This window comes from Benincasa hispida, chromosome 6 (assembly GCF_027475165.1).
Source record: "Benincasa hispida cultivar pf3 chromosome 6, pf3_genome.v1.1, whole genome shotgun sequence".
NCBI classification, from domain to species: domain Eukaryota; kingdom Viridiplantae; phylum Streptophyta; class Magnoliopsida; order Cucurbitales; family Cucurbitaceae; genus Benincasa; species Benincasa hispida.
In genome coordinates, this window is record NC_143483.1 from 47092436 (window position 1) to 47164524 (window position 72089).

General features: G+C 36.2%; 5 protein-coding genes across 8 annotated transcripts; 1 reads left to right on the plus strand and 4 right to left on the minus strand.

The window, feature by feature from the left end:
* Positions 1-1272: 1272 nt before the first annotated feature.
* LOC120079565 (pyrophosphate-energized vacuolar membrane proton pump 1-like) lies at positions 1273-9145 on the minus strand. Its single transcript, XM_039033792.2, has 8 exons — positions 8570-9145; positions 7290-7864; positions 6747-7126; positions 6577-6663; positions 5457-5787; positions 4704-5114; positions 3378-3437; positions 1273-1685 (listed from the first exon to the last, which is right to left on the minus strand). Exons 1-8 carry the CDS (start codon positions 8796-8798, stop codon positions 1479-1481), a joined length of 2280 nt encoding a protein of 759 aa, XP_038889720.2. The 5' UTR covers positions 8799-9145; the 3' UTR covers positions 1273-1478.
* Positions 9146-10205: 1060 nt separating this feature from the next.
* On the minus strand, positions 10206-13147 carry LOC120079377 (Pseudouridine synthase family protein). Its single transcript, XM_039033540.2, has 2 exons — positions 12738-13147; positions 10206-11492 (listed from the first exon to the last, which is right to left on the minus strand). The coding sequence occupies exons 1-2, from the start codon at positions 13117-13119 to the stop codon at positions 10804-10806; spliced, it is 1071 nt and encodes a 356-aa protein (XP_038889468.2). The 5' UTR covers positions 13120-13147; the 3' UTR covers positions 10206-10803.
* Positions 13148-18616: 5469 nt separating this feature from the next.
* Positions 18617-21452, plus strand: LOC120080024 (antigenic heat-stable protein). 4 transcript variants are annotated; one of them, XM_039034553.2, is made up of 4 exons: positions 18617-18723; positions 19060-19198; positions 19739-19854; positions 20719-21452. In XM_039034553.2, exons 2-4 carry the CDS (start codon positions 19091-19093, stop codon positions 21059-21061), a joined length of 567 nt encoding a protein of 188 aa, XP_038890481.1. In that variant the 5' UTR covers positions 18617-18723; positions 19060-19090; the 3' UTR covers positions 21062-21452. The 4 variants fall into 4 exon arrangements, with proteins under 4 accessions (XP_038890481.1, XP_038890483.1, XP_038890484.1 ...); XM_039034555.2 differs by having other exon boundaries at positions 18637-18795; XM_039034556.2 differs by having other exon boundaries at positions 18686-18925.
* A 470-nt stretch (positions 21453-21922) lies between these two features.
* UREF (urease accessory protein F) lies at positions 21923-24272 on the minus strand. Its single transcript, XM_039034552.2, has 2 exons — positions 24018-24272; positions 21923-22869 (listed from the first exon to the last, which is right to left on the minus strand). The coding sequence occupies exon 2, from the start codon at positions 22841-22843 to the stop codon at positions 22154-22156; it is 690 nt and encodes a 229-aa protein (XP_038890480.1). The 5' UTR covers positions 22844-22869; positions 24018-24272; the 3' UTR covers positions 21923-22153.
* An 11193-nt stretch (positions 24273-35465) lies between these two features.
* On the minus strand, positions 35466-48932 carry LOC120080427 (lon protease homolog 1, mitochondrial-like). Its single transcript, XM_039035082.2, has 20 exons — positions 48393-48932; positions 47864-47929; positions 47460-47651; positions 47296-47361; positions 47090-47131; positions 46867-46989; positions 46591-46689; positions 46303-46368; positions 45879-45965; positions 45707-45746; positions 45040-45211; positions 44817-44941; positions 38300-38430; positions 38115-38219; positions 37786-37899; positions 37476-37643; positions 37304-37405; positions 36848-37102; positions 36187-36681; positions 35466-35915 (listed from the first exon to the last, which is right to left on the minus strand). The coding sequence occupies exons 1-20, from the start codon at positions 48690-48692 to the stop codon at positions 35730-35732; spliced, it is 2934 nt and encodes a 977-aa protein (XP_038891010.2). The 5' UTR covers positions 48693-48932; the 3' UTR covers positions 35466-35729.
* Between the last annotated feature and the right edge of the window lie 23157 nt (positions 48933-72089).

Below are 72089 nucleotides of genomic sequence, written 5' to 3' on the forward strand. Positions count from 1 at the left end.
CATAGTTTATTATCAACTAAATATTAGTGGTTAACTACAACTAGTTTTATGATTTATAAATATATAATATCAAACACATTTTATTTTTGAAAGTTAAGTCTATAGATACTATTTCCATCTTCAAATTTCTTATTTGTTATCTACTTTTTAGCAATGATTGAAAAAACCAAGCCAAAAATTGAAACAAAAAAATAGCTTTTAAAAACTTGTATTTATTTTTAGAGTTTGACTAAGAATTGAACCATTGTACTTAGTTATTGCAGGTTTGACAAAATAAGTTTAAAAAATTAGGTCAATTGTGCATACTTATTACTTTTGCAAAAATAGCAAAAAGCAAGCTCAACCCACGTGATACACTTTTGATATACACTTGATACACTACTAGTATACGCTTGATATACTTGATACATTGCTAATACACACTTGAACTATTGATAGACAATTGATTCACTTGATATAGTATTGATACACGGTTGAAAATGACTAGTTAATTAAATGTTTAAAAAAATTCACAAAAATGATTTTTTTAAAAACATTTTCTCTAGTTATTCCAAACATGTCCAAGTTGTCAAAATGAGTATATTAAATTGAGTGTTAGTGAGCTCTAAGTTGAATCTTCTCAACCTATTGTGCATTTATACTTAAAAATGAAATAAACAATATTATTTAAAAAGGAAAAAACTACAAAACGGATAAAAGGGATAAAAAATGTAGTAAATATAAAAATTAAAGTGAGTAATAATTTATATTGCTGCAAACAAAAAATTCAAAAAGTATACAAATCAATAGAAAAAATACAAAACTGCTATACTTCAAATGTGATATATTAGTTGATTATTATACCAAAAAAGTGGATTTGTTAAAAGAACAAAATTGAAATATGAAATTAACAAAAAATTAAATTTAAGAATATTTCTATATCTACAATTTTTCATATGTTAAAAGCACACCTCTAAATATATATTTTGGATTTACCACAATAGTAAATTCGCAAGTTTAAACTTATTCTCTCCAAAATTTGGGAAATAGACATTTTCTTTTTGTTGAAAGGAAAAGTATCTTAAAATCAATCATTATTTCCATTACAAGAATCCATTTTTCAATTTTTTATATTTGAAAATGTAAACAATTTGGTTGAGAGATTCTTTGTTATCCATGTGAAAAAGAAAATGATCAAATTCATATGTAAAGTTTTGTTAGACACCAAACTAAACATAAAAACTTGTAAGTTGTAAACTTAAATAGGTAAGAAGCAACTTGCAACACAACACATAATCGAATAAATATACTTTTGATTTCCTCTTCCATCTTACCTCAAGAAGGGCAAAGAAAAAAAAAACGTATCGATCAATACTATAACCACACTCGATTTTCTAAACGTCATCTCAAACAAAACCATTAAAAAAATACCAATTTATATAGAAATTTACACTATAATTAAGCTATCAATGCAACAACTTTGGCAATTATTGTTGTTGTTATATATGCTTGAAGATGAGGCCACCATGAGCAGCAAAAAAAGGGGCAAAAACCAAAGACTCAACAGCCATAAGTTTGATGAGAATATTGAGTGATGGACCAGAAGTGTCTTTGAGAGGATCCCCAACTGTGTCACCTATCACAGCTGCCTTGTGAGCATCTGACCCTTTAGGACCAAGTGCTTTAGCATGTTCACTTCCTCCAGCCTGCATTTTTATTCATCGAAAACGTTATCGTCGTATTAAATTAATCTTAAAAAAGGTGAATTTGAAAGTGATTTTAAATAAAACGCATAGTGATAAAGTAGTATAACTGATTACCGCTAGATTTTTTAGATTAAAGTTGGTTCAATTTTAATCTATGCTCTTTCGATAAATAAAAGACTTAGAAAAAGTTGTTGTTGATTAGTATTTTTAAATTTTTCTATATATTTAAAAAATATATTCACATATCGTATTTTCTTTGGTGGATTAAATTTATGACTTATTGAAGTTACACTATCTAAAATTAGACAATCGAAAGTATATGAAATAAAATTGACAAATATCAAAGTATAAGGATCAAAATGATATTTTAACTGATTTTTTGTTTTGTTATGGAAAGTTTGTAACGTAGTCTAAATGAATGGAAGAGTTTGATATTTAAATTCTAAAAACTTCTCTATGGTTGTTTAGCTGCATATTCATCACATTTATTTATCTCTTTTTCCTTTTTTTTTTTTAATTTATTAACTCCAAAATTCCTCAATTTAATATTTTTTTAGTTTTTGTTAAAAAGAATAAGTCAAACAAATCTCGTGTGGATTATTATATTTGACTATGACCGTGATTAGATGCACCTATCTCTATGCTACTCCATTTATTACAAAAAAAAAAAAAAAAAAAAACTTAACAATCCAATTTTTAAAAGAAAATACAAAATTACTTTTTACGTGATAAATTTTAATTGAAAACTTGTTGCCACACAAAAATAGGTGCATCCTAACCAATACCAAAATATTGCTCTATATTTGATCCTATTCGCTACTAGCCTACTAGAATAATGTAAAATTGTTTTTGAGTAGTATATTGTTATTTGTTGGATTCTACGCCCGTCAACCGCTGTTCTAAAAAAATAGTATTTTGAACAAAAAGAAAGAAAAAAAAAAAGACAAAATTGTATCAAAATATATTCTCGAAAACATGTGATAACTATTTTGTTTTTTGTTTCTAGTTTTTGAAAATTATTTAAGATTATAAACATCACTTCCCTCTTTTGTTTTTTCCCTTAATCTAGGTCAAACTTTGAAAACTAAAGAAAGTAATATTTTTTTTTCTTTTCTTTTTTATAGGAAACAATTTCATTCTTTGAATAAAATATTCAAAGATATCTAAAGGTACAACAAGGGCAGGATTTTCCAATAAAAAAAAAGGAAAGGAAAAAAGATACAACAAGGGCCTTTTTACTAAAGAAACTAGTTTTCATTTTTAGAATTTGGCTAAAAATTCAAATGTTTACCTATGAAATATGAAAATCATGATTAAGATCTTATGAGACAACAAACACAACTTTCAAAAACCAAAAACCAATGTTCAAAACTCAACCTAAATATTTCCTTAAAAAAAGTGAAGAAATTCGGAAAAAAAACTTTTATTGAATTTGAAAACTTTCAAAAACATTTCTAGATACATAGTTAATAACCACAAATATTTTGGAACATGAATTGAAATTAGTTTTTGGAATAACTCTCCAAGCGCATAAAATCTCTTTTGTAATATTAAAAAAAAACTCTTTTCAAGCATTTGAAAAGTCATTCAAAACCTTGAAAAAAAAAAAAAACGCTCCCAAACACATTAAAAATAATCACATTGACAAAAGATTTAGAAAAATAATGTTAAAAGGGGTGAAAGGAATCTAACCTCTATGTACTTTTTTGCATTATCCCAAGCCCCTCCAGTGTTTGAAGCAGAGATAGCAACCTAAGAAGAAAAGAGAACTTGAGCCATTCAACAATGGTATTAAAGCTGATTACTAACAAAGGTTGTTTTTCAAGCAAGGTTAAAGCATGCCAAAAAAAAAAAAAAAAAAAAAAAAAACAAGGAATATCAAAATGTTACTACTATAATCATATATGGAACTAACTTTCTATAATTCAAGGTCGTGTATGTCGATCTTATTTAAAGTTTAGGGTCGGGAAATGAAGCACAATATAAACGATAGATACGTCTACTTTATCGTATAAAAATGTTCAAAGTGAAGTCGAAGAATCTAAACTCTGTAAATCAAATGGAAGATAAAAAAGGAAATGGAGAGTTGAGGGGAAGATTTGAGAATTGAGGACACAACAAAGTATATCAATGATGGATGTTTTCACTTCCTATTGCTTCTTTTCTATTTTAAGTAGAAACATGATTGATAATTAATTCTTGTCAATGTGCTGTCTATTTTTTCTTTTTTGGTAATAGAAAATAAGATTGAATTACAAAATTAATGTTTAATTTTTTAGAGTTTTGTCTAGCAGAACTCTAAATTTTTGAAAATATCTAAAAAGTCTCTAAAATGTCAATTTTGTATTTTTTTTTTAGTTCAAAGACCTATAAGATAACTTTGAAAATTCAAGGGCTACAGTTGTAAATTTTGTAGGTAACAATTATTTCTTGTTTATTGATCTCTAAAAAGCCAAATATTTAAAGAAAAAAAGAGTAAATAAATAAAGAAGAGAAATTTACTTTAAAACATACTTTTTGAAATAGGTTGCCCTCATGTTCATGTATCCTATTTAATCACATAGTAAAAAAAATAATTTTTGAAAGAAAAAAGTTTGTCATGTGGTAAATATTGATTGGATAACTAGGTGGGTTGCACCAAAATATTTTTCTTTTTGAAAAAATAAAACCTAAGAATTATTACATCATCTTGAGTCTATCAGCCTACATCATGCAATTTTATAAATATATAAACTATAAAGAAAACGCTTCTAGTAATTTTTTTAAGAAATAGAAACAGCAATAAAGAAACAGAAACAGGATTCAAAATGAAAAAAAAAAAAAATTGTTTCCATGAAATATATAAAAAATAATTCCTAGTTCTCTAAATAGAAAAGCATCATCAGTACACTATATATATGCCTATTCAGTAACAATAATAACTTGTAAAAAGGCTACACAAAAACATTATGAAATTTCTCAAAAAAGTTTTTCTTAACTGAATAATTTGTTATGAATGCAAGGAAAATGATAATATACCTGCACTCCAGAAACAAGGGAACCAGCCAGAAGGCCTGCAAGAGTTTCAACTCCAAAGAATGTTCCAGCAATGAGTGGTGTTACCAAAACAAGAGCACCAGGTGGGATCATCTCTTTAAGCGAAGCATCCGTCGATATCTTCACACAATTTGCATAGTCCGGCTTCGTCCTGCCTTCCATCAGCCCCGGGATAGAGTTGAATTGTCGCCGAACTTCCTCGACCATCTTCAGTGCTGCACTGCCAACACTCTTCATTGTCATGGCTGAAAACCAGTATGGAAGCATTGCACCTACTATCAATCCAATGAAAACTTTCGGGTTCATAACGTTGACTGTTTCGATGCCTGCTCGGCTCACAAAGGCGCCAAACAAGGCGAGGGAAACAAGAGCAGCTGATCCAATGGCAAAGCCCTGCCCCATTATAAGAAACAGTAAGAAGTGTTGAAGCAACATGATGTTATGAAACCGACAAATAAGGATAAGTAGAAAACATAAATAGTAGAGAATCGATACAGAGGTTTACGTGGCTCACTAACAGTGCGTTAGTTACGTCCACGAGTAGAGGGAGAGAGCAGTTTATTATTAGAGAGAATAATACAGATTACAGATCAAGATGCGCTTCTAGGGTTAGAGAGTTTATATAGCACCCTACTCTAAACTCTAGGAAAGGCATTCCAATATATGATGTAGCCCAACTCTTAGAATGTCAAGAGAATAGGAAACATGATTGATTGATTGTAGAAGAATTGGCACCTTTCCTATGGCTGCGGTCGTGTTTCCTGCAGCATCTAAAGCGTCGGTTCTTTCGCGTATCTCGTGGCTCATTCCAGCCATTTCAGCTATTCCACCTGCATTGTCACTTATTGGACCATAAGCATCAATGGCTAGACCAGTGGCAATGGTGCTAAGCATTCCCAAAGCAGCCATTGCAATACCATACATGGCTCCCAAGCGGAAGCTCACGTAAATGGATAAAGCAATCGAAAATATCGGAATGATGACTGATTTGTATCCAAGAGCTAATCCAAATATTACATTTGTTGCGGCACCGGTTCTGCAAGAATCAGCCACATCCTGCACTGGACTGGAAAAATGATCTCATCCTAAGTATCAAATTTCTCAGGCAATAGGCACACTCATATCAGATTTCATATCAGTGCCTCTTTATAAGCTTGCAAAACTTCCAGCTTAAAGAATATATTGCTAATCTACTACCGTGGCTAAAAGTTTACACAGTCAGGTAGAAAGTATTCAATCTTTTAAATATATTTTTAACAGTACTCTCTCCTACTTGTTAGCTCGAAAATTATTCTGAGATTTAACAAATGACAATTAATATTAACAAGAGAGAAAATGACCAATGGAAGTGATGTTTAGTGGAAGATATTGATAAACTACCACTATACCTACAAGTTTATGTTGTTAGGTAAGATAGTATTTGTTTTTTAAAATATATTTAAACACTCCCTCTTACTTGTTAGCTCGAAAATTACACTGAGATTCAACAAATGATAATCAATGTGGACTAGAGAAGAAATGACATTACGGGGGTGTTTAGCCCACCGACTTCAAAAGTCGAATGTTAAGTAACTCAACTTCACCAACTTCAATAGTGTTGCACATTTTTCGATGAACTCTATCATCCACTCTTTCTCTCTTTTGCACATTTATCGAGGAACTCCATCTTCACAACTTTACGCCCTAAACACTGACTTTCGAACTTCAACATATTAATTCTAGACTTCATAATTCAACTCAACGTCCTAAACATGAAGTTTTAATACCATGTTAGACTATTAATAAATCCAAAGGCATGAGTTGACAGGTAAGAGTATGTTTGATTTTTTATATGAATCAAGAACTGATATTTCACCTGTAAGCATTGCTAGTGTAATACTCAGTTGTATATCCAATAACAAGTCCTGCCCACAATCCTGTCACAACACAGAAGAAAATGTGCCTGCATTTGGATGTAATTTTAGTCAGCATAAAAACTGATGTTTATGGAGGGAAGAAAGATTCTTGTAATTGACAAAGTCATACCAGTTCTTCACGACCTTGTCGATGCCGAAATCGTAAAGAGTGAATTTTGATGGCAAAGCAACGAAGCTGACTAAAGCTAGCCCTACTGTCATCAGCACGGTGGAGATAAGAAGTTGTCGCTTTAACGACGGTTCGATTTCGCTCACTTTCTTAATCTCAATGAGATCAGTTGCAAAAAGTGTAGTTATTAAGCAAATCACAATTCCCATTGAGCTTACAAGTAGAGGGTAGGACATGGCTGCATAGTTATGTGTAGAGCCGAAGGACGATATCGATGCCACGAAAAGTGCAGCACAGGTTGATTCTGCATAAGATCCAAATAAATCAGATCCCATTCCCGCAATATCTCCTACATTGTCACCCACATTGTCAGCTATGACCTGAAAAATAAACAATACATCATCAGTCCGAATGGCTTAAGATTCCCACACAGAAAACCATTCGAAAACACTTGAATAATCACAAAAGGCTCAGTGGTTCTTGAACTCTCTATAGTTTCTTAAGAAGTAGAGTTCTATAACAGGAAGAATATATAGAAATTACAGCAGGATTTCGTGGATCGTCTTCAGGGATATTCTTTTCAATTTTCCCTACAAGATCAGCTCCAACATCAGCTGCTTTCGTATATATGCCGCCTCCAACTCTTCCAAATAATGCCATTGAAGAACCTCCAAGTCCGTAACCCGTGATAGATTCGTACAGTCCTTCCCAGTCGTCTCCATAATACAGCTTAAACAAATTGATGGAGGCATATAATACAAGAAGGCCATTGGCAGCTAGAAGGAATCCCATCACAGCACCGGAGCGGAAAGCAATAACGAATGCTCTTCCAATGCCTTTCCGTGCTTCTAGACTCGTTCGTGCATTCGCATAAGTTGCAATCTTCATTCCAAGGAAACCAGATAGAACTGAAGTGAGAGCACCTAGCAAGAAGGCAATTGTGCTAAAAATGGCATTGGCTAGAGCTGGTTTACACATTTGTCCCTTGTTGTAAGTGCAAGGTTCACTTTTGGTGCTGAATCTCTTAACAGAACCAAGGAACAGGAAAATGATGGCTCCAAATGCTCCCATGAAGACAACTAGGTATTTATACTGGGTGAATAAAAATGAGGTTGCTCCTGAAAGCAGAAGGAAAACAATTCAATTCAATATACTACTATACACTACAACAATCTTCTATCCAATCTTTTTGGAGCATACCATACATTGCATCGAATAAAAAATCCTATTTTTGAAAATAAGCTCAAAAACATATTATGACATAGGATTCAAATCCAAGAGGACTTTACAATGTCATGTTAGGAGTGCAAACAAAGTCCTATACTAGCTAAGAAGGCAGAGATCTTAAAGAGCGCAAAGAAAATTCCACACTGGTTAAGAAGGGAAAAGATCGGGAATATAAATGAAACAATTGTCTTCATTGGTATGAGACCTTTTAGGTGAAAGTAAAGGCAAAGCAGAAAATATCATATTAGTCTAGAGATATTGGGAGGGTCCGTTGTCCTTATCAACGTAAGAAAAAAGTATGTCGTTTCTACCTTGATTGTCATTTGATAAATCTACACTTTTTCTGTGGGGTAGTTTTGCATTCATTCAAATCCTCTGTTTTGTGTTCTTGCATCTTGAAATGTTTGTTTGGAAGACAAAGGATATCCTATCATAGGACAACTTTTATGATTTCATGACAGTTAATATCCAAACAAAGTATGACTTTCTCAAAATGAGATATGCATACAGCTTTTAAAAAGTTGAGAGAATAGATCCTAATCAAGTGATTGTCATAATCTATTTTGGAAGAAAAGAAAGAAATTTTCAAGACTCACCAACAGAAATTGCCTTCTGGATTTCGGCACACTTTGCAACGACCTCGACATCATTAATACCTTCCTCTTGTCCTCCTTCAATCAAGTTGTTTTCTTGGCTTTCATCATCAGGGTAGCTAGAAACCTTAACTCTTGAAACCAAAAGCCATTGAAGAAGGGCAAATCCAATACCAAGCAAGGCAGCTGCAGGTATCAGCAACTGTGTTAGACCCTCACTCAAACCTCCCATTTTCAAAGATCAAAATGGTTTCTGAGGTTGGTTTCTTGGCCTATAAATCAAGAGCCAATCCAGGCTTTGATGTGCAGCACCAAAAAGTAGAATTTTCAAAATAGGAAAGCCCAAGTAATATAAGCTAAATTAGCTGGTTTGACCAGAATACTGTGGTTGACCTTTTGAGATTCATCAAAATGTTTTGTGTAAATAACTAGATGAAGAAATGGGAATTTCTGGTTGAACAAATCTCAATGAAACAGTAGAAGTACAGAAAGTGACAATTCAATTCTCTATTTACCATTGATCAAAATAGAAAGAGGTTAAAGATATCTTTTTATTGGCTTTTATGGAAAAGCCACCATTCTATAATTCTAAGAAATATTAAATAAAAATCTTTATTTTACATGGAAAGGCTTATGGTTTGACTAAATTTATATCATGGAAAAAGCAAGTTGCCTAAGTTACTTGTTGCACTAACCTTATTCTATTGACTCACAACACAAAGTTAGAATTTTTCAAGTTTGAGAAGCAAAAACTGAGGTTTGTTGGTTCCTTCATTGCAAAGTTCTCTCTTTGGTGGGTTTATTAGATTTGGATCTAAATCTTGAAAATATGGAGTTAGAAATTGGAAGAAATCTGAATGAAAATAAAGAATTATGGTTTCACAAGCTTCTGTTTTGCTTAATTCAGAATAGATAACAATGAAAAAGATATCAGATGACAGAAAAAGGAAAATAAAAATAAATAAAAAGTCAAACTTTGGTAACTTTCAAAACCAAATCATGTTGAATTTAAGAAATATTATTTAAGGACAAAAAGAACGAAAAATAAATAAATAAATAAGCTGAAGGTTCAATTACTTCCTTCATCAACTTCCTTTCCTTAACATATAAGGTTTACCCAACTTATAATATATTGAATAATTATGACTCTCTTAACCTAATTAAATCTTAGGATATCAAAGTGAACATAGCTCAACTATAATTGTCATGTACTTCTTCTTTTGTGGTAGGAGACTCGGATGTTCAAATATCCATACCTACTTGTATTTAAAATTTAATAAATTTAAAGTTAAAAAATGTTTTTGGTCACTATGTTAATACTAAAGTAACAATCTAGTTCCTAAACTTTTATATCTACAATTTGATTTTTATACTTCTAAAATTTGTAGATATATAAATTTAAGAAGGATATATATATATATATATATATATATTTATATTTATATTTGAGTTCAACAAGTAAAAAGGTGTAAATTGATCTATCAACCTTTGAGATGGTAATTGATGTCTTCCCACTAAGATATACTCCAATTGACGATAATAAATTTTATTGTTGATTGATCTCTCTAAGTCCTTGTGGTAGAGACTAAATCATGAGGATGACCCTGTATTTTCCTTTAAAAAATAATAAGAAAAGACAAAAACTCAACATGTTTTCTCATTCTTCTATTTATATTTTATAGACGCGTAAGCATCATAACAAAATTGTTCGTCATATTTTTAACACAAAGTTGCACAAATGGAGGGAAGGGGAGTCAAATAACAATTGAGCCTCAACAGAAATCAACATGTTTAACCATATAATTTGGCTGCTTCGACTCTGTACATTAATTTTATCGATAAAACTGCGGCAGAAGATCCATTTCCAAAGGGCTTTGCACAAATTTATCAGCCTTAGACACGCATGATTCTTCTGTCATTTCCAGAATCCATTGCGAGCATCCCGTCCTCTCAAATTTTCAGAAAAAACCCAGATGGTTTGATCGGTTTACGACTCTGCTGATATTTTCGTAGACACTGTTGTGCTAACAAGAGCTCGTTCAATAGATGAGAAATTGCAGACAGGAAGCTGATGGTGTGAAAACTGCCTGCAGTCACACTTTACGAATTTGATTGAAGATTTGCTCCATTTTGCTTCAACGCCATTCTTCGATACCGAAGCTCTTTGTATGGTAAGAGATATGTTTGGTTCTCACTTAATTGTGCCAATGATTTTCTTAAGGCATAGCTTTGAAGGACTATGGAGAATTCACTTCTTGTTGTTGGGGCTGCCATGCTTGGCTGGCCCATGATGGTAGAGGAGCTTGTAACTTGAGAGGAATACCTGTAATAGGGTGCACAAAATACAAGCTTTCGGCATGAAGCTCATGGCAATCATAAATTTTTCCGTTCCACTCTGTAACACCCTCATATTTCACATCCCCTCTTATAGGAATTCCAAGATATTGGCAGTGCAGACGGATTTGATGAGTTCTTCCACTGCGAGGTCGTGCTCTTATCAATATCTCGTCCTTTTGACCATCAATGTCCACTAGAGATTTTGTTTGGACAACGACAGTTTCTTCATCTTTTCCAAATTTTTGAAATTCCTCCATGGCGTTTTGTCCATTTATAGATAGTATTTCAAAATATGTTTCCATGTCTCTGACTACAGAACCGCCAGGTAAGGAACGACCCACATCAGCTGCAGCATAGACACGCCATACCCCAAATTTTGACCTACCATGACCAGATTTGATGTTGATTTTTTTCCACTTTGGAGCAGAGCCAACGCAGAAGGCGATATATGACTTTGAAACTGTGTGGTCAGTAAATGCCTTCACTAATTTAGAAGCAACTTTATGCGACTTAGTTATAACCATAACCCCACTTGTGTCACGATCAAGGCGGTTAGCAAGATGAAGCTCTGGCAGACTGGTTTTGATCCCTGCATATGAAGAATCTGATGAGAACACTCCCGAGAAATCAATAATGATAGAATAAGCAAAAGATGTGATCACATGGCATTGTTTTAGACAAACGTTAAAACACTCCAGACACATTTAAGCACCTCTCTCTTCAACAATCAGGATAAATCTAAACCATTTATATCAACTGTTTAACAATCAGCAACATTGCTAAAAATGTAGGGAAAGAATCAGAAATCAATTACTTGCTCTCGCCTCTTTAGTAAATGTATTCATATCAAACTACAAGAGCAGCCTCACCTATCATGATATCAATATCACAGAGCACCCCAGAAAACATCAATATCATATAATTTGATGAGATAACCTAGAGCCCTCTATGAAAACAATGCTCAAGTAATGGATTTTTGTCTCTCTTGAAGAACCATTAGACAATGAGTTTCAATAAAAAAAAAAAAAAAAAAAAAAGGAAAGGACAGAAATTTTTTCTTAATGAATAACCGAACGTTCATTTGAGAATATAAAAAGAGAAAGCCAACAAAAGTGAGGCAACCTAGAAAAAAAAGGCCTCAAGTCTAGCAAAAATTTAGTTACGGACGCTCGCAAAGACATGTTGAACCAAAATACAAGGCCAAACCTCACACCGGGGTCTCTAAAAAAAAAAAGAAGAAGAAGAAGAAGAACTTGAGAAATTGCATTTTTAAACAGCTTAAACCGATGAAAAATAAATTCCAGAAATCATTCCTTGTAAACAAATTTGATGAAAGATCAAATCCTACCCAGAACTTAGCAAGGTGAGTCAATTATTACTCCAAACTTCAACATTTCATCAAGATGGACATTACACGTAGATAAGCATTACAGTTCTAAACTTCTGTTGAACTTCCATCACATTTACCCACTAATTTCAGCTAATGTCAACAAAAACCAAGTTAAATATCTATGCATAAAAGTATGATATAGAAAACCAATGCACGCGATCTATATTGAACAAATCTTTCAAAACTCGTCAATTTTAACAAAAATTCAGCCCTAATATCTTCTTCCTTTGCAGCGTTGTCTACATTGTTGTAATCCATGGAAGCACATGATTGCACCTTTTCACAAATCTTCAAACTAGAGCAAGTTAAAAGTTGCAATTCCACCATTTCTATTCGAATAGAAAATTCAAAATGCAGGGTAAAATTGAATTCATCTTGCCAAGTTCATGTCAAAATTCGAATTCATCAGCTAAAAAAATGGTTTCACGGTAAAGATCCACAAACCAGCCATAGCAGAATCACTGAGAAGACGAGGAACAGCGGCCAAAACGCTTTCACAGTAGATTCCTTGAGGCTTATTGACGGCAATGAGCCACTCATCCTCGTATATAACATCGTTTGCCGATAAAGCAAAGAGGCTGGATTTAGAGGAGGCAGCCATGGCTCTAGCGAGCTCCAAGTTCTTGGATATGGCCGGGAGTGGAGGAGATAAGGGAACAGGGTAATTCTCTCCGGTTGATGGGCAGTTTCCGGTCACCGGTTCCGATGAGTCCGCCATGCTCTTGCTGATGGATTTGAATCTACCGGAACAGAAGGGTTTTGGGAATTCGGTGAAAGTTTTGTGCGGAGTTGAAAAGGTGGGCTGAAGGGAGATGAGGAGGGCCATTTATGTAAATTAGAAAAATTTTGGTCCTAAGGACTAAAACCGAGTAGACAGTTTTAAAAGGAAAATTTTTCTTTCCGTCCCTTAAGGTTTAAAATATTATACTTTTATCCATAAAGTTTGATTTAATTTATATTAAATGACACAATTTTATCGTTAAATTATGAATTTAATTTCTATATAATCCTTATATTTTCAATTGTTTAATTTATTTTTAATTTTTTAACCAGAATTATCCAATTTTATTCATTATATTTTCAATGAATCTTAAACATAATTATATACTTTCAATAAATTTTAAATATTACCATCAAAATTAAAATTTATCGAAATGGAGTAAAAATGACATTTCTCATGCCATAAAAAACACTATGTAAATAAAATGATATTTATAAAAAGAATGCAAATAAAGACTAAATTTTTGTTTGAAAAAACTCAAGAATAAACTAACTAAAGAGACCAATTTTAAGATTTATTAAGTACAAGGCCTAAAATTGGAAATTTGAAAATATAATAACTAAAATGGGAAAGAAACCCAAAGTACATCAACTAAAATAATATTGGGTCAATTTGAAACTTGTCCAATTTTAGCTTATATACTTTTAAAAAATCTTAAATTTTATCCATACTACTAATTTATTATTGATTTTTTAAACAACATTTTTATTATTTATTTGCATTTTTAATACTCTTTAGAAAGGAAAAATTAAAAGAATATTGTACTTTAGAAACTATTTAGGAAAATATTGTTGTTTTCAAACTATTTGTAAAAATATTGTTGTTTTAAATAAGTCGAAGGTTGAAAATTCGACCTATTTAGGAAAATATTGTTGTTTTCAAACTAGATAGGTCGAATTTTGAACCCTCGACCTTCTTTTTTTTAGGAAAATATTGTTGTTTTCAAACGGATTCTGTCATCTCAGCAAGTCTGACGAGCTAACGAGCTAATGAATCTCCTTCTTTTTGCTGCTAACGAGCTAACGAGCTAATCAAATTCGAGAGCGAGATTATGAGAGACAACGAGAGTTTGAGAGAGCGAGATTTTGATAGAGAGCGAGAATACTGTACAAATTTTTCTTTTTTTTTTTCTTTTTAATTATTATACATTCCACCTTCTTCTTTCTAATCCTTTCTTCTTCTTTTTTTTAATTTTCCATTTTATAAAAAAAAATCTAAAAATATTTATTATTTTATTTAAACTCTAAAAAGAATAAATTAAAAATAATAATAACTCATAAAAATAAAAAAAAATGTAAATTAAATATCTCATTTATATAAAGATAATTACAAAAATCAATGTGTCCCACAAGGCGGACGTTGTCGATTTCGAGCTGGTTGTCGTCGTCAACTTCGAACTTGAGGTTGCTCGGGTTCTTCTTGATGTTGCTCTGGTACCTCTGCAGGTCCTTCATAATATAAATATTCATGATGCTGTCCATGACCCTGACCATGTCCATGCACGTATGAAGACGAAGACCAGCCTTTGAGTCATAATGTCCTGAACCAAATGCTGGCGTCATCATCATCGGGCTAACATAATCAGTTTGACTCTGCATCTACGTCATAGGGGGCAACTCTTCCACATTATGTGCAACCTCATCAAACTCATCCTTTTTCCCGAACAGGTCCTCTACGTCTAGGAGCTGGTAGAGGAACAATAGGTATTTCGTACATATAATGAATTTCTTCTATATAGCTTTGGTTGTCACTACATATAGCAAGAACCTGGTTCGGATCATTCGCAACCTCACGGAGTCTACTGTTGTTCGATCTCTGTGAATTATAAAACAATTAGAAAATATTTAAAATAAATTTAAATTAAAAAAATTAGATAATATTCATTCATTTACTAGATGACCCACAGCTGCTCCGGACGAGTGACGTAGCGCCTTGTGATATTATTATACCAATGAATATACAACATCTATGTCAAACTGTTCAAGAGAAACCCCCACTGCAATAAACCTTGCACGATAGTGCCATCGCACTACCAAATGTGCAACTTTTTTGGACTAATCTCCAGTCCTTAGGTCAATATCATGCAGTACGGGTTCAGTATTACAAGGTGATGGGATATCCTGCTGAAAACCGAATTGTCTCATCACCATGTCAGGAAGATGTCACTCACCAATGTGAAAACATATGAGAGGACTCATTGTCCGCCATATGTTTTGACCATTTGTACAAAAATTAGGCAAAGTATGCACAATAATTTTGTACGGCTCTCAAATAACCTAAAACACAAAATATTATATTAGAGAATATTAAAGACAAATACAATAAAAATGTGAATAAAATAATCAATTAGGTTTAGTGTAATGTACCTGTTCAGGTTGAAGTAGATCAAACATGTATCTATACTGGTTGACTACATGTGTGGTTGTCCTAGTCACACAAATTTTGTCTCTCCACTTAAATTTTTAAATTGATAATTTAGAATTTAAATTAACTAGATCAGTGATATAAAAATTAAATTAAATTAAAACAATATACCGAGAACCGTAGGCTTGTCCAACTAACTGAGCGTCATTAACATGATGTAGCTGTAGAGCTATTTTTGGAAATCGTTCCCAAGCCCATAGTTGCAAAAGTATGAGAGGCCCAACTATCTCTCGAACCTCAGGTCTTGTTGCTTTGCATAGTTGTCTATACAACCATGCCAAGCATGCTCCACCTCACGAATACCGCCCCGCATCATAGAGGTTAGCTAACAGTGGCAAGAACACCAAGTGAACAAAATGACTTGATTTATCTGAAAACAGACTTTCACCCATCATTTGTAGTATATATGCTCGCGCATATCTTATGACGATTTTCTCGTCTACATCATCTGTGAGCTCACGAAATTGTGTTCCTAACCATATTAAACTTAACCTCGATCCTTTAATCTTGTCGGCAGATGGGGTCGCACCGAGGTACAGTTGACAAACTTCTAACTAGTCATCGTACATCACTCCGGTGACCGGCTCACCGTCAACAGGTAACCCCAACAACACTTCTATGTCTTGTAGAGTGATAGTACACTCTCCGACATATGGAATGTATGCGTCTCGGGCCTCCATCTCTCGACCAAGGTTGTGATCAGATGCCAGTCCAACTGAATAAATCCTGCCTCTCGACGAATGATCGATGAATGGACTAGTCGTACAAAACATCGGGATCAATAGGTCTTGGGTTTATCTTGATGCTCTAATGCATCCCTTATTTCTGCTTTTCTTTTCTCAAAATAGTTAACGCATTTGAAGAACGTTATCTGAGCAAGAGCATTTATAGGCAACATTCGAGCTCCTTTGAGGACTCCATTTATGCACTCTGATAGATTTGTCATCATCCACCCATATCTGAATCCTTCATCATGTGTGAGTCCATTGCTCTAAACTAATGTTGTCAAAAAAACTTTAGACAACTCTAATTTATTCATTTGATATCTTCAATTGTTTTGTTGAACTTTTGAATTTGAAACTGACACCCAACACGATAAACATAAACTGACACCCGAAAAGTTCACGTTATCACAACAAGATGGATTGGACAGAACCAGCTACTCGACAACGATGTGGATTTTGTAACCAGTTAGGACATAATCGAAGGAAGTGTCCTTCGTTACTAAGATGGGCTCCAGATAGTTAGGGATTGAATAATAAATAATTTTTTTTATTATATATTCATTTTATTGTATATTCAATTTTTTTTATTATAATTTATTGTATATTCAACTTTTTTTATAATAATCTACTGTATATTCAATTTTTTTTTGTAATAAATAAAGTTTTACATTATAATAATCTAATATATTCAATTTATAGTATAATAATCTAATATATTCAATTTATTCAATTTATTCAATTTATTGTCTAATGATTATTCAATTATAGTATAATAATCTAATATATTCAATTTGTTGTCTAATGATTATTCAATTATAGTATAATAATCTAATATATTCAATTTATTGTCTAATGATTATTCAATTATAGTATGATTATTAGCTTTTTTTTCCTCTTTTTATATATATATTTCTATGGAAAGTTCAAATAAAGTGAAGACTCCCGCTCTCTCCTAAGATCTCGCTCTCTCCTACGATCTTACTCTCTCACTCTCTCCTAAGATCTCGCTTTCTCACTCTCGCACTCTTTGTTATTGTTGTTATTTTTTCATTAATGATTACTAGCTTTCATTTCTTCTAGAACAATCACAAACACTTTTTTGATTATGGACCTACTTTTTTGTTCGTAGACAAAGCTAATTCGGAATTGTCTTTCATTCCAAGGCATAACTTGTATCCACGCGCTTCATATTCGCCTGGAGTTCGCTCCCAGAAATATAGCCATCCCCATCCCCTCATGTCAATCCCACAAGCCTCTGTCTAATTCGAAATGATAACAAAATGCATAGGTTGTTAGAAGCAGCTCGAGTACACAGATACATATAGTATACCATCTCATTACTTTATTTCCTCTATGAGGGAAAAAGAAAAGTAATAAACCTGCAATCTCGAGGGTGGATGTGTGTCGAAACTTCAACCTTCGATAACCTAAGCGAGATTCGCGAGATTTCCCTTGTCGAGGGTTGAAGTTTCGGCTTATGTATTGTTTCCAAGTTTTTCTTTGTTCGTCGAGTTCTCAACGTTCGACCTCCACATTAGTCGAGTTCTCAACGTTCAACCTCTAGCCTCGGATTCCCAAAACAACAATATTTCTCTAATAAGTTTCAAAACAACAATATTTCTCTAATAAGTTTTGAAAACAACAATATTAATATTAAAGGTCCCTTTAGAAATATATTCATATATTGTATTTTATTACATTATCATAATAATAATTATTTAATTGATTTCAATACAAATTAAGTTTGAGGGATTAAATTTAAGATTTTGGGGAAAAAATCTTTTTGTCCTTAGGTTTTGGGTATAGTTTCTATTTGGTCTTTAGGTTTTAAAGTGTTACACATTTAATCTTTAAGTTTTGAGTTTGATTTCAATTTAATCCCTATGTTTCAAAATATTATAATTTTACCCTTGGCATTTGAGTTTTATTTCAATTTGGTCCCTAAATTTCAAGATTTATACTTTTAACCTCGTTTTTCACTAAATGCTAATTTTCTGTTTTTAGTGTTAGTATATGTTAATAAATTTAAATTGATTAAAATAATTATAATTAATTAAGTTTCACTATTTTTCAACACTTTTAAAATTAAATTTAAAATTTCACTACATAATTATTTTAAGTTAGTTAAGAGATATTGACGTTAATAATCGAGAGTAAGTATGATGAAAAATTAAGGTTGAAAGTGTAAAATTTTAAAATCTAGAAATCCAAAACTCAAATATAAAAGGTAAAATTATAATATTTTATAAACTAAATTGAAATCAACTCAAAACTTAAACAACTCAATCTAAAATTTAGAAACGGATTAAAATCGTCCCTAAAATTTATGGAAAGAAGAGGGAATATAGGGATAAAATGGTAATTTAATCCTGTTGTTTTAACCAATAAATAATGAAAAGAATCCTCCACCCTTACTCCCGGAGGCATACGTACATACATATCTTTGAGAGCCCGAGTTGGAAGAAAGAAGAAGCTCTCGTCGGATTAAACCAACGAGCAGGTGCGAAAGATCTGTTCGATTCTGAAATCACATTTAAATAACCCATTTACTGCAATCTTTTACAACAGTTCTGTAAGATTTAATCTCTTCTATTCGCTTCCGTGTTTGTTTCAATCGAAAATTTTGTTTCCTTAGCGGAATTTTTGCTTTTCCGGAACATTTGAAATCGTGGGGTTTCGTGATCATGTCTGCTCTTTTCTGGGTAGGAAACATTTTAGCGAAAAACTTACAGTTCTGAAGAATTTGGGTTGTTTTTTTTTTGAACTTATTGTTCTGAATTTGTCTGTTCTATTTGTGGTTTTAAGACTGATAAACATCGCTGTTGTGATTTTGAAGTGAGGAGAAAAAAGTTTGAAGAGAAAGATTCATGGGTTCTTCTTCAGTAATAACTCCAGAAGACGTGCTGGAGTCGTTGATGAATGATGGTACTATCGATTCTCTCAGGTTGAAGATCATTAACCAGCTCAAAGCTAATGTCAGTTTCGCTGCTTCTACATAATCCTATCTCGTTTTCTTTGAGTTTTAAATTGGTACTATTGAATCCAACTATGTAGTGCCCTGTTTAGAATGACTTGCCAAGTGTTTATAAATAGTTGTTTAACATTTAAACCTGTTTTTAAGCCTTTAGGAAGTCATTCCAAACATGTCTATAATATCGATCGAATGAGAGAAAGACACACGAAGGATGTTTCACTCGTGGTTCTTTTCAATTCAACAAAAGGTTAGGGTAGGAATTCACTTCTTTCCTTGACAAATTGAGCTACATTGAAGTTGGCTGTTTGACTTATGGTTTTAACAAGTCTAAGTGTGCAAAGTTCGGTTGCAATAAGTTATAGATACAAGTTGGTTATGATGTAGAAGGCTAAGATAAATCTTATAACATGAGTTTATGTAGTTGGTTGGATTAACAAATTGGTATTTTAAGCAAAGTCACATGCCTAACATAGAATGGTCTTTGAGCCTTTCTTTTCTGGCGTGGCGTTTGAAGTCTCTATGTATATCTGTCTTGTTGCAGGAGGAGCTTAAGAATACGACCATTAAAATGGTAGAACAAAGCAAAGTCCTCAATACTCCTGGGGCAGAGAAACAGACCAAAAGGGAGTTATTCGATGCCCTTCGACAGGAACTCGAGTTAGTATTATTTTTACTTCACTGTTTAAATGTCTCTTACCTCCCCATTCTTCCCTCCTTTTTGTTCACTATTATTTGAACTGAACTCAACACGAGGAGACAATTTAAATTTCATTACATCGTGTCTTTTCAATTTGTTCTAAGGACTGCAAACTTGGACCCTGTTTGATGGTGATTTCGTCTTTTATTCTGTTTTGAAATTTTTGTTGGTTTTCTCTCAATTTCTTTACCATAGCTTTCACCTTGCTTAAAGAAACATTTCAATTCTTATCCAATTTTCAAAAACAAAATCACCCTTTTAAAAATTACTTTTTTTTAGTTCTTAAAACCTGACTTGGATTTTGAAAACATTTTTAAATGTATTTAACAAAACAGAGAACCTCATAAGTGAAATGTGCTATTTTTAAGCATTATTTTCAAAAACCAAATAGTTATCAAAACAGTGCCTTGACTTTTTGTTTTTCCATCTTGTGAGGTCTGTGGCTAACGCGTGCTCAAGTTAACTACAGATACATATAAATGAGCATGAGTTCTTTGTTTTCATTGGGAACAAAAACTTCATTAACAATAAATACTTACAAAATAATTGAAGAGAATACAGCATCCTGAATCTTAAAGAAAAGCAGATTATGTATCCTCTTACGTGTTGATAGTTTCATAATGTTGTACCACATCTGGAATGTTCATGATGATTGTCTGTTTAAGAGAATTCCCCCTCCTCCTCTCCCCCTCTTCTTTTTTCCCTTTTTCTTGTTCTACTAAATTGTGCATCTGTTTGAACGCTTTGCTGAAGATGTAAGTGAACAAATGACTTTATACATGTTTAAGTTCCTGACACTTAAATTACTCTTGGATGTCATGCAGAGCACCAGTGCTTGAGAAAGCCTCTAAATCTGTTTGGGAATTAATTTTGGACAACAATGGGTTGGGCAAAGAAATAAACGACACGGTTGAAAAAGTATTTTGTCGATTGAGCGGCAAGGAACCTCCATTGTTCCCTCCTCAAAATGGGGATATGCCATCAGTAAAAGAAACTGAGAATGAGAAAGGCAAGGGAAAAGAACCTGAAGATAATTATCACAAGGAGAAATCACACCCTATTAGGAAAAGGAGTTTCAATGACATGAATGGCAAAGAGGAAAACATTGTTGCTGATGGAGCTGGAGAAAGTCTAGCTGTACCTGAAGAACATAGTAGGTCACCTTAAATTGAGTTTGAAGACAAACATGTCATGAACCGTCCTCTATGATGATGGATCTCACAGGTGTAGAATGCGATGATCTCTTTCGACTTAATCTGATGCGCTCATGGCCTGTGTCGAACATTAACAAAATTTGACACTATGCACGCCACACACGAAATTGATTGGAGTTCAAAATTTTGTTTGTGTGGATGTAGATGAACACTTCTATGATCTTTAATGTTCCCATTAACTTAATGGTTGGGAAATAGGGTGGTTAGTCATCAAAGACTAGCTCTTGTAATTCTAATCTATCTACCTATGTCAATGCCGAGAAAAGCCATATGAATACTGATTGGCCTTCCTGTGCAGTACTTAGAAGACTATATACATGAAGTTCCAAGAATATTCTTTGTTCCTTTTTGGAATGTTGTGTGCTACCCTGATTTGTGTTGAACTACATTTGAATTCAAGTCAGGTACCTTATTTTAGATCCTTCAAATTTGGATACTTGGCAAATGCCGGAAAAAAGAATTTTGAATTTTGAATTTAGGTAAACAAGTGTACGAACGAAGTTCTTCGTTCTTTATGTTTATGTTGCATGTACTACTAAGAACTGTAAGTGGAGATTGTAGGTAGTTAAATTGAAAGGTTCAGAATATTCAATATTTCAAGTATGTACGAGTTCATTAAATCCACTTGACCAGCAAAGTCTTGGATGGTTAAGGGATTAATAAATCCAAACTCAATGGAATTAGTCAACAATACCAACCGCATAAGATCCTTAAAAACAAGAGACAATGGTATATACGAGCAAGAACAAATCATGGCATGCCATTCAGACATACATTGGATTTTCTTCTGGGTATGCCATGAAAGAAGAAGGAATGTTGAAATGCCAACAAATCTCCATTATTGAATTCACTCTGATAGTAACACATTTTTTGAACCTCTAGTGCCAAAGTCACTAATTGTGTAAGTTATTCAACTAATCTCTAAAATGAATGTACTGTACTTTAGTTACGGGTGAACATTTTACTAGTTTCAAGCACAGACCAAGAAAGAAGGGGACACCTATACCCAAAATCACAGGAAAACAGTTTAACACTTCAAAACTTTTCAAGAACAAAACAGTCTAGAATTCAGGTACATATGGCATCCTTGTACTGTCTCTAACAGAGGAACGGTTTGGCAAGCTTCTTCAACGGGACGGTTCATCCATTTTTTCAATATGTCTTCAGCAACAAGCGCAAGCTGATGTTGCAACACAGCTGCACCCAAGGGTCCTACTAAATTCAATCTTGTTGCAGCAGAAATAACATCTCTCATGGTAATAAACAGATATGCCCTCTGTGACATTGTGCTATCCCATCCAAGTAGACCGCAGATTAGCCCGAAGATGGGAGCATGGTGGAACGAAACAGCCCCAGTCCCAGACAAGGTTGTTTCCCGCATGGCTTTTAGAGATGATATTTCAGAAAATACTATTGCTGCAACTCTCATAAGCGCTGACCCTTGTGTAACAGATGCCTTTCGACTAACTTCATTAGTCAACATTGAATCCAATAATCTGTCATTTTTTTTCCAAGTTTCAAAATCAGGCGATAGTGTGGCTGAATGCACAAAGGGAAGAAGCAAACTTCCAGTGTTGTCTAACAAATGGATCACATAGTTTTTAAGATCTTCCTGATGTGAGACAATGCGAGCTTGTATTGCAGCCTCGAGACCAAACGAATGGGCAAAGCCTCCAGTAGGAAGGATAGAATCGAGCAGTTGCCACTGGCTCCAGTGAAAATGTTTGTCATCCATGTCAAGATTGGGCTATCGCATATATTCTGGGAAACATAAACATGAGAACTCAACTGCATTAAAGATAGCTATCTAGAAAATGGATAAAACGAGTTTGAGTTTTGAGTGGCTGGCTTCAAATTTAGTGCAAATTGCAAAAACCATCATGAAGTATGATGGGAGTTACAATTACGCCTTCAAACTTTCAATTGTAAAAATTGGACCCCCAAACTTCTACAAGAGTTAAAACTGGACCCTCAAACTTATCATAGTGGTAGAAATTGAGAAACTTATACAATCGATACAACTTTTATAATTATGTGAGTTTGATGGTCCAATTTTAGTATTTGTGTAAATTTGAGGGCTCAAGTTTTACGATTGAAAGTGCGAGGATATAATTGCAATTACCATCCTACTTTAGAGGTGGTTTTTGCAATTTGTCCTAAAATTTTTCTAACAAGTTATAACAACTAGCTATGTTTACACTGTCAACAAGAACTACCAGGGAATATTGTCCTCTGGATGGTATACATATACAAAGGGTTCACCAAGAAATGCAGAAGTCAATAAACTACACATTTCTACTCGAGGTCACAACAATCTGAATCCATAATAATTTATTTTTGATATGAGAAACTTGACTTTCATTCGGAAAAAAAAAAATGAAAGAATAACATATAAAGAAAGCAACTACAAGACGGCGGTCCAATCAAGTAAAATGAAACCTAACAAATAATTTCAAAAGGCTGAAAAATGAAGTTCAAATAGAATCAGAGAATCGAACAAGGTCTCAAGATTGAATTCCAGAGTAACCAAAACTATGTAACCAACCATGCATTTGTTTAATTCAAACCAATTGAAACCCTAATCAATTGAAGAGTTCAATGGTCAAGAATCATTGAATTGATTCATAAATCAAGATCAAGGCGATCAAAATTGTAATGGGCAACTACTAATGAATGATGCAAAACGTCCAACAATGCTCGTGTACATTGGGTGTTGAACTACGAATGAATGATGTAAGAATCGAAATGAAATAGGAAAAATATTACAACGAAAAAAGAAATGGTAAAAGTTTGCAGCCAAGAATCAAGAAAACCGTAGAAAGAAAGAACCCTAGAGCATAATAGCACAGCCTTGTTCCAGAAAGAAGAAGAAAAACGAAGAGAAATGCGAGGGATGGAAATGAATTCACCTTAATTGGAATGAAAATTGAAATCCACCATGGAATGTGATGTGAGGAAGTGATCAAATTTCGAAGGTCAAAACTAAGTCAACAGTCGGAAAGGAAGAAGCCGCTGAATTCTGCATTTTTCTTCTTTATACACCATGTAGAGTTTTTGCTTTCTTTCTTTCTTTTTTATCCTATTTATTTATTTATTTAGCACCTAAAATTTTGGATTTGTAAAGACGTTTGTCATAGATTTTGAAAAATGGTGATTTATGATACAGACTAATAGTATGTTAATTATTCATCTCCTCGTATACTATTAAATAGGATTTATGATGACGATCATACACTTTTGTTTAGGCTTTTTAGGCTTCATCTCCTCGTACACTATTAAATAGGATTCATCTCCTCGTACACTTTTGTTTAGGCTTTTTAGAAGTAAAAGTTGTTCCCACAAACCAACAAGGGTCCTTTCAGGATGCTGAAAATTCCCAGGAAATCACCCAACATAGGATTTCTCCAAGCTAAACACGCTTAACTTTTGAGTTTCTATGATTGAGCCACCGAAAAGAAAGGTGCACCTTATTGATATAAGTAGTAACTTTTAATTCTTTTAAGCCTTTCTTAATCATACTTTCATGTTCTTAGGATCTCTCTCATTTGGATGTGATACCAGTTCATTCATATACCCCTCCTGAACTCGGGTCGTTACACTTCTCTTGTAATTCATTGATGTAATTCTCATTTATAGATCAACTCAAGAATATGTCAACAATTTTTTTTTTAAAAAAAAAAAAGAAAGAAGGAAAGAAAATTCAACTAGAAGGAAAGAAAATTCAACTAGTAAGGAGAGCGAGTAACTTAAGTGAGAATTGAATATCGATACGCGTACATACAATAGGACAATTCCATAATTTCACTTCGAAAAAAGGTTATTGAACTTAAGGTTTAAAGAGGTATATCAACTTTCGTCTAGATCTTGTCAAATGGGTCATAAATATAAGTATATCCACAAAGAGAAAACTCCTTTCAATTTGTCTAGGTTACATCTCAATTAAGAGTTAGAGGTTCAAATTTTTACCTCACCCTATTCTCATTCTTACTAATTGTGAACTTAAATAAATAAAGTAAAAAATACATTTTCCCTTCAACTTTTATTTGTAATAATTCAGTCATTCGTTTGATAACTCTAAAAAGGAGCTATTATTCCTAACTTCATTCGGACTTATTATTGAATTTTATGTATTTATTTGTGTTATTTTGTAGGTATCGAACAATCAAGAGGTAGAATTGGCGATTTGAAGCTGAACGGGGTTGATTTGGAGCAAATTGAAGTTGATTTGAGCATCCGGGCTTCAAAAGAGTTAAAAAGACCAAAATGTCCCTGCCTCAGTGTTACATGATTTGCCTAGTCCCAACGCTTGCCTGACGCTTGAAGGTAGAATGCCAAGGTGTAGGGCAACGACAGTGTTGCAACGCTACGAATGTAGAGATGGAGATGCCCTAGCGCGTGTAAGCGAGTGTCAACCCAAGCGTTGTGCCTCTATGCCTAACGCTCGGAGCCAGCTGCGTTGCAGCATTGTAACGCTCTATCTAGCATTGCGACGCTACCATCTTTCTATAAATACCTTCCTTCGATTTTAGGTTAATTTCATGTTGAATTTCAATGGAGGCTGAGGAAAGGCCAAACTATCTTCTTTTCCTTTAATGTTTTCGGTATCATTAGATTAGATTTTAGTTTTATTTTGGATTGTAAACATGTATTGGCTTGAACTCTTGAATTTGTCTATGAATTTATGAATTGATTTTTATCTAGTTTCTTGTATCAAGAATTCAATATCAATTTCATGAGTTTTTTTTGTTTTCAATTGATGTTGTAATTCTTAATTATGTTTTTCTTTGAATCTGTTTTAATTCTCAAGCATGATTATTGAGGTTTACTGTCACGCTTTATCGTGCATGTGCATGCTAATAGGTAGCAATAGTAATGAGGAATTTGATGGCTATTCCCAGGATGGTGGTTGGGATACCGCTCTCTTCTTGTAATAAAATCTGCATGAAAGAACGTCAAGAAAGAATAATCATGATTTTTAGCCCAATTTTTTTTTTTAAAAAATCTTGTCTCTCATGCATCTTTAACTCATTGTTTTGTGAAATTAAAGTCTTGCATGCTTAGAATTGAGTTATCTGGTTTATATTCCTGTTGTCACCCAACCTTTGACTTAGGAGTAACCTTATTTGTTTTAGAGCAAAACTAGACAAAGTGGATAAAATAGGGCCTATTGTGTATAAAAAAAAAAGACAAAAAAAAAGAAAAAAAAAGAAAAGCAAATTAGTTGTAGTTCTAAGAAAAAAAACAAAAAACAAAAAAAAGAGCAATAAAGAATCGAAATGAGGCAATAGCTAGCTTGCTCACAAAAAAATAGTGTGTGTGTATGCATGGATAGAGGTAAAAAGAGCTACCTCCGTCATGTCTAGTTAGGACCCCGCGAGGAAAGAGTGGATAGGTTCCTGACTATGGAGTGTGAAAGCTAGCCCTCTAGGTAAAATAAATGCCCTTTATGTTGTATGTGTGTGTGTTTAGACATCCTTGTCTTAATGTTAACCTCTTTTTTGCAAGTTTGGTATGTCCGAGGTTGATAACCGAGCCAGAGTAGAGAAAAAACGGACTGAGGACCTTATAAAAATTTTCCGGGCTGTGCAACTTAACTAGTAAGGCTCTAGACTTACTCATGCATGAATAGATTAAGAATCATTCTTGAATTGTGCTTCATTGATTGATTGTAATTGAATTTCGTTCTTGATTACAAACTTTATTCTAATTGACTATTGAGACTGAAGTAGCAACTTTGCAACTAGAGCTAGCATGTGTTTCATGGTTGCATGAGTATGTGTTTCTACCTTGCTCGAGACGAGTCCAAATTAAGCTAGGAATAATAACTCTTTTCGAGAGCTATCAAACACCCCCAACTTAATTCTTGCTCGTCCCGAGCAAGGTAGAAACACATAATAAAGCAATCATGAAACACATGCTAGCTCTAGTTGCAAAGTTGCTATTCCAGTCTCAACAATCAACTAGAATAAGGTTTGTATTCAAGAACGAAATTCAATTACAATCAATCAATGAAGCACAATTTCAAGAATGATTCTTAATCTATTCATGCATGAGTAACCCTAGAGACTTGCTAGTTAAGCTTGCACAGTCCGAAAAAGTTTTATAAGGTTTTCATCTCGTTTTTTCCCTACTCTGGCTCGGTTATCAACCTTGAACATACCAAACTTGCAAAAATGAGGGCAACACTAAGACAAGGGTGCCTAAACACACCACATAAAGGACATTTATTTTACCTAGAGAGCGAGCTTTCACACCCACTGGGAACCTATCCACTCTTTTCTCGCGGGGCCCTAACTAGACATGACGCATGTAGCTCTTTTCACCTCTATTCATGCATACACACACATACTATTTTTTTTTTTTTTTTTTTTTGTAGGCAAGCTAGCTATTGCCTCATTTTTTTAAAAATTTTTTATTGCTATTTTTTTTGTTTTTTTTCTCAGATTTGCAACTAATTTGTTTTTCTTTCTTTTTGTCTCTTTTTTTTTTTTTTTTTTTTTTTTTTTTTTTTTTTACAAAGTGTGCCCTATTTTAAACCTACTTTGTCTAGTTTTGCTCTAAAACAAATAAGGTTACTCCTAAGTCAGGACCTTTTAGGGTGATAATAGGAATACAAACCAGATAATCCATTTCTAAGCATGCAAGACTTTAATTTTGCAAAACAATGACTTAAAGATGCATCAGAGACAAGATTTTCTTTTAATTGGGCTAAAAATCATGATCATGCTTTCCTAACGTTCTTTCATCCAAATTTTATTACAAGAAGAGTGCATCATAAACCATCATAATAACAACAGAGCAACAGAGCAAACAAGGCAATCAAAGCACACAAAGCATAGTCCGAGCATAACGCTCAAGGACCCCAAGCTAAAATAAAACTACCCAACATGTACCCACCCCCAACTTTAAAACGATAAATTGTCCCTAATGTATCTCAAGTAAAGCTAAAAAATAAAAAGGACAAGGAAACAGAAAACCTCCCCTAAAAATATGTCGCACACGGGATGATGGTTGGAATACCGCTCTCTTCGCTTTTGTTGAAGCTTTGGAGAGGCCTACAAAAAGAAAAATAAAACAAAAACAAAAGCAAAAGAAACATACAAAACAAAAAGAAAGAAAAACTACAAACTACAAAAATAAAAAAAATAAAAATAAAGAAAAGAAAAAAAAAATACTACCGAGGGCACAAGAAGGAAGGCTAGCCTCAATCGAAGTCTGGTGAGTCCGGTTCTTATGACAATCTTCTTCTGATAATTGAATCTGGAAGAGAGCTCCTCCCCCTCGGTAAAGCACTCTCTTATCTTCTTAGACCGCTCCTGGCCTTCGAACTAGCCATTAATGGTCGGCTTCATTGGTATCTTTTTGGTATGCGTTCCCTCTGAAGGTCGCTTTAAAAATCGATGCTAGCATAGTAGAGACGGTTCTGTCCTTTCTATATGCCTTACCTGACGAGCGATCTCCTGACTCACCCTTAGGGACTCGATAGCCACCTTAAGGGCTTCAGTGGACATCCTTAAAGCCTGCTCCCCATAAGACTCCTCCGCTACTGGCACATTGTACTGATCCCCAGGAAGCTCCTTTGCTGTGAGAATATCCTCGTCATCCCTATCGTTCTCATCCTTCTGATCGACTCGACACCCATAGAAGGCGGCTACTGATGACTTACAGATAGACACCCGACATCCCATCCTCTCCTCATCATCAGGGATCTCCACCCCATAATTCCGATACAACTAAGTAATCAAGCTCAGGTGCCCTAAGCTACCTGTGGTGGAATAACGCTCACATTGGTGGATTGAGGCCTTAATGATCTGCCCGCATTAGCAGACATCCCTTGAATGAGATAGTAAAGAATTAAAACCTTTAACAACAGAAGGATTGGAACCTTTAACCTCTTAGTCAATAGTGTATATATTATGTTAGTTGAATTATTTTATGCTAGTTTAGTCATTCAACTTCATTATATAACAATTTAGGGTGTATTTGGAATACATTTTCAAGTATTTAATTTAAAAAAATAAGTCATTTTGGAAGAAATTGGAGTGTTTGATAACCCCTAAAAAATAGCTTTTCAAGTGTATTTTAATGAATTTTTAACAAAAAATGTATAGATAAAAATGAGTTTTTTGACAAACATTTTTTTCTAAGTCAATCCAAATGGGCTCTTAATCTTCGTACTTTCAAATTTATAACAATTTACTATTTACATGAAAATCTTCACTAAAATTAAGTGTTGTTTTTTAGTAACTATAAACACATCATCCCTAAATAATTTATTAATCTACATACGTTACTTTGATTAATATATATATCACGAAAAAAACATGAATAAACGACTTTTTAATTCAATTGACACACAACCTAGCAAGCAACAAAGTAACTTGTGAAAAAAAAAGGCTTAGATATTCTTTTGGTCCCTATACTTTTAGTTTTGCTTCATTTTAGTCCTATACTTTCAAAATATTAATTTATTTAAGACTCTACATTTTCAAAACATCCATGTTGGTCCTTGTACTTCTAAAAGTGGCCATTTTGGTCCATTGTTAAAAGTACAAGAACCAAAATGAACCAAAATTGAGAGTACACTGACCAAAATGAATATTTGAAAAATACATAAACTAAAATGAATCAATGTTTAAAGTAAAATGACAAAAAAAAAAAAAAAAATTTCAAAAGCACATAGCTTAAAATGAACAAAAGTTGAAAGTAAGATCAAAATAAACATTTTGAAAATATAATGGAAAAAAAAAATCAAGATTGAAAGTGAACCAAAGTAATATTAAAAAAAGGATAAAATTATATATTATTATAAATATGTTAAATTATGTGTAATGTAGATGGTCATTATTAGTGTCCATTGGCCATGTGTCACTTATCCATTACTCCATATGTTGTCCATATGTTGTTCATGTGTCTCAAGATTACATACTATTAATGTCCATGTAAATCATCTCATACTTGCCAATTAAAGGAACTCTTATCAAAGAGAACCCATGAGTGGAAGCACGATCGATCCAAATTCATTGTGACAAAATTACAAGCGTTCACAAACATACAAACCAATTATGCATCTTCTAACAAATTACGACATGCTTTAGTAAATAAATACAAAAGTAATGAGAGACATACCTTTGAAGAACTCTTCTTCTAAAGACCTCTCGCTCTCGTGAAGACTTGGACCAGCAACTTCTCGCTGCCTCTACGATCGTCTAGTCAATCGTCTGGTCAATCACGAACAATCTTTTCCATGAATAAGTAACCTCTCAGACACCACCACTCAGTAACCTTGGTATACTTGGAGTGAGAATCCAGGAGGTGTGGGCTCTGTTGGATTTGGTAGAGGGAAGTAGGAAACAATGATCGAACTATATGACCAAGCAAGTGAGACAATGAACTGTCTATCATATAGACTTTGTGCTTGATCGTTTAGTAAAATTCAGCAGGTATACGATCATTTAGAAATAACAGGCGTGATTGTTTACACGATCGTTTAGTGAATCTCGCTTGTCACGCGATCGTTTAGTAAAATGCTACATGATCGTTTAGAGAATGATAAATGTATACGATTGTTTAGGCTCTCGCTTGAAGGCTGTCGTGCAGTCTCTCGTGAGCTAAACGATTAGCAGTATACTTAATAAAGCGATTCCTCTACAAAATGAAAACATTTTTCATTTTATTCTTCAGTTATGAAAACTGAACATAACCTCCCACTTCACGCACGGTTAAAGGAGAAATCGCCTACAGTTATCGTATAATTGTTTCAATTATAAATAAATATAATAACTAATTTATCATATTATATTTAGAATTTATAGTTTTAATATCACATCATATGTAACATTTAAACCATAGTACTTTTCTCCTTTACTTGATATAAATCATATTTATATCATATTCCTCCAATTAATGTATCTCATACATTATATCAATTATATCATATATAATTGAACCAATTTAATCATATCATATATAATCAAACTCCCTCTTGTCAATTTGAACACTTCAAACTGACCCAAAAACTGATTCTCAACTTGAATCCATTGAGCTACCAAAGGGACCTTATGGACCTGTAATTTGAAGCTCCAACGATACGTGAATAGCTGACTAAACTCTTTAGTCATAAGATCCACCATCTGTTAACTGTCGGGCACTTCACTAAAGACCGACAGTTGCACTCTTTTCGCTATAGATATATTTCTGTATCCATCAGATATAACCAGTCAACAGTGTCATAACTCTTCACAGATGCTCGTAAGTATAATTTGACCAATTTACCGTTTTGCCCCTATAGTTACATCTTACTTCTTAAGTACCACCGATCCCTCTAATGAACAATACATCATAGTCCTACTATGAGTGGACACCTCTCGAGCCATGAGAAGGTGTGTGGCGCCACATCGTTCAAGCCCTGGAATCAGCCTTTAAAGTAGCAATCTATCTACTTACCCCTACTTCGGGGAAGGAGTGAATTCCATCTTGTATAGCTGAGTTCCCAGCTCCCCAATTAGACGAATCCTCAAAGTGGTAGGTTTAAGTCGACAATCTAGTCACTCGCACCCATGAAAATCAAAGGACCACCCGCAGGAGTTCTCAACTCACTCAGGATTAAGGTCATGTTACCTATGGTCATCCTTGTGCAATGAAAGTCTCTGTCATGAACGATGTTATATAACGAGACTAAACACTACGTGGTCCAGTCTTATACAAACTCCTTTGTATAGGACACCCCCGCTCGCATGTCTCCACATGAATGATCAGGATCAGACCATCTGTAGCACGTCATAACACTTGTAACTATCTACAAAGCGGACCGTATCCGTAGTGTCACTAGGATAAGGTTTCTCTCTTTTATCCATATACTACAGACCAGTTAGGTTATCACTTAAGGCATGATCCACTTGTATGTCTCCACATACATGCTTAAGTTACAATGACAACCAGGGATCTTAGTATCTCATATTTCATAGACAACAGTGAAGAAAATATCTCATATTATTACATCACAAGTGTTTGTTCATACAAATGTTTACAAACTACTGGACCCTATGAGAGTTTAGGGCATCAACCCTAACAGTCTCCCACCTGTCCTAAAGCGAGTGGGTGTACAAGATAAAAACAAGTTCAAAACAATAAACTAGGGCACTAAGGCCCAGTACAAAAATCTCCCACTTGCCTTAGACCAGCAGCGGGCGGTCTCGTAGACCCATGCTTTGAAGGTGACCCTAAAAAACAGCCGTGAGAGCCTTCGTAAATGAGTCAGCAACGTTATGCTCTGAAGCGATTTTCGTGACTATCACGTACCCTCAATGCACTATCTCGCGGATGAGATGATACTTCCACTCTATATGTTTGTGCGTTTTGTGACTCTTGGGCTCCCTGGAGTTCGCCTCAGCACCACTATTATCACAATAAAGGGTGATGCGCCTAGACATGTCTGAAACAACTTCCAGATCAGTCAGGAACTTCCTGAGCCAAACGACTTCCTTAACAGCTTTACAAGTCACTACATACTCGACCTCCATCGTGGAGTCAGCAATGCACCCCTGCTTAGTGCTTCACCATACTACAGCTCCTTCTTAAGAGTGAACACTGAGCCTGAAGTGGATTTTCGAGAATCTTTATTAATTTGAAATTCAGAGTCCATGTATCCGGCAAGGATCAAATTCTTAGATCCATACACGAGCATGTAGTCCCTCGTTCTCCGAAGATACTTAAGGATGTTCTTGACGGTGGTCCAGTGACCCTATCCTGGATTAGACTGATATCTACTGACTATCCTCATAGCGTAGCAGATGTTCGGTCTAGTACATAATATCACATACATCAAACTGCCAACGACAGATGCATAGGAGACCCGTTTCATCTCCTCAAACTATCAAAGGCAGTAGGTCTCTTTTGGAGTTATGCATCGAGTACTTGAGCAACATCTTGTCAATGTACGATGCCTGGGATAGTGCTAGCACTTTGTTCTTTCGATCCCAAAAGATCTGAATACCAAAAACAAACTGAGACTCTCCCAAATCTTTCATTTGGAATTGAGTCGCTAGCTAGTTCCTAACTGATGTCAGTAGACCTACATCATTCCCAATTAGTAGGATATCATCTACTACATACAATACTAGGAAAACTATTGAACTGTTGAAGATTTTCTTATAGACACAAGGCTCATTAATATTTTGGTCAAAGCCGTACGATTTGATCGCAGTATCAAACTGAATGTTCCAATAAATGGACCGATTCAGTTTGCAAACCTTTTGCTCTTGACCTTGGGCTATGAATCCCTCGGGTTGCACCATATAAATGGTCTCCTCAAGATTACCATTCAGAAAGGCAGTCTTGACGTCCATTTGCCATATCTCATAGTCATAATATGAGGCAATGGACAAGAGGATGCGGATAGACTTCAACATGACAACAAGCAAGAAAGTCTCCTCATAGTCGACTCCCTCCACCTGGGTATAACCCTTTGCCACAAATTTAGCCTTGAAGATTTACCCCTTCCCATCAGCACCCCATGTCTTCTTGTAGATCCATTTACAGCTTATAAGTCCATGTGTTTTTATAAAGAAATAATACTTAGGATCTACTATTGTAACTGTATAAGTTAATGATTTAAATATAATTGGAACTCCGGAAGAGCTTTCAAAGGCAATGGAGTATCTTAAGAAAGACTTTGAGATTATTGAGCATTTAGCAAATGGGATATTTGTTCTTCAGTCAACTTATACAAGAAAACTTTTGAAAAGATTTTATATGGATAGAGCATATCCATTGAACATTCCAATGGAAATTTGTTCATTAGATGTGAAGAAAGATATATTTCGACCTCAAGATAATAATGAAGAACTTCTTGGTCTTGAAGTACCATATCTTAGTGCTATTGATACACTTATGTATCTTGCTAATAATATAAGATCAGATATTGCATTTCCAGTAAATTTATTAGCAAGATGTAGTTCTTCTCCAACAAAAAGACATTGGAATAGAATTAAGCATATACTCTATTGTCTCCGAGGAACGATTGACATGAGTTTGTTTTATTCAAATAAATTAAATGTTGATCTAGTTGGTTGTGCAGATTCTGGATATTTATCTGATCCACACAAAGCTAGATCTCGAATAAGTTATCTATTCACATGTGGAGGAACGGTTATATCATGGCGATTTGTGAAATAAACCATAATAGTCACTTCCTTAAATCATACTGAAATTCTTGCAATTCACAAGGCTAGTTGAGAATGTGTGTGGCTAAAATCAATGACTCAACACATTCGTGGAATATGTGGTTTGCCTTATAGTAAAAATATTCCAACTATATTATACGAAGACAACACAACATGCATACTCCAAATTAAAGGAAGATATATTAAAAAAGATAGAACAAAACATTTTTCACCGAAGCTTTTCTACACTCATGATCTTGAAAAAAATGGTGACATCACTATACAACAAATTTGTTCGAAGGATAACCTGACAGACATATTTACAAAATCATTACCAACTGCAACATTTGAAAAATTAGTGCACAAAGAATGTGGCGACTCAGAGATCTCCAATGATGTTTCCATGAGGGGGAGTAAATATACTTTTTAAGAGTATCAGGTTATATGATATATGTACTCTTTTTCCTTCACTAGGATTTTTTTCCAGTGGATTTTTTCTATTAAGGTTTTAACGAGACATACTTCATATATAATGGGCATCTAGGTGTAATGTAGATGTTTATTATCAGTGTCCATTGGTCATGTGTCACTTATCCAGTCCACGTGTCTCAAGATTAGACACTATTAGTATCAATGTAATCCACCTCCTACTTTGCCAAATTGCCTATAAATAGTGATATTTTGTGAATTTTGAAAGACATATATTAGTAATCAATCCAAAAAGATTGAAAAAAGTGGAGAAATTCCTTCTTTGTTATTTTATTTACTTTTTGTTATTTACTTATTTTATATATTTATTTATTTTATTATATATTATTATTATATTATATTTTCTCTAGATGTTTTGGTTTGTAGATGAGGTTTATACATGAATTTGAATCGAAAAAAGACAGGTTCACAGCTCTCTCATAATATCTAAAACTAAAAACCTAACATTGCTTTCTTTTCTTCTATTAGTATTTATTGGCGTTCATCAGTTTATGACATTATAAAATTAAAATATAAATAATTATTGTTGCACACTTAGATGGATGTGCCAACATAAGCATAGTACTACTGTTAACTACCACTCCCATATTACCAAATATCAGCATTTGAAATATGAATCGTCCAAAGAAGCTTCCATGTTGCTAATATACTCTAACTTGGAAATTAGATGAGCATAACAAGTGAAGAGATTCAAGAACGCATGTCTAAACCAATTAAACTAAAGTTAGATTCACTAGAAAGAAAAAGATTGATCTACATTTTTGTAAAATAATGTTCATAAATATTACACTGAGACGATAGAAACAAGTGAAAAAAAATGGGTGATGTTAATAATCAAAACCTCCCTCCATCAAATGATACATTTAAATAAATATACTGGGTAGTTCTCATAAATTAAGTCACGAAGAAACCCAGACAGATGGATGTAAATGTAGAAGTATATGATCAAATATGAAAACTTTACTTTCTTCATTCTGATTTCTCTGATTTGTCCTCAAATGCAAGGTTGAATATCTGGCTGTACTCATCCACAAAATGAACATCAAGACCTTCTTTCACATTGGAAGCAAGCTCATCAAAGTCCCTCCTGTTTGCAGAAGGGAATATTATGGTCTTTACCTCACTTCTCCTTGCAGCTATAGTCTTCTCCTTCACCTGTAAAAACAGTACACGAGGAGAAGCAATTTGAATAGTCTGATGAATGTGACCCAAACCGATGCGAAACGGACTAAAAACCAAATCAAAATTGACAAAATCTGTCCAAATTGAACTGGACTGTTTTTTAGTTTTATGATTTAGAATATCAAATCAACTAACTATTACTTCAACCAATCAATCCATCATTTTGGTCCCTCAGTTCCCGAGCAGTCTAAAGTTGGCATATAAAAGAGAGATTATAGCGGATAATAAAAATTCTTCAACTTACCCCACCAATTGGAAGAATTTTTCCAGTCAAAGTTACTTCTCCAGTCATGGCTAGATCCTTTTTGACAGGCTTCTTCATGGCAAGTGACAACAGAGATGTCATCATGGTGCAACCAGCACTCGGCCCATCCTTCGGCGTTGCTCCAGCAGGAACGTGAAGATGAAGTTTGGTATTTGCAAAGAAAGGATTGTCTGGCTCTTTTTCGAGCAATATAGCTCGGGCAAGAGTGTGAGCAATTTGAGCACTTTCTTTCATGACATCTCCAAGCTGACCGGTTAGATGGAGCGCACCTTTGCCCTCTCCTTGCTCAACCTGAGTGGTTTCTATGTAGAGAGTGGAACCTCCCATGGCGGTCCAAGCAAGCCCCATCACAACTCCAACTGGTGTCCTGTCGTAAATGCGCTCTGCATGGAAAACTGGTTTTCCCACATAATCAGCTAGATTTGTCGAGTCAACCCTCACTTTCTCCAGTTCGCTGGTGAAATCCGATTCATCCTGCCAAAGTCATGAAAATTTCAAAACATGAAAGTTGCTCAAGTCGCTCCAATTTTGTTTAGATTTGAGAGTCAGAGATATATTTCAGTCTCCTATGCAGAGAAAGAGGGAGAAATTCCAGGTAGGTTTACATGGATAATGAACTTATTTTTTCTTAAATAAATACCTTGGCATCCACAGGTTGATTGGGACGAGAATCATCCACTAGAAGATCACTGGATATCTTCTCGGATTCAGCAGAGGATTCGACATTTTGATCTTGGCTACTTTTGTTGATCAATTCACTATCACCTTGACTCTCGCTTCCACTACTGCTTTTACTTGATTCATCTATAATATCTACCTTTTCTTCATTAGATTCAACAATCTCCGCCGGTGCAGGTTCATTCGATACTCCTTGTCTTACAAGCTGAAGAGCAATCTGCCACATTACAAATAAAATTACATGGTAAGGTTCTTTATCCTTTGATCCATGCAACAGCTCCAAGATATTTCACCGAAAATTCATACAAGTACAATGGGATTAGCAAAGAAGATATCTTACGGCCTGTTGAAACTCTAATAGTTCTCATTACCAAATAAATCCCAAGATCAATCTAAAAAGCTGAGTACTTTCACAAACCTTGCGATAGATCTTTTCGATGTGCTTCTGGAGATTTCTAACCCCAGCTTCTCGGCAGTAGTTTTCTATGAGACCAAGAAGGGCAGCATCAGTCACTTCGACCTGAAATTAATTGAAATTCAAGTTTCATGAATAACAGGTGCCTCAGGTAGAGAGAAAGAGAGAGAGAGACCTGTTGGGGTTTAATCCCACACGCTTCGCGTGTAGCTTTCTCCAAGTAGCCCCTTGCTATGTGCATCTTCTCATCAGTAATATATCCAGCAATGGCAATGACCTCCATTCTGTCAAGAAGAGGATTGGGTATCATTTCAACAACATTCGCTGTGCAGACGAAAAGAACCTGTAATAGACATTTCCAAACGGTAAGCCACTTATAGTAGAACTTGAGCCCCAATTTCACGTGCTAACTTCCATTTAAAAGAATTATACAAAATGATTCAATCTTATGACCAACAGAGAAACTTATCAACTAACCCACCCACCTTTGAAAGGTCAATTGGAACATCAAGATAGTGGTCCAAAAAGTTAGCATTCTGCTCAGGATCAAGAAGCTCCAACAAAGCACTAGCAGGATCTCCAGAATGACCTCTCCCAAGCTGCATGAAGCAAGTTAAATGATCAGATGAACGACTAAATTATCAAGCCACTCAGTTAAAAATGTATAGAAAGATTTAATTGCCTGAGACTAACATATAGACTTCACATGAACAAGGTTAATTCCGGTTCATTCTCATGTGATAGTTTATAATATGTGCATGAGAGAGAGAGAGATGTTAAAATCAATCAGACTATCCGATCACCATATACCTACCTTGTCTATCTCATCAATTAGCACAAGAGGATTAGCAGTTCCAACATTTTTAAGACACTGCACCATCTTTCCTGGCATTGCACCAATATAGGTTCGTCGATGACCCTGGATGCAATTTTGCAGTTAGCATACATGCAGTAACTTTGTAACTGTATAAGGATACAAATCAAGACATTTGCAAGTACCTTAATTTCAGCAACATCACTTAGTCCTCCAACAGAAAATCTGAAGAACTTACGATTCAAGGCCCGAGCTATTGAACGACCAATGCTGGTTTTTCCCACTCCAGGTGGACCAGAGAGACAAATGATTTTTCCTGCCAAGTTGCAAACTCCTTTGTTAGCAAATTAACAAATAAAAACTATAGTTATTTTTTTCTTTAAGAAAAAACCAATAATAACTTTTAGAAGAGTAAGATAAAAATAATAGTTGATCGTCATTCTAAGCATATTGTGATACATGTCATAAACAATTAACCAATTCTGTTTACTTCAGCATTGCCTAGAAATACAAGAACAATACTCAAGCACGACTCTAGCACATTGTTCATCTGAAAATCACCAAGCATACCAAGGAAACAATTCTGATTTCATTGGACATCTAACTAGACACGGTAATAAAGAAGAAAATACAGTGCAGGACAACATCCATCAAGATGTAGTTGTCTGGAAAGACACCAGCAAGCCAGCAAAAAGCATGAAAGAAGTGAGTCAAGGAGCATGGAACAAGGACTTCTTATAGTATATTATTTTTGTAGGAAATAAGGGGCTTTGTTTATAGTTTATAGTCCCAAGGGTATTTTAGTATTTTACTTTACCCTAGGTTTATTTCCTTTTTTATTTTAGGGCTTGCTAGAGCCTGTAACTTTCATTGTGTGTTAAAATAATAAAAAGAGACTCTCTATCGTGGTTTTAATAATAAAAAGAGACTCTCTATCGTGGTTTTTTCTCCCTATTCTAGGGTTTTCCATGTAAACCTAGTGTTCTCTATTTTCTATCTTTTAACATGGTATCAGAGTGTGGTGGCGAAACCCTAGCCGCCATTGGCAAAAACCAACCGATGCAAGATAATCTTAGTTTTGTACCAGCCTCGCTTCCGCCACAACTGCCGATGGGGCCTTTGACCACCAACGCTACTGTTGCCACTATCGATACCGTCATTGTTACTGCTGTCCAAGCTGCGGTTAATCGATACCTTCAGTCCTTGCATATCCGTCCAACTCTAGCGCTGCCGCAACCCTTTGATGGAAACCCTAGTGCCGCCACCCTTTTCACAATGCCACCGACATTCCTCCCTTGTTACCGAGAGCCGCCACTACCTATCCCTCCAACCTCACTGTCAATAGCCGAAACCTACACCTTGAAGCTGAGATTGGTGAGTCGTCCGCCTACCATAGAGGTAAATCCCCTGTCGCAGCAACGTCGGGAATCCCCAGCTCTTTTCCCTTTCAGTCGTAAGCAACCTATCTGCAGCCATTGTGCCTTCCTCATCATGAGCTGCCTAGTTATGAACATCAAGGTTCGATTGGTTTATCTCCGATAATGGTTCAACAACAGTTGGCTAATCTCCAAGCAAGTTTTCAGCAACAAATCGCTGCTTTTGGGGCAACCCTGGGTGCTTCCACAAACTTAAATTCTATTATGAATTCTGATATTCCTTCAGGTCTATCAATGTATCCAGAGAATCCGGTAACCTCTTTCCCTGCTTTAACTACTTCAAACTATTTATCTGGAACTATGGGAAGTTCCATAGGGTTAATTGCAGGAGAAAAGTTGAATGGTCAGAATTATTTCTCTTGGTCTCAGTCCATTAAAATGACTCTTGAGGGGCGTCACATGTTTGGGTATCTAACTGGTGAGATACCAAGACCTAGGCCAAGGGATCCTCAGGAGTGCATTTGGAAAGGAGAAGACTCCTTGCTTCGATCACTGTTGATAAATAGTATGGAACCTTAGATAGGGAAACCGTTGTTGTATGCTGCGACTACTCAAGATATCTGGGATGCAGTTCAAAAATAATATTCTAAGAGGCAGAATGCATCTCGTCTTTACACTCTGTGTAAACAGGCTCACGAGTGCAAACAAAAGATGGTGGATGTCATTTCATACTTTAACAAATTGTCCCTAATCTAGCAGGAGATGGACCTGTGTCATGAAATTATCTGGGATCGTCCTTGTGGAGGTGTTCAGTATTCCAAGATTGGAAGTCGATCGTGTCTATGATTTCCTAGCTGGTTTGAACCCCAAGTTCGATGTAGTGCGAGGTCGTATACTGGGACAGGGGCCTATACCTTTGCTTATGGAAGTGTGTTCTAAGGTTCGTCTAGAGGAAGACAGAGCCAATGCTATGAACATTACGACTATATCTGCTATTGATTCTATTGCTTTCAGTGCGAAATTATCTGGTTCTGATAATGACAAGCAAAATGGGAAACAGACCCGATGTGTGAAAATTGCAAGAAACCTTGGCATACAAAAGATCAGTGCTGGAAGTCACATGGTAGACTATCGAATGGCAGAAGATGTCCTCCAAGTGACAAACCCAATCTTGGTCGGGCTCTTATGAGTGAATCTGCGAGTGCCCCTAGTCACTACCTCGGGTGAATTACCAAAGTGACCCTGGTATCTCTTCCCATGAGACCGTTGCTCGATTAGGTACCTCTCAATCCTTAAGCCTCCTCAGCATAAATGGTAAGAAACCATGGATACTTGATTTAGGGGCTACAAATCATTTGACTGGATCTCCTGATAATTTTCTATCATATCTTCTGAGTACTGGTAATGAAAAGATTCGGATTGCAGATGGGTCCTTTGCTCCTATTGCAGGCAAGGGTCATATTTCTCCTTTTGATAGTTTATCTTTACAGAATGTGCTGCATGTACCCAAAATATCTTACAATTTACTATCTATTAGTAAGATAACTAAAGATCTGAATTGTCAAGTTACCTTCTCACCAGATAATGTTTTCTTTGAGTTCGGGGAAGACGATTGGCACTGCTCGACACAATAGGGGACTCTATTTCCTTGATGATGATGATGCTTCCTCTAGGAACTGTTATAGGACTAGTTTGTTGTCTTCTTATTTTTCAACTTCAGAAAAAGATTGTATGTTGTGGCATTTTCGCCTTGGTCATCCAAATTTCAAATATATGAAATATTTATTTCCTCATTTATTCAATAAAGTTGATGTCTTTTCTCTATCTTGTGATATGTGCATTCGTGCAAAACAGCATATGAGTCACCTTTCCATCTCAACCTTACAAACCTTCTTAGTCCTTCACCCTTATTCATAGTGATGTTTGGGGTCCCTAGAGTATTACCACCTCTTCGGGGAAATGGTGGTTTGTGACCTTTATTGATGATCATACCCAGGTTTTTCTCCTCATTGATAAATCTGAGGTTTCATTGGTATTTCAACAATTTTACACTATTGTTGAGACTCGGTTCAACACCAAAATTGCTATTCTTCGTAGTGATAATGGTCGTGAGTTCCTTAATAACACTCTTCGTGATTTTCTGTCTTCTAAAGGCATTGTCCACCAAAGCTCGTGTGCCTATACACCTCAACAAAATGGAGTAGCTGAAAGGAAAAATCGTCACCTTCTTGAGGTTGCACGGTCTCTCATGTTGTCTACTTCACTCCATCTTACTTATGGGAGGATGCAGTTTTGACTGCAGCTCATCTTATTAATTGAATGTTTTCCCATGTCCTCCAACTCCAAACCCCTCTTAAATACCTCAAGGAGTCATACCCTACCACGTGACTTATTCCTGATGCCCCTCTTCGGGTTTTTGGATGCACTACCTTTGTCCATAGTCATGGCCCTAACCAAACTAAGTTTACCCCTCGTGTTAAAAAATGTGTCTTCATTGGGTATCCCCTTCACCAACGAGGTCATAAATGCTTCCACCCTTCTTCTTGAAAATACTTCATCTCCATGGATGTAAGTTGTAACGTTCCTTAAGGATAAACCTTTCTTTCTCGTTAGTCATCTTCAGAGGGAGAGTGCTAGTAGAGAATAACTGGTCCACGTCTTCCGTCCCTATTAACCCTCCTGAACTCCTTCCTGAACCCATCTTGAGTACCCATGACACCGTTCTACCAACTAAATAAGTCCCTTGGATAACCTACTACAGGAAGAATCTCATAAAGGAAATGGTGTCCCCTACTACTCTACCAACTCTGGTCCATGAATTTGAACCAACGCAAGCTCAAGATACTACTGGCCCTGATAATACTAACTTATGTGTTGAGGATGATATTGTCGATCTAGCTGAGAATGACAGGAATGATATGTTAGTTCCAGAGAATAACAGCGTTACAAGCACTGATGAGACTTCGACAGAAATACAAAAGGGTGAGATTCTTCGTCAGGCTGGAAAATGTAATCAAAATCCCATTACAGATGAGGAATCAGACAAACCAAAGGATTATGATATCTCTCTTGACATGCCCATTGCATTGAGAAAGGACACCAAACCCTGCACCAAGTACCCCATGTGTAGTTGTATGTCTTACAGTAATCTGTCTTATGAGTTCAGGCCATTCACTACCAACTTTGATACAGTAACAATACCGAAAAACATACACATGGCTATGGAAATTCCTGAGTGGAAGACTGACGTCATGGATGAAATGGAGCTCTTGAAAAGAATAATACGTGGGTTGCTCTTCCTAAAGAGCATAAAACAGTTGGATGCAAGTGGGTGTTCACTATGAAGTATAAATTAGATGGAACTCTAGATAGGTACAAGGCCAGACTTGTAGCAAAAGAGTTTACTCAAACTTATGGGATAGATAATTCTGAGACTTTCTCTCCTATAGCGAAGTTAAACACGGTCTGGGTCCTTCTTTCTATTGTAGTTAATAAAGACTGGTCTCTCCATCAACTTGATGTGAAAAAAGCATTTCTGAATGGTGAATTAGAAGAAGTGGTTTATATGAGCCATCCCCAGGTTTTGAAGCTCAGTTTGATCATCAGGTTTGTAAACTCAGGAAGTCTTTGTATGGTTTGAAATAGTCCGCGAGAGCGTGGTTCGACAGGTTTACTATCTTTGTTAAGTCCCAAGGTTTCACTCAGGGACACACTGATCACACGTTATTTACAAAAAGGTCAATATCCGGGAAAATTGTTGTTCTAATTGTGTATGTTGATATTGTCCTGTCAGGAGATGATGCTGCTGAGATCACCAGGTTGAAAAAGAAAATAACTAATGAGTTTGAGATCAAAGATCTAGGGAATCTAAAGCATTTCCTTGGAATGGAGGTGGCAAGACCAAGGGAAGGGATCTCTGTCTAACAATAGAAATACACTATTGACCTGTAAAGAAACAGGTATGACTGAATATAAACCTGCTGACACTCCTGTTAAATTCAATGCAAAATTGGGAGATTCTGTTGACAAAGTTCCTGTTGATAAAGAGATGTATCAGCGTCTTGTGGGAAAGCTGATTTACTTATCTCACACTAGACCAGATATTTCCTACGCTGTCAGTGTTGTTATGCAAGCACCCTACGAAGAACATATGGAAGCTGTGAATTGGATTCTAAGATATTTGAAAAGTTCACCAGGTAAAGGTCTGATGTTCATTAAAACTGACGGGAAATGCATTGAGGCTTATATCAACTTTGATTGGGCAGAATCAGTTATGACAGAAAGTCTACCACTGGATATTGTACTTTTGTGTGGGGTAACCTAATTACTTGGAGAAGTAAGAAGCAAAGTGTTGTTGCTAGAAGTAGTGCTGAAACTAAATACAGAGCTATGAGTTTGGGAATCTGTGAAGAAATCTAGTTGAAGAAAGTTCTATTTGATCTACACCAAGACAGTGTTCTACCCATGAAGCTCTATTGTGATAATAAAGCGGCTATAAGCATAGCCAATAATCCTGTGCAACATGATAGAACGAAACATGTGGAGATTGATAGACACTAAAAGAGAAACTGGACAATGGCAGTATCTGTATTCCGTATATTCCATCTAGTCAACAAGTTGCTAATGTTCTCACCAAAGGGTTACTCGGGCAAAGTTTTGACTTATATAAGAAGCAAAGTGTTGTTGCTAGAAGCAATACGGAAACTAAATATAGAGCTATTAGTTTGGGAATCTGTGAAGAAATCTGGTTGAAGAAAGTTTTGTTTAATCTACACCAAGAGAGTGTTCTACCCATGAAGCTCTATTGTGATAATAAAGCGGCTATAAGCATAGCCAATAATCTTGTACAACATGATAGAACGAAATATGTGGAGATTGACAAACACTTTATAAAAGAGAAACTGGACAATGGCAATATCTGTATTCTGTATATTCCATCTAGTCAACAAGTTGTTGATGTTCTCACCAAAGGGTTACTCAAGCAAAGTTTTGACTTGTGTATTAGCAAGTTGTGATTGACATCTACTACCCAACTTGAGGGGAAGTGTTGGAAATAAGGGGCTTTACTGATAGTTTATAGCCCCAAGGATATTTTAGTATTTTACTTTACCCTAGGTTTATTTCCTTTTTTATTTTAGGGCTTACTAGAGTCTATAAATAGTTCTATTGTAACTTTTTTTGTGTGTTAAAATAATAAAAAAAGACTCTCTATCGTGGGTTTTTCTCCCTGTTCTAGAGTTTTCCACGTAAACCTAGAATTCTCTATTTTCTATCTTTTAACAATTTTAACCACAATCAGAAAAACAATAGGGCACAGAGACAAAACCTTGTGAACTTCCTCTCAGCTTTCCAACCGCAATAAACTCGAGGATTCTTTCTTTGACATCAGTTAATCCATAATGATCTTCATCAAGAATTTTTTGGGCACCAAGGACATCAAAATTCTCATCACTGCAGATGTAAAATAAGTGACAAATGTCACATTCCCCATCATTGCATCAGCGAGTCACAAATGTATACTGCACGTGCAGAGATAGAAATTCACAAACCTGTAAACTCCCCAAGGAAGTGCAGTCAACCAATCCAGATAGTTCCTTGTAACATTAAACTCACTCGAACTGGCCTCTAATAACTGCAGCTTTGCAAGCTCTTCTTCTATGACTTGCGCCACATGTGGTGGACATTTGTCTTTGATTGGTTCAAGTCTTTCCCTAAACTTCGCTGCAGCAGATGTAAAATATTGGCATAACTATAATAGATGAAAAGAATAAATGAACGGCAAAGCCTAGCATCGTCTATGTAGGCTGCCAACAATCACCACCATAACTGACTAGTTTCTCGTCTCTTATTAGATCAAAAAATCTAGAATAAAAACAATCACCACCATAACATTTTCAAGGATAGAGAGTACATCTGAATTCATTATTAAGCATGTTCCCAGAAATTCAGCAGGAGTTCCCTATGATGATATATGGAGGATTCAGAATACATCCTTTTCAATTATTCAAATCTTCAACATACAAACTCTTTTGGGAGACTTTATAACACACTTCAAGTCTAAAGGCATCAATCTATTGCAGATATCTTCTTAATGGTTTATTCAATTAAATACCAAGTTAGTTCGAGGAATTCCCTATGCAATTTATATCAGGTATATATACAGAACAAAACAGAATCATCACTTGCAAGTTTTACCATGGGTTCACAGAGGCTCACCTGAAAGAGCTGTTTTGTCATCTGTCTCCAGTCCCAGCTCCTGAACATAGACCATTTCAATAAAGTGTCTCAAAAGTTTGAAACAAGAGGAAAGCCTCGCTCGTAACAAGTTACTAGGAAGTGGACTATATTAGCAGATTGATAATAATGTGATGATGAAGATAGTACAAACCTTTTTAATAGCTTTAAGTTGCTCGTTCAATAAGTAACGGCGTTGCTCGCCACTTATCTTCTCCTCAATTGCCTTCGCTATAGATTCCTATTTTAACCATTTAAAGGACAGTATCAGCAAGCCCAATCACCTTCAATATATTAAAAGAAGGAATATTTGTGAATCCAATTGAACATTTCCAAACATATATCCCTTCTTTCAATCACTCTTAGCACATTGATCAATAGCACCAATAAATGGAAGGTTAACAGAAAATGAATGCTCATAAGATCACAAAGTTTTTCGATTTTCATTATTGTCCATAAGGTTAGTACCTATTTTTTTATAATGAAAATTAAAATTTCTATAAGCATGTGCACGTGGTAATTAACTAGTCTTATACATTGTTCAAAATATGAAATATCAAGAAAATTTTACGACATACCTGAATCTTGTTTATTTCCATCTCCTTCTTCAATAATTCTAGTGTAAGCTTTAATCGTTTATATACCTAAGTCAGAGGGAGAAAAAGAGTAAGAGATCAAATCAAACCAATGAAATCAGCTACAAAGTTGATTAATGCCAGACTGCACCAAGTTAAATCTACAATCTTATCTATGAAGATGATTGATCTTTTTGCCTTGAAAACGTAAAAATCTATCTTACCAAGGATGTCATCCAACCCAATACATCTACCAGAATTTTTAAAAGAGTTGGTCAAATATCTGCTTACATCTAATTCTTCAAGCACTTGCTGGCATTGTAATTTATTTGCTCCAGATATTGCTGCCCCAAAATCTGCTAATCTTGGAAAATTGAAATCACCAATATGCTGCACATCACAGGGAAAAAAAACGCAATCAAAATAGAAGTATGCTGAAGAACCTGAACGGTCAAATTCTGCTTACATCTAATTGTTCAAGTATGCTTGGATTGTTTTTTTATGTTTAGGATCTTTTCCTTTGATTTTTTTTTTTTTCCTTTGTTTCTTTCTCACTAGAAGAGGTACCTGGGTGTATGTTTGAACATGATCCCTCCAAAGGGAACTGGTCTTCAAAACATCCCTTAGGGTAGATATAACCTCAAACGAAGTTGCCTTTATAACATCATCATCTTTATTATAAGGTTTATCCTGAATAAAAGCACAAGGAAAATTATCAACACAGAATGAAATCCGTTCTCAAAGGAAACATCATAAAAATGATTCTAATGAGAATTGTACAACCACGTACCTTGAGATGATCAACTTTCACAGTTAGAGGATCCTCACTAACCTATATAGAAACCGTAAGTATAGTCAGCTTAGTAATTCACACAATCACATAAAAGTGTGATTCAAAATCATTAAGAAAAAAATATATTATTTAGGGGTCAGATAACATATGGTCGGGGAAGAGAAAGTGCAGAATAGTTATGTATTAAATTATTCATATAATACCATCTCTGTAATTCGAAGTCTTCTATGACCAATAAGCACCACCTGGTCTCCTTGGATACTTGAAATCTGAAATAACAATACAAAGCACATAGAATCAACTCATATGAACTAGACGTAAGAGCTTCATCCTGCTAAAGAAAAAAGTGCAAAAATTACACAAGTACCTGGGCAAGTGTGCCAACTTCATGAAGCCTATCATATAACTCCTTGCCTTTCAAATCACTAATATTTTTTTCTGTCTCGGATCCAGATACTACACTAGAATCGGTTCCTGGTTCATCCTTAAGAAGGAAGGTACCAGCATATGGAGCTTGCCTTCTTCTGCTTTCTTGCAGAGCGGCCAATAGTTTAGGATCCTGCAATAGATCATCACACATCTCAAGTCCTTTCCCCATAAAGAAGTCGATGCCCCAGTAAATTTGTTAAAATAGCAGCTAAGAATTGAGTAGAATTCAAATATAAACATGACACCAACACCACAAAGGGAACTAAAAGAACAAAGTACATGGCAGCTCCTCAACTCAAATGAAAGGCAATGTGGTCCAATCATGCCAAATACTTATGATACCTTTACATAAATTGGCATGTAGAATCCAGGAAACAATGGCCTGTGCGGCAATGGCAACGCCAAAACCTGTCCAAAGAGAGAACAATTTTTTTTTAATAATAATAATAATAGTAATAAATAAACATTTTGGATCAGTCAAAATAAAAAATCAAACCGAACTAAACTGAAGACAAATCTTCTATAGCAGGTGATACGAAGTGGAATTATCACCAAAAAAAAATTATAACATCTAACTTGGTATAGTTCAACTTCCCAAGCTCAAATATTCATAAGAATGAAGCATTGTTCCTTTTATTATTATTCTGTCTCTCTTTAACCCTTCAGCCAAGTTAACCACCAATTCGAACACCAAATTCAATCCTCACAGTACAAAACATCACTGGCATTTCAAAGCTTCCAACTTCCCACATCATTTTCCCCAATTAAACAGACAAATCAATACAATGAAGGGAGAAAAGAGCATTCTTTCTCCTTTTCCTTCACTTTCTTCATCCACAAGTCGAGTACAAAATAAAAAATTGATACCAACCGTCAGATAATCCTCCGGTCGAGGATTCGTCGGAATAATAGCAGACGAAGATTTCGACGCAGCATCCTCCGCCCCAAGTTCCGTCGCCTTAGCCTCAATTTCACCCACCGGTTCCGACACATCACTGGCATCGGAGCAGAAAAACGCTCGACCAGTCAACCTCGTGCTTCTTCCGCCCAACCCTCTGAGAGAGCCAAGAACCCTAACTAGAGGCGATTCCAACTCGGTCGCCGGACGGAGATTCGGAGCCAGGTTGTGGAGGCGGCTCCGGAAACATGAGGAGTTCACAACCTTCAACATTGAATGGAAATCTAAAGACTAGTGAATTTCCTAGTGGGATTCTTGAAGTGAATATCAGTCCGGTGCTAATTGGGACGGTGGTTCTGATCGGCAACAACCGCCAACGACGGGCGAAGAGCTCTGCCGAAAAAAAAAAAAAAAAAGGTTTAGAAACAAGTAGGTAATGTTAAAACCCTTCGTAAACCCTCGGTCAGTGCGTGATTTGACTGAATTACCCCTAATAATTTCATACTTTTTCATAATGATTTGAATTACTCCTTCCCTCTATTATTACTTCGAATACTTGAGTCATAAAGGTTATAAAGGTAAATTGATAATTATTTGAATGTTCTAGAATTTATTTACAAGTTTTTGCATTGATTTTGGTGACTACAAAAGTGGCCTAAAACAATTTTAGGGCATGATAATTATGTTTGGATAAATTAAATTGATAATTATTGTCCGTGTTTACGGTACTAAATTAAAATTTGTGGAAATTGAGTTGGATATATGGTGCAGTTTTTAAATGAAATTGGTTTTTTTTTTTTTTTTTTTTTGTTATTGTTAATTTTAATTTTCAATTGTACACATATTTTCTTAACTTTTCTAAGACAAAAAAAAAAAAAAAAATTCAAATTCTTTTTCATTCTCAAAACAAAACAAATTCTCCACAAAGTGTCCATATACTAAAAGCAAAATTTTGAATTGAATTTTTGAACATTCAATTACATAATATAATTTTTCTCCATTTCTAAACACCATATTCCAAATAAATTATAACTAAACACAAATACTTAGCGGCATGAACACTGAATAATCTTGAAAATTGGACAACATTTTTTTCTCTTTTTGAAAATGTAACATATTTTGAACACTCAATTGCAAAACAATTATATTTTTCCACCAAAATACATGTCATAATCTACTAAAATGAACATTTTTCCTTATATGTGACAATCACTTTTTAACCCTCAATTTCTTGAAGAACACAACAAAAAAAAAGTAATCCTACTAACTTAACATTATTATAAAAAAAGAAATTACCATGTTCTACACATAAATGTTAGAGTACTCAATAACTTAACTGTTAATGTTTATATAATATGCGTTGTTTAGTGGTTCCAATGGTTATGGTTCAGGGTTTTTTATGGTTCTGGTGGAGTTAGGATTTATAGATTCTCATGCAACCTTTATTACATAGTAAAAAATAATTATTGAGTAATTAGATATTCTAGTTGCCAAATAATAAGTGTAGCTTAGTGACTCTTAAACATTTTTTTATAACTACTATTTTTTTAGGCTTATCTTTTCAATTAATATGTGATTAGATTGACAAATAGCTTATGGACTTAGATTTGTTACATTGTGCACAATACATAGAAACAGAAAAATATGTCATTTTAAATGAAAATGTTTAAAACCTTTGTACTTCAATGACACTTGAAAATGAAATATCAAGCTTTTTTTTATAGGTTAATCATACATTTCAATTGGTGCGTTTTGTACATATCCAACTATAAAAAGTAACATCATAGAAAAATATAAATGGAAGATTCTTTTCATAAAGTAGCAAGAAAAATAAAAATTATAGTTTCATATTAAACATATAGTACACTCATAATGAATGGTATATAAAATAACAACTATCTACAAGTAAATAATAATGTCCTCAACAATGTCCAAGTACATGTGAAAATAATTATTGGAGTGATTATGCAATTAATTTGGGTTTTATAAAAAAGATAACAAAGTAAAGTTAGATTGTAATGAACCTAAGTGTAAATAAAATTAAAACTAAAAAAAAAAACCTAATTAAGGTGGAAAGAAGACCATATGATGAATTAATGCATTAAAAATAGCATTATATATCACATAAAATTTTAAAAAATAAAATTAGAGAGCCTCACATATGGTTTAGATCATTCATATAAGAAATCCAACTCAAATACGATCTTTCATATAAGAAATCCAATTCAAATACAAAATCAACATTAGAAAGAATTCAATTTCAGATTCAGTATATGCATACAATTTTTTTTTTAAAAAAAAAACAAAGCTTTTATGATTTGAAAATAAAATGATACAATTTCAATCAAACCCGACTAAACAAAATCAACATAAAGGGGATTTTTTTAAAACTTAATTTCAACTTCAGCACATGCAGTGCACAACCCCTCTCAGATTACCCTTTTAACCTAAAAAGAGATGTGATGGCAGTAGTTACCAATCTTCTTGTTGACACTTACTGCCTACTAATCTGTTAAATTTGTCTAAGAAACCCTGGAATAAACAAACATACATTTACTAACCAATTAACAGACATATATCGATAGGGTTTCATGGCAACCATCATATACAAGACATATGTACATACAAGATCCTGTGGGCCCCAACTTGCTAAAGTAGTCTCTATATGAGCAAAACATGTGTATAAATATTTGCAGAGCAAACACCTAGTCTTTTCCAAATCAGAGTCTTTGAGTGGCAAAGCAGCAACAAAGTTATTTTATAGGGTTTTAACGGCTACCTGGAAGGAAAAATATTTAAAAACGAAGTGAGTTACTAGCCCAGTGAGTGACTTAATTTCAACATAGTTCTCATGCTTAAAACTAAAATCAGATAACCGAATACTGAAATTTGAAAACTTGCCAAGAAAACATGTATAGAAACTTTAATCATATCATAATTGAAACATAACTAAGCTGATTATGAGTTAAGAGAGAACCTTTTCGCTCAAACCCTCAATGTCAAACCTTAGTCAAGAGAGAACCCTTTTGCTCAATCTCTTGACGTCAAATCTACCTACGTGCATGTGGTAATAGCTAAATACCATCATACTTTAGGTACTACTACTCAGATACCTTCTCAAGTCCTTCAGTATTGAGCTTAACTTAATCAACATAAAGCTTATTTACTAAAAACATGGTATCTTAAAATATAGCTTACATAAGAACATGGTTATCTAACGCATGCCTTGAACATTAGGAGCACATTTGCTCAAACATAATAACATGTACTTACAACTTTAAACATGTTATAAAACTTCCTTTTAAAAGCTAGCATCATGCGTTAATAAATTTTACTGAAAACATGCTTCATAACTTTATAATCTAGCATGCGTTAATGACTTAGGAAACTTGTTTGCTTGAACTTACTGTAATATAACTAGCATAAGTATAAACTTTCATTAAACCATGGATTTCTAAAACATTTAGGAAAACAACTTAGTCACTCACAGATTTAGGCAATTCTTTTATGGTTGATAAACTTCCCCTATTGGTGTCAACCCTGTGAACATAAATATCATGTTTAGCTACTAGCATAGATCTCCTTGTAAGACTAACTTATATACATAATCTCACATTCAATCTTAATATAGGATTCCTTTATCAAATGCATACCTTAGGCATCCAACACTTAGAAATTTTCTTTGGACTTTAAGTCTTAGCTATATGGCCAACTTGCTACACCAACGCATACACCATGCATTAACACATATCCTAGGCGCTCTAAACAGCCACACACGCCAACGCACACCTTGCACAAGCTTATGCTCACAACTTCAACACACGTTCGTACAACCTATTGCACAACCCAACACATGCTTGCACTCAGCCTAGCCTTGTACGCGTGTCAACCTCTTGAGCTGCCTGCTTGTTCCTCCCAAGCAACTTCCTGCTTATTCAAAATTTCCAGACTCAATTTTGAGCTCGAATAATTTATTTTTCAGACCTTATCATGAAAAGTTTCCTTCTATAAACTTGTTTGAAATTGTCTTAACTAGCTTATCTTAAAGTTTGAGCTTAGAATTCTTCATGGTTTTTCTGGAGTTCTTCAATCTTTACCTATGGCCTATATTCACTCGAGAGCCTGGCCTACTTAGAAAATCTTCTGATTTCATCTTGATTCCTATGGAGATTTCTTTCAGCAGTCCTATATCATCAACTAGACTCACAAGGCTTTCGAATGGCTTTAGAGTCACTCTGATAGCACGAGTGAAACAGTCAAACCAAGCTTCTAAAGTTGGCCTTCTCTTTTATACCATAGACTACATGGTTCCTTTAAATTCTAAGTTGCCACCTCATCCCTTAAGTGGGATTAACTCATCTGATCATGACAGCTGGCTGTCCTAACCCGTGATTTAACTGAGTATCTTTCCTTAATCACCAACACATGACTTTTGTTAATGGCACTCATCAACGCAAGGCCTACTATCTTCACCATTGCATGCGTCCTCTTGTCCAATGCCTAATGTTTCTTTTGTCGTGGCCCTGCTTTGAGCATCGCATAGCCTTAACCAACGCATACTTCACCGAGTAACGCATGCCTTATATGCCTTGCACCAATGCTATCAATACATACCCAAGCACACACACAACCTTCTAATGCCGAAGGCCTTCATGTCGTGCCCTACCTACCACTCGATGCATGTTCTGGCACATCTCACAACTTTTCCTCGCATAGGCTCGTGGCCAACGCATAGCTTGCGCTCTGGCCAGCACGCATACTCAGCCTTAACGCCTAGGTAGCCTCGCTTATGTCGTGTGCTCAACGCCTCAACAGCCTAACGCCTACACCCCCTTGCCTTACCGCATGCAACAATAACCTCTCAAGGCCTTGATCATCGTATGCTCCTTACTAGCGTATGGCAAGTCCTTAGCCAACACTTAGCCTTGTGGCCTACCTTCAACTTCCATAACCTTGGTTATCGCATACCACATGCTTCATGCGCCCATGTTTCACAATCTTCATCGCAAGGCTACACTACACTTAGCCAAATTTCTACTTGCTAAAGCCAACATCTTACCACCCGAGACCTCATTTCTCAATACTCAAGGCTTTTCCTTTCTTCTTTAATCATCTTCATGCCCTTTCCTACAAACATAACATTAATTCATGCTTAAAATGTGTAACATATTAATGAACATACTGTTGGGATTGGTGTCCTAATTCTTCCGGAGTCTCATTGTTTATAATGATACACAATGTTTTATGAATAAAATAACTGTTATTTCATTCTGGTATGTACTCATATCTAATAAACAAAGCTTCATAGTTATCTTATGTAACTTAAGCATGTATATGTCATATACAAGTGGATCATGCCTTAAATGATAACCTAGATAGGTCTGTAGTATAAGGATTAAGGTGGGATACATGATCCTAGTGACACTACGGATACAACCCTCTTTGTAGAGGTTTTCAAGTATTGTAAACTACTACAGATGGTAGATCCTGACCATTCATGTGGAGACATGCAAGTGGAGGTGTCCTATACAAAGAGTTTGTATAAGACTAGACTACGAGATGACTAGACTCTGTATATAACGTCGTTGATACTAGAATCTTATATCTCACCTAAATGGCTATAGGTGACATGACCTCCTGAGTGTTTTGGGAACTCATGCCTTTGAGGGCGATCCTTTGATTAGTATGAGTGAGAGTGGTCAGATTGTTAACTCAACATGCCTACCTTTTTGGAGTTTGATTTGGGAGTTAGGAACTTAATACACAAGATAGAATTCACTCCTTTCCCGAAGCAGGGGTAAGTAGAGAGATTGCTCCCTTAAGGGCTGATTCCGGGGCTTGAACATAGTGGCCACAACTTCTCTTTGGAAGAGAGAACTCAGTCATAGTAGGACTATGGCTTATGTTCATTAAAGGGATCAGTGATACTTAAGAAGTTAGATGTAACAGTTATTGGTCGAGCTGTACTTACGAGTGATCTATGAAAGGTTATCGCACTGTTGATTGGTTAAGATGGACACATAATATATCTGTGGTAAGAAGAGTTTAATTGTCAGTCTTTAGTGGAGTGCCTGACAGTTAATGGATGGTGGATCCCGTGACTAAAGAGTTTAGTTAGTATTTCACGTACCATTGGAACTTCGAGCTACAGGTCCATAAGGTCCCCTTGGTAGCTCAATAGATTCAAGTTGAGAATCAGTTCTTGGTGTTGATTTGAAATGTTCAAATTGACAAGAGGTAATTTGATTATATATGATTTAGTCGGTATAGTGTATAAGATACATCAAGTGGAGGATTAATTTAAATGAGATTTACATTAAGTGCCATGGAATAGAAAAAGAGCTATGGTTTATATGTTTCATGAGATGAAATATTAAAACTAGGTTATAAATATATTATGGTAAGTTAGTTATCATTTAAATTTATAATAATATTAATTATTGGATAATTATCTCTTTTTCTCTAATAACCAATTGAGTGGGGGTTATTGGTAGTTTCATGATAACCGTGAGATAAAAGGAAAAATGTTTTCCTAATTTTAGTAGGTTTTTGCAAACAATGTTGTTATTTCCAATCTCGAAAAATTCTCATGGGAAGTTGTTGGTGACGAGAATTGGTGGACGCAATTATGATGCACATCTTAAGCTATGCGTTTATACTCATGCGTCGGTGGTCATGCGTTGGAATGAAAGTATGTGTTAGTCTCGTATGCAATGACCATGCATTCCTGTCACAAGTTTTCTTGCGCTCTCGCTAAGTATAACAAGATCACAAGTTTCTCGGGTGATCCGAAGTCGAACTCAGGGACTTGTAGCTAAATGGTATGCGGTAATGTGTATGCGATGAAGAAATAAAAGAATGATGAAGGTTATGGGCTACGCACTACTCCTACTCCTAACTATCAGATTAAGCGGTGGAAGTATGACCGAGAGGTAGAGACACAACGACTGTTAACACGTAGTAAAATGCATGGAAAATAGATGAAAAGGCGAGGATGTCTTCACTGCAACACTAAGCTTGACCGCAAGGGTAACCTCAGCCAACGCAAGCTATGCGATCATGCTATACACACTTGACGTAGACGCATGTGATGTATATGCGATAGTGTCGAGAAGCCTACTTATAAACCTCTACATTCCCGCTCACGTGCTCTCACACATAAGCAAGATGACCACATACCACCATATCCTACTTAAAGGGTGCATACGCTGTGTAATGGCAAACGAAGCTTATTCCTAAATTCCCCATTCTTGTTTATGTGATCGAATCCATTCTCCCAAGTCTTAGATTTGGTTTTAGACTACTCTCCCGAGTATGCCTAAATGATGAATGATGCGCTCATAAGACAAGGTAATCGCATAAACTTGGCTGACGTAAGATTATTCCTATCTCTAGTGAACACTTGCTTACATTGCTTAATGCGACCAACCACTTACCCTCCCGGACAGTTAGTTGCTTCTGATTCTACTCATAGACAAGCATTGCGTCCGCTTATAGACAAGCGCTGCTACAACTTCACACTAAACAAATAAGGTTTTCTCACAACACTCGCGTAACGCACACCTCCCGGTGGTTTGCTACATGCTACATATTCCTATGTCGCATGATTAAGTATACAATATTCTAACAGTCTTACTTAGTGATGCAATGAAAGTAAAGGATGCTAAGTAAATGAAGGTGGAGATGGAATCAAAGGAAAATATAGAAATGCATTGATCACAAAATGTATTAATCTCTTAAAGCATAATGTAATACAATACAGAGATTGAAGGAAATGGAGGGCCAGATGGAAGCAATGTCTTGCTTCCATCAGATGTGTGTCAAGGCTGCCGATGGTGCCGTGGATGGGCGGTGGAGTAGACTCTCTCGAGCTCTAACTCCGGTGAAGGCTCCGGTCTCACTCGGAATGGTTAAAGGGATGAAGAACTCTTAAGCTATCTTCCCACGCTTTGGTCTGGATCACAAGGATCCGCCATAAGGCAGGGAACCTTAGGCGGAAAACCTTGGATAATTTGAGGTTCTGCTCAACGGCTTCTATTTATGGAGCTTGATCGCCGATAGCATTAATGGACCTGCTCTGATTCTGACACTCGCGGCATGATGGTCTTTTTCTAAATCTCTGCTGTTAACGGTGTGGTAGGTGAAATGTCAACATCATCTTTTTGATAATCCCAATGTATGCATTCATGTTTGCATTCCACCAACCTTGCGATTGCTCTTCTGTTATGGTTATTCTCTATAGTCGCAATCTCTCTGCGATGACCGCATTCGCTTGACCACTGCAACTTCTATGTGATGGACGCATGCGGCTGATAGCCGTAACATCTATGCGATGACCGCATTCACTCGACAGCCGCAACTTCTATGTGATGAATGCATGCGGTTAATGGTTGCAACATCCATGCGCCGAACGTATGCGTTTGCTTCTGCAATGGAGATATTCCTCGCATGCGGTCATCTTTGCGATAGCCTGACTTCCGCGCATGCGATCGCTTTCTGCGGTTGCTACAAAAATAAATAATTGAACGCATAATAACGCATAATAGTGGGTTAGCTGAGATTCTTAATGCCAATCGACGAAAACTTGTTTTCTCATGAATTTCTAATATAATCACCGCATATTCTACTTAACAGCCCTCATAATTCTAAATAAAAGGCCTATAATGACGTGCATTTCTGCCCGTCATCAGTTGTTAAGTAAATGAGATTTACTAAGTGACAGCTTGAAGTTAGCTAAACGATCGTGGAGTGTTCTTAGGCGATAGACACTTAGGTAAGCGATGAGCTAAACGATCGCATAGCTTTTGCAAGATGATCGCTTAGCTTTTGCTAAATGATTGGGCATCAACCTATATAATAGGTTCTTTCCATCTTTCACTTGCTCAATCGTTTACACGATTGTGGTTTCTCCATCTTTCTGCCTCAATCCAAGTCCACACATAGCCCACCCTTTAGATTCTCACACCGAGAATACCAAGGTAACCTTCTTGGTGGTGTCATACTTAACTTGACACTGTCGAGGTTCTATGGAGGCCATTCGTGGTGTTCGGGGTGTTCATGACCTGGGCGATCACTTAGTTCGAGTGTGCGGTATTCGTGCAGTGTGGCGGTCATGTTGGTCGAGCGTTTGTGATCAAGAAGCTTGAAGATGAGTCTTCAAAAGTGTGTTGCTCTTGTCCTTGATCTGTTGTACAACATGTTGTAATTTCTATATTTTATGCATAACCATATGTTTCCGTTTATGATTTAATTGTAAAGTTCATATACGATTGTAATTTGGAATGATCCTTCCGCTGCTCATGGAAATCCTCGTGTTCGATTTCCTTCAATTGGAATCAGAGCAAGGTTGTTCTGGTATTCCAAATTTCAATTCTATTTTGAACTTCTTTTACAATCTTGGTGGGTTTTATGCATTTGTGTTTAATTGTTAAATGCTTTTGTGAATGGAGTTGATGAATTGTTACGGGTTTAATTGCCTTTATTTAAAGCTTTCTTAAATTACAAAGTGTTAATTTGTAAGGGCCCCTGTGTTTTGGGCGTAATTAACATGCTATCGAGTTTGTAATTCAAAGAATTTGAGTTTGTCGAGTCGTTCGTGACGAAGTTTTGAAGCATGGAGATGCGGTTTTCAACGAGGAAGAAGACCAAGAGTTAGTCGTATTGTGTAGCCTAAGGTAAATGATCGTTGGGATTTATCTAAGCGATCGTGTAGATTTTTCTATACGATCATGTAGTATTTACTAAACGATCATTTAGCTAATGCTAAACGATAAGGTGAATCATTTACTCTATCGTGTAGCGTTGGTTGCCCAATCGCTTAGACGCTGGAGGTAGACGATCATAGTGGGAGCATATGATGCTTATCATTTAGTAAATGGCGCGCACTAAACGATCGTGTAGTTAGCAAGCCTTATCGCTTAGATACTACCTACACGATCGCGTGGTATACGATACTAAGGTGTTCGTTAAGACGATCGTGTAGTTAGCTTGCTTCATCGCTTAGTTACTACCTACATGATCACGCGATATACAATACTAAGACGTTCTCTAAGCGATCGTTTAGGCAATGGTGCTTTGTCGCATCGTAGTCATTTAGACGATCGCATAAGGCTGGCGTTATGCAAAGCGCGCTAGGCGATCGTGTACCTCAGGCTTCATCGATTAGTAAAAAGTACACGATCGTTGCTAAATGATCGTTTAGCTCTAAAAGCATTGATAAACGATAGAGCAAATTGTTTATTCTTTTTTGTAGACGATTGCGGGGAGTTTGGTGCACGATGGTTGGAGACACGCTGCTTCGTTCGGATAGTTCAAGACCCAGTTTGCCTGTTTGAACTGAAGACTCCTTGTTTTTGTAATAGTTAGCTTTAATTTTGTGGTCTTAAGGCAACTCCACCCGGTTCATCAACATTTGTTTATTATACATGTGATGTATTGTGCTTATATGGCAAAGTGTTTGACATATAGTTTAAAACCCACCTTAGGTTGTGCAACCATTCATGCATCATGTATTATAAATGTTATAATCTAGTATGAAGAAATTACATGAAAGCATGCACATGCATCATGAAATATAAGAGTTATATTTTGCATGTAGCGAGCATTATCATGCATCATCCTTTTATTATAAGTGTTATAGTCTAAGGGTGAATGGAAGCATGTTGTGCTTGTTTCATTGTTGTTTTTGTATAAGCGTTATGTAAAAGAGTAACAATGAATGAACAATGCATTGAGCATGACACTTAGGCTGTTTATAATCAGCCTTGCATGTGTTAGCCTTGCATTGTAGTTTTGGTTGTTTCCATTTATAAGTGTTATAAAGAAAATTAGACCTAACATCAATAAGAAAGAGTTGCATGCGGAGTTAGGGTGAACTCAAGTTTTTTAAAAGGGTTTTAAAATTGGATTGAGATAGACCTAAGTTCAAATGGTTCTAAAGAGTTTAGTAACCTAGATTAATCTTTTAAAATTGGTTTAATAGGATTAAATTGATTGGCATAAAAGATTAAATTTGTTTTAAATCTATCTATAAGGGACCTTTTGTCTAAGGCAGGTTCTGACTAGGCTAGGGTTCTTAAGCTGACGGAAAAGAAACACCCCTACCTGGGAACCTACCTGGAAAGGTGAATTAGATAGATTTTCAACAAGCATGCGACAATTTGGCCAAAGACTCCGTTAAAGAGTTTAATGGATGATGATTAAAAGTTGTTTAACTATCCAAGGTAAAAGTTACTCTTGGGCAAACCTAAAAATCACTTAGTTAAAATCCTCAACCGTGTTTTTCTAAGTAAACTAAACCCTAGGTTATAAAATACTAAGTGGGAGGAAGATATGTATCTAATATGTCTATGATTCCATTCACGTTTCTCCCTAAATGTTCACATTGTGAGATTCATGCTTGGCCTCATGGTGCCCTGTGAGCATCCCCCTTCGGATGGTGTTTGCATGAGTCAATATCAAGGTGGACGGAGAGAGTGTTTATAGTAAGTGGGTGAAGGGTATGTGTCAACACGTCCTATGGTCTCTATCATTGGTTCACATCATGAGATCATTCTATACTCCCTCGTGGCACCCTGGGAGTGTCCCCCTTCAAATGGGTTTTGTGCAGTTGGTCAAGATCAAGGTGAACTCTAGAAATGGATAGGGTCGCTTTAGGTTTTGCCCCAATCGACTTTTTTCCCTTCGGATTGGCTGCTTGAGGCAGATCTCTAGAGCCTAAGATGGCGGGTCACACTTACAGGAGATTGTTAAGTAAGTTAATGATCTTTTGACCAAATGAATGATGGCTAGTCGTTATAGAAGCAAGAGGTTTTCTGGTATTAATGATTGGTTGAGAATTTCTTAATTCAGAGGAGGGATAATTGACCTCCCTTTGGCAGCTTTTGTCCTAAACTTTTGAAGCGTTATTGCGAAACTAGATGTCACACGGGGTTCATATTAGTTTTTCTAAAACCTTATTGGATGTTGTTTATTTTACAATGGGTATTTGCTTAAAACCTAACGTAGGTCAATGTGTTTTTCTTTTCAGCAACTTGTTAGTATTTTTGTTTAGTGTTTTTACTATGACCGATTACTACAGTGGAAAGAATCGTGTAAAACGTATTTTGTGGAAAACGACCTCGATTTTGTCATGGTTGAGAAGTGTCCTCAAATCCCGACCCTTGTTACACCGCAAAGTGTTCGTAATGCATATGAGGTGTGGATGAAGGCTAATTCATTGGTTCAACTTCACATTTTGGCTAACATACCTAATGTTTTGGCCAAAAGGATTAAGAACATGATCATTGCACGTGAGATCATGGATTCGTTGTAAGATATGTTTGTGAAGGATCTCATACCGAGAGTTCCATGAGCGTGTTTAGATCGCTCCAATCTCAACGTGACCGAAATACAAAGGATATACATTCAACACATACAATTATGCAATCAAATCTAATTATCGGCATTCTCAGAACAAGATAATTAACAGAGAAAGAGTTTCATACCAATTGAATACTATCTTCGAACTTCAGAACCCAAATGCAGCGGATCCCTTCAACAGATCTACCAACACCCGGCGGGAACGTCGACTGCAACAACACGATCAATACGAACATGAACACTGTAGCGGGGACGACACCACCACTAATGAACCCAGGTATTCTCGGAGTGAAAACCCAAAGAGTGAGCTTTGGTGAATTTGGTAAAGGATGGAGGACAACGAGTCGTGTAGATGATAAGCAAGTGAGAGATAAAACAGTGCTATCACAAAGCAGAAGTGCTTATCGCATAGAAGAGCAACACGATCGTGTAGGAAAGGTTTAACGATCGTTTAAGAAAAACATATACGATTGTTTAGAGAAATCATGAGGTAGACGATCGTATCAACGGAGAAGCAAGTATCGTATAGGCTCTCGGGCAATCGTTTGAATTCTTTTGGGCGGTTGAAGCAGTATTGATTTCTCTATGCAAAATGAAAACTTCTTTTCATTTTTAACCAACGATGCCCACTACCCACGTCCGAACGTGGAAAAAATTGGTTAATTATCATATAATTAATCAATTAATTAATTAATAAATATAATCATATTATATTTATATCCTATAGTTTGATATCACATATCTACTATAGTATTTTCTCCTCTACTTGATATAAATCATATTTATATCTAATTTCCTCCAAAATAATTTATCTCATACATTTAGCCAATTATATCACATATAATTAACTAGTTCAATTATATCATATATAATTGAACTTCCTCTTGTCAATTTGAACATTTCAAATTAACCCAAACACTGGTTCTCGACTTTATCCAAGCTACCAAGGGGACTTAATGGACCTGTGGCTCGAAGCTCCAACGGTACGTGAATAGCTGACTAAACTCTTTAGCCACGAGATCCACCATCTGTTAACTTTCAGTGATTCTACTAAAAATCAACAGCTGAACTATTCTTACCACATATATATTTTTGTGTCCATTGGATATAATGAATCATGAGTACGATGACCCTTCACAGATGCTCGTAAGTACAACTAGGCCAATTTACCATTTTGCCCTTGTAGTTACATCTCACTCCTTAAGTACCACTGATTCCTCTAATGAACAATACAACATAGTCCAACTATGTGTGAACACCTCTCGGGCCAAGAGAAGGTATATGGCGCCACATCGTTCAACCCCCGGAATCAGCTCTTAAGGGAGCCATCTATCTACTTACCCTTGCCTCAGGGAAGGAGTGAATTCCATCTTGTGTAGCTATGTTCCCAGCTCCCAAATAAGAGAATCCCCAAAATGGTAGGTTTGAATCAGCGACCTGGCCACTCGCACCCATACAAATCAAAGGACCGTCCTCAATGGCAGGAGTTACCAACTCACTCATGATTGAGGTCATATTACCTATGGTCATCCTAATGAAGTGAAGTATCTATTATGAACGGTGTTATATAACGAGACGTTAACACTTCGTGGTCAGGTCTTATACAAACTCTCTGTATAGGACGCCCTCACTCGCATGTCCCCAATACGAAAATCAGGATCAGATCATCTGTGACAAATCACAACACTTGTGACTATTCCACAAAGCGCGCCACGTTCGTAGTGTTACCAGGAAAAGGTTTCCTTCCTTTATCTATTTACTACAGACTATTTTGGTTATCACTCAAGACATGATCTACTTGTATGTCACCACATATATGCTTGCGTCACATACAGATAACCAGGGATTTTATGTTTATTTGTTTGTGGTAAAGCAAATAAAACAATTAACCGAGAAAAATACAAGATGTGAAGTAAATATCATATATTAACAACACAAGTGTTCGTACATACTATTTACAAACTACAGGATACGAGACTTTAGGGCATCAACCCCAACAATCTCTCACTTGTCCTAAAGCGAAGTAGGGTGTACAATAAACTAGGGCATAAAAGGCCAGTACAAGAAAATCTCCCACTTGCCCTAATTCAGCCGCTGGCGATCTTGTAGACCCATGTTCCGTAGGTGACCCTCAAACACTGTAGCTGTGAGAGCCTTCATAAACAGGTCAGCAACATTGTGCTCTGAAGCGATCTGCGTGACGATCATGTCTCCTCGATGCACTATCTCACGGATCAGATTATACTTTTGCTCTATGTGTTTGCCGCGCCGATGACTCATTGGCTCCTTGGAGTTCGCCACTACCCCACTATTATCACAATAGAGTGTAAAGGGCCTAGACATATCTGGAACAACTTCCAGGTCTGTCAAGAACTTCTTGAGCCAGACGGCATCCTTAGAAGCTTTGCAAGCCGCTACATACTTTGCCTCCATAGTGGAGTCAGCGATGCATCCCTGATTAGTGCTTCGCCACACTACAGCTCCTCCGTAAAGAGTAAAGACTGACCCTGATGTGAACTTGGGAGAGTCCTTATCAGTCTGAAAGTCAGAATTCGTGTATCCTGTAAGGATCAAATCCCTCGAACCATACACGAGCATGTAGTCCCTCGTTCTCCGAAGATACTTGAGGATGTTCTTGACTGTGGTCCAATGACCCTGTCCTGGGTTAGACTGATACCTACTGATTATTCTCATAGTATAGCAGATGTCTGATCTAGTACAGAGCATCGCATACATCAAACTGCCAATGGAAAATGGGACCCATCTTATCTCCTCAACCTCTTGAGATGTCTTAAGACACATTTCCTTACACAAAGTAACTCCATGCCTGAATGGCAGTAGGCCCCTTTTGGAGTTCTGCATCGAGTACTTGAGCAACATCTTGTCAATGTACGATGCCTGGACAGTGCTAGCACTTTGTTCTTACGATCCCGAAAGATCTGTATACCTAGAACAAACTGAACCTCTCCCAAATCTCTCATTTGAAATTGGGTCGCTAGGCAGCTCTTAACTGCAGTTAGTAGACCTACATCATTCCCAATGAGTAGGATATCGTCTACATACAACACTAAGAAGACTACTGAAGCATTTATGATCTTGTTGTAGACACAAGGTTCATCAATGTTTTGGTCAAAGTCATACGACTTGATCGCAATATCAAACCATATGTTCTAAGATCGAGACGCCTGTTTCAGTCCATAAATGGACCGATTCAGTTTGCAAACCTTTTGCTCTTGACCTTGGGCTATGAATCCTTTGGGCTGCACCATATAAATGGTCTCCTCAAGATTGCCATTCAGAAAAGTCGTCTTGACATCCATTTTCCAGATCTCATAATTATAATAAGCTGTAATGGACAGGAGGATGCGGATCGACTTTAACATGGTAGCAGGCGAGAAAGTCTCCTCATAGTCGACTCCCTCTATCTGGGTATAACCCTTTGCCACAAGTCGAGCCTTGAAGGTCTGTACCTTCCCATCAGCACCCCGTTTGCACTTGTAGATCCATTTACAACCTATAGGGTAAACCCCATCAGGCTGATCTATAAGATCCCATACTGAGTTGAAGTACATCAACTCCATCTCGAGATCTATAGCCTTGACCCATTCATCCCAGTCAACATCCTCCATTGCCTTCTTATAACCCATACTGAGTTGAATCCACTACGTCGAGGTTCCCTCAACTCTTGAGGTGGAACCGACCTACTGGATGAACTCTCATCAACAACTCTTGTTGATGTAGCAGGCTCTTCAACAACTCTTGTTGAAGTTTCAGTAGTTTCATTGGAAAGTTCACGTAACACGACTTTGCTTCGTGGATTATGCTCCCTTATATGATCCTCCTCTAGGAAAGTAGCGTTTGTTGAAATAAACACCCTATTTTCCGTTGGATCATAAAAATAACCCCCTCGTGTACCTTTGGGGTAGCCTACAAAGAGGCACAATCTTGACCGTGGTTCCAACTTCTTGGGATTAGCCTCAAGCACATGTGCAGGGAAACCCCAAATGCAGAAGTGACGTAAACTAGCTTTACGCTCATTCCATAACTCCAGAGGTGTTCTTGCAACACTTTTGGAGGGAACACAGTTGAGTATGTACACCGTAGTCTCCATTGCGAAACCCTAAAACGAGTCCGGTAAGGAATCATAACTCATCATTGAGCGCAACATATCTAACAAGGTCCTATTTCTCCTCTCCGCTACACCATTCTGCTGAAGTGTACCTGACGCTGAGAGTTGGGAAACGATTTCATGTTCTATCAAATAGTCCTGGAATGCGGAGTCCAAAACCTCTCCACCTCGATCTGATCAAAGTGTTTTAATCCGTCTATCCAATGCATTTTCAACTTCAGCCTTGAACTCTTTGAACTTTTCAAAGGATTCAGATTTCCGTTGCATAAGATAAACATACCCTTACTTAGAGTAATCATCAGTAAAATTGATAAAATACTTATAGCCACCTCAGGCTCGCACATTCATAGGACCACAAAGGTTAGAATGTTCTAACTCAAGAGGCTCCTTGGCTCTAGAACCTTTTCTAGTAAAAGGTCGTTTAGTCATCTTACCCTCAAGGTAAGATGCACACACTGGCAAAGAATTTTCTTCTAACTCACTTAGAAGTCCATTCTTCACCAATCACTCATTCCTATTGAGATTGATGTGCCCCAAACGTAGATGCCAAAGTTGGGCATTTTCTTTTGGAGAAATACGTCGACGTTTTGATTGAGTTACGGAAGTTCTGAACATTTCAGTATTATGGAGAGAATTAATGGCTAACGGCCTTAGCACATATAAATTCGATTCCAAATTTGCTGTGCAAATAAGAACACCATCTTTATGAATAAACGCTTTATTCAAATAAAAAGAAATAGGGTATTTACATTGCAATAAACATTTATAGAAATAAGGTTCCTTTTTAGTTTAGGAATAATATATACATCATTTAAAATAAGAAACCTATTTTGTAAAGCTAACTGGAGTCCTCCCACTACCACAACTGAGACGACGTGCCCGGTGCCTACTCGCATCGTCATCTCACCAGCCTCCAGCTGTCGCCATGATTTAATCCCCTGAAAAGAAGAACAAACATGGTTAGTGGCACCTGAATCAATTATCCAGGCAGAATCATCATTCTCCACTAAAAAAGTTTCAAGCACAAGTAAATCATATTTACATTTATCGAACTTGGCCTTAGCCTTGGTGCTTTCTTCTCTTTCAGATACTGAGGATAGTTCCTCTTCCAGTGTCCATTTTGGTTGCAATGGAAACACTTTCCCTTAGCAACTTGTGGACGCCTCCTTGGGGCGACAGGCGGTGGGTTAGCAGGTGCCTTCCCTTTTTCCTTACCACCCTTCTTCTTCTTCCCCTTTGCAGAGTTAGAAGAGGAAGGTGTAGACTTCGTTCCTAAGGTTGAACCTCTATGGAATGTCCTGGAGGATGAAGCAACATTTGCCTCACCCTTCTGCCTCTCCTTACTTTTCAGTAAAGATTGGTATGTCTGTAACTCGTTGAGGAGAGTTATAAGGTTATACTTCACTTTGTTAAGAATCACATTACTAACAAAGTGCAGGAAGCTCTCCGGAAATGAATGCGGGATAATGCTAACCTGGCTGCCCTCATCTATGGTACCTATTCAACTCCGCCACATTGAAGTGGACCATCATGTTTAGCACATGTTTACGAACAGAGGTTCCTTCTTGCATTTTGGAGTTGGATATGTATTTAAGAGCCTCATGCATAAGCTGTTTAGATAGTTGTCCAAACATCCCTCGCAGGGACTCCATGATTTCACGCGCTGAGACCATAGACTCATGTTTCTTGGCCAAGACTACAGAAAGATTTGCCAAGATATAGGCTCGGGCCTTCTTATTCGCCCTTGTCTATCGCTTGTATGCCTCTCGAAGATTTCGAGTGGCATTTAGAGCTGGAATAGGAGGACAAGTCTCTGTGAGAGCGAACATGAGATCCTCGATGATTAGGATCGTCGTGATCATGTGTTTCCACGTTGAAAGATTATCACCAGTTAATTTTTCGGCGTTTAACAACGATAAGATGGCTGTTGCCATTTGAAAAAGTTGCTGAAAATATGAACAAAATTTTATTAGATTTTTGCTAAACCACTTTTAAACCAATCAGTTTTGCAAAACAGTTTCAAGTACCCTAAGTTATAGACTTCTATTTTGTAATGATGCCCCAGTCAGTCAGGACAAACGCCACCGGCGGGGTGATCAGTTGCCCCTTCGCTGAGATGAGACATTCTCAACCATTAGGAAGAATCAACTCTTGGAACTGAACCTAACAGCCAAAATTTTTTTGGTCTAGAATCGTTAACCTTTAACTATTCCGCGTAATTGTAACCCTTCGCTTTAGGTGCCAAAGTCCCGCCCTAATGCGCTTACCGTAGGGAAAAGACAGATTAGGACAAGAGACTAAGTTACCTTATCCTCTTACAGGAGATCAAATAAAGAAACATGCAAAACTACCATCCATTAGGGGGGACACTCCCAGGGTGCCTCGAGGTGATGCGCAGTAACTTTATTCAACCTAACGAGGGAGACCGAGGAATATGCTGTCACACTTCCCTCTCCCATTTACTATGAACATTCTCTCCATCCACCTTGATATTGACCTACCCAAACACCATCCGTTGGGGGGACACGCCAAAGGTGTCGTGAGGCCAAGGATAGATCTCACGGTGTGGACTATTTAGGAGAAAAGCAAAAGGTTTAAGTGAAGCATCTTATGCCCCAAGTACCTCCCATTGAATGTTCTACCTAGGGATTCATTAACCTAGACAATCCGGCTACTGATTTTAGACTAAGTCATCTTTTTAAACTCTGCTCATAAACAACATTTGTCTATGAAATATGAACAAGTTCAAGTAGTCACATTTAAACACTTTAATGAACTGTCCTTAACTTGCATGCATGCATCAAATCTATCTAATTCACCTTTTTAGGTAAGTTCCCAGGTAGGGGTGTTACGTTTCCGTCAACTTAAATACACCAGCCCAGAAAGAACCTGCCTTAGACAAAAGGTCCCTTATAGATAGATTTGCTACACTTTAACCTTTTATTAGCCAATTTAATCATATTAAACTGACTAAAAGATTAAAGTCTTAGGGTTTCTAATCATATTAGAACCGTGATCTTAGGTCTATGTGATCCAAGTTTTAAACACTTTAAAACCTTGAATTTAAACCTAAGTGTGCATGCATGTCTTTCTTATTTCTTTTAGTTCTAATTTCTCTTTAACTTTTAAAAAGAAACAACTAAAACCATTGCGCACAACGAGGCGTTTATAACATTTATAAAATAACCTATGTGTCATGCTTCATGCAATGTCCGGTTATTACTATATATAACTTTTATATAACGCGTAACAACCAAGCAAACATACTATCATTCACCCTTATACTATAACAATTATAATATAAAGATGATGCATGTCAATACTTTTTATACATGCATAAATATAACTCTTATATTATATGATGCATGAGCATGCTCTTACATAATTAAAATCATGCTTCTCTAAATTATAACAATTACAATAAAGAGATGATGCATGACCATTGCATAACCTAAGGTGGGATTTACTATATGTGCATATCATATGACATATAAAACATACATCGCATGTAATAAACAAAAGATTAATGGACCGGGATGAGCCTTTTAACCAAAAACCGAAATGAAAAACCCTATCTATTACATTTTTCATCGAGCAAACCGGTTCACAGGCGAACCGGGTCTTGAACCGCTAGGAGATCTTCATCGTGTAGCAAACTTCAATAGGTAGATGATCGTTCAACGCGCACTAGACGATAGAAGCATAAGTAAACGATCGAGTAGACGATGACGAGGCTGCAAAACCTGATCGTCCATGCGATCATGTAGCGCGACGATAGGTAAATGATTTACCTTGTGTTACTAGGCGATCGTGTAGTCAGTTACTAAGCGATGAAGCTTGCTGACCTAAACGATCGTCTAGCACGTGCACTTTAAATGATGCGCGAGTGTCTCATCGTGTAACTGATACGTGCAACTTGGTAAATGATTTACCTTGTGATGCTAAGCGATGTTTAGTCAGTTTCTAAGCAATGAAGCTTACTGACCTAAATGATCGTCTAGCGTGCGCATTAAATGATACTCAGCGATCGCATGCCCGATCGTTAACTCGATGCAACCAACTCTTGATCGCATTTCCCATTGTTTAACCGATGCGTTCATCTGCGATCATGTACTCCTTCATCTATACGATGCGATGGACAACGATCGCGTATAACTTCTTCTGCATGATGCGATCAACCCTAGATCGCCTCCTTCCTCGAAGAGCCGCAACGTTTGCCCAGAACTTCGACGAACAACTCAAAACTTCAAACAAACTTTGAATACAGACTCGATAATGATTATTAATGCCCAAAAACGCAGGGGTCTTTTTAAACAAACTGCAAATGTCAGAACATATAACCGCAAATGTAAAAGGATTTAAACAAACCGAGGTTATTCATCCCAAAATCATCCATTAATCCGGCACATCCACAGTAGATTTAACAATTAAAATAACGTAGAAATGCACCCACCATGAATGTATATGTTATTTTGTTGCAACAGATGAAATCACAGTATTTAAAACCTAACTCTAATACCAATTGAAGGATCTCATAAATTCCATGACTGTGTTTAGGTCGCTCCGATCTCACCGTGACCGAAATACAAAGAATATACATTCAACACATACAGTGATGCAATCAAATCTAATTATCGGCATTCTCAGAACAAGATAATTAACAGGGAAAGGGTTTCATACCAGTTGAAGACTATCTTCGAACTTCAAAACCCCAACGCAGTAGATCCCTCCAACAGATCTACCAACACTCGGCGGGAATGTCAACTGCAACAACATGATCAATATGAACATGAACATTGCAGCGGGGACGACACCACCACTAATGAACCCTAGGTATTCTCGGAGTGAAAACCCAAAGAGTGGACTTTGGTGAATTTGGTAGAGGACAGAGGACAACGAGTCGTGTAGACGATAAGCAAGTTGGAGATAAAATAGTGCTATCCAATAACAGAAGTGCTTATCGCATAGAGGAGCTACACGTTCGTATAGGAAAGGCTGAACGCTCGTTTAGGAAAAATGTATACGATCGTTTAGAGAAATCATGAGGTAGACGATCGTTTAAACAAAGAAGCAACTATCGTATAAGCTCTCGGACGATCGTTTCACGAATTCTTTTGGGCAGTCAAAGCAGTATTGAATTCTCTATGCAAAATGAAAACTTCTTTTCATTTTTAACCAACGATGTCCACTATCCACATCCGAACGTGGAAAAAAATTGGTTAATTATCATATAATTAATCAATCAATTAATTAATAAATATAATCATATTATATTTAAAGCCTATAGTTTGATATCACATATCTACTATAGTATTTTCTCCTCTACTTGATATAAATCATATTTATATCTAATTTCCTCCAAAATAATGTATCTCATACATTTAGCCAATTATATCACTTATAATTAACCAGTCCAATTATATCATATATAATTGAACTTCCTCTTGTCAATTTGAACATTTCAAATTAACCCAAACACTGGTTCTTGACTTTATCCAAGCTACCCAGAGGACCTAATGGACCTGTGTCTCGAAGCTCCAACGGTACATGAATAGCTGACTAAACTCTTTAGCCACGAGATCCACCATCCTTAACTGTCAGTGATTCACCTAAAGACCAACAGCTGAACTCTTCTTACTATAGATATATTTCTATGTCCATCGGATATAACCAATCATGAGTACGATGACCTTTCACAGATGCTCGTAAGTATAGTTGGGCCAATTTATCATTTTGCCCCTGTAGTTACATCTCACTCCTTAAGTATCATATATTCCTCTAATGAACAATACAACATAGTCCAACTATGTGTGAACACCTCTCGGGCCAAGAGAAGGTGTATGGCACCACATCGTTCAACCCTCGGAATCAGCCCTTAATGGAGCCATCTATCTACTTACCCCTGCCTCGGGGAAAGTGTGAATTCCATCTTGTGTAGCTTAGTTCCCAGCTCCCAAATAAGACAAATCCCTAAAATGATAGGTTTGAATCGGCGACCTGGCCACTCGCACCCATACAAATCAAAGAACCGCCCTCAATGGCAGGAGTTTCCAACTCACTCAAGATTGAGGTCATGTTACATATGGTCATCCTAGTGAAGTGAAGTATCTGTCATGAACGGTGTTATATAACGAGACGTTAACACTTCGTGGTCAGGTCTTATACAAACTCTCTGTATAGGACGCCCTCACTCGCATGTCCCCAACACGAATGATTGGGATCAGTCCATCTATGACAAGTCACAACACTTGTGACCATTCCACAAAGCGGGCCGCGTCCGTAGCGTTACCAGGATAAGGTTTCCCTCATTTATCCATTTACTACAGACCATTTTGGTTATCACTCAAGAATGATCTACTTGTATGCCACCACATACATGCTTGAGTCACATACAAATAAGCAGGCATTTTATGTTTATTGGCCTGTGGTAAAGCAAATAAAACAATTAACCGAGCAAAATACAAGATGTGAAGTAAATATCATATATTAACAACACAAGTGTCCGTACATAGCGTTTACAAACTACAGGATACGAGACTTTAGGGCATCAACTCCAACAATTTTGAACGTCAGTTCTTACTTGTCAAGTATAAAGGGATGGATGGATAAACCAGTAGTGTTAGTTGTTCTAACACTGCTCCACTACTCTCCAAAAGAGGAGGAAAGACAATAAATCTGATTTATTGGTCTTGGAGACGTGTTTGGACATAGTGGCCACAACTTCTCTTTGAAAAAGAGGACTCAGTCATAGTAGGACTATGACTTATGTTCATTAGAAGGGTTAGTGGTACTTAAGAAGTTAGATGTAACTACAGGGGCAACGGTTATTGGTCGAGCTATACTTACGAGTGATTTGTGAAGGGTCGCTGCACTATTGATTGGTTAAGATGGACACATAATATATCTATGGTAAGGAGAGTTCAATGTTTGGTATTTAGTGGAGTGTCTGCCAGTTAACGGATGGTAGATCCCGTGACTAAAGAATTTAGTCAGTATTTCACGTACTGTTGAAGCTTCGAGCTACAGGTCCATAAAGTCCCCGTGGTATCTCAATGGATTCAAGTTGAGGATCAGTTCTTAGTGTTGATTTGAAATGTTCAAATTGACAAGAGGTAATTTGATTATACATGATATAGTCGATATGGTGTATGAGATACATCAAGTGGAGGATTAATGTAAAT

Coding starts and splice junctions, on each gene's coding strand:
- LOC120080024 (XM_039034553.2), top strand. CDS start 19,091: ATGGGTTCTTCTTCAGTAATAACTCCAGAAGACGTGCTGGAGTCGTTG. Junction 19,199..19,738: donor TTAACCAGCTCAAAGCTAAT/GTCAGTTTCGCT, acceptor GTCTTGTTGCAG/GAGGAGCTTAAGAATACGAC. Junction 19,855..20,718: donor GCCCTTCGACAGGAACTCGA/GTTAGTATTATT, acceptor GATGTCATGCAG/AGCACCAGTGCTTGAGAAAG.
- LOC120079377 (XM_039033540.2), bottom strand. CDS start 13,119: ATGGCCCTCCTCATCTCCCTTCAGCCCACCTTTTCAACTCCGCACAAA. Junction 11,493..12,737: donor CAGTGATTCTGCTATGGCTG/GTTTGTGGATCT, acceptor CTTCATATGCAG/GGATCAAAACCAGTCTGCCA.
- LOC120080427 (XM_039035082.2), bottom strand. CDS start 48,692: ATGTTGAAGGTTGTGAACTCCTCATGTTTCCGGAGCCGCCTCCACAAC. Junction 37,900..38,114: donor TAATTGATGAGATAGACAAG/GTAGGTATATGG, acceptor TGCTTCATGCAG/CTTGGGAGAGGTCATTCTGG. Junction 37,644..37,785: donor TTCCAATTGACCTTTCAAAG/GTGGGTGGGTTA, acceptor TGTCTATTACAG/GTTCTTTTCGTCTGCACAGC.
- UREF (XM_039034552.2), bottom strand. CDS start 22,843: ATGGATGACAAACATTTTCACTGGAGCCAGTGGCAACTGCTCGATTCT.
- LOC120079565 (XM_039033792.2), bottom strand. CDS start 8,798: ATGGGAGGTTTGAGTGAGGGTCTAACACAGTTGCTGATACCTGCAGCT. Junction 5,788..6,576: donor TACACTAGCAATGCTTACAG/GTGAAATATCAG, acceptor TCATTTTTCCAG/TCCAGTGCAGGATGTGGCTG. Junction 3,438..4,703: donor CCCTTGTTTCTGGAGTGCAG/GTATATTATCAT, acceptor TTTTCTTCTTAG/GTTGCTATCTCTGCTTCAAA.